Source organism: Corvus cornix, chromosome 1, assembly GCF_000738735.6.
Source record: "Corvus cornix cornix isolate S_Up_H32 chromosome 1, ASM73873v5, whole genome shotgun sequence".
Taxonomy (NCBI): Eukaryota; Metazoa; Chordata; class Aves; order Passeriformes; family Corvidae; genus Corvus; species Corvus cornix.
The window spans coordinates 69594868-69666956 of record NC_046332.1 but is presented as its reverse complement, the minus strand read 5'-3'; the positions used below and the strand labels follow the sequence as shown (position 1 = coordinate 69666956).

The following is a 72089-nucleotide window of genomic DNA, read 5'->3' as shown; positions in this document are numbered from 1 at the left end:
AATACCAGGAAGGTTGCCACTCATCAATTAGGAATTCTATTAGAAAGTGTCAGGAGCTTTTTTGCAAGATTAAAGCAAAGATTAGAAAAAAATTATCCTGGTTGCTCCTTTTTTCTCCCTTAGCTAATTCAGTGCATTATAACACAGATGGATCTTAACATTTTTCAGACCTGGGCAGCAACACAAGGAAAACCCACAGGGATTTCAGAGCACTGTCAGCTTCAAAATTCTGATTCATGATTATTCATATACTGTAAAAAACCTATAAAACAGAACGAAAAAATAGGCAGAGCTCACCATACTTCACAAAGAAAGGTTGTAGGATCTGCTCTATTTACTCTGCATTAAATGCAATTGTTTTATTTCCCTTGCAGCAAATCCCCTAAAAGCAGACCTGTGAGTGAATGCAGAATTAGGGATGTGGAGCAGAGCCAGACACCTCTATGCTCTTGGGGCTGCTGCCGCCCACCACAGGGGCTATAGGCCAGCAGCAGCAGGGTCACAGAGAGACAACAGATGGGGAGGGAAGAAGTTGGAGGGAGAAACCACTCCAAGCAGCACAGCTCTGGCCACAAATATTTACTGATAAGTGCTGCTGGAGTGATGATGGTCTAGGAACATAGGCAAGGAAGAAGCTGGAAGGAGATGTCATATCTTTTATTAGTCCTAACCACTGGAGAAAAAAATAAAGACAAGATTTCATAACCTAAAGCTGAGCCATTATATCTGGAAGTTGCCTATTTTTTCAGTGGTATCAGTGTCTAAATAAAAGACATTGCCTGTCCCTGCAACTCGGGGTTCATAAGTATTTCCAGATCAGTGTTTTTTGCTATTACATTTCTAATCCAGCCTTCCAGAAAGCTGATGGAAAAATAAAAATTAAGAAGCCACCAATCGCAAGTTGGAGGGAGATGTAAATAAATAAATAGACTGGAAAGTTGTTATAAGCCGAAGAACCACGTGGTCCTTGCCAGTTGCAGTTTTTGGACTCAGGCATACACCTGTTTTGTCGGCTCTCAGTCTTGGCATGTGCTGAGGAAAAGAAAACGGAGGGAGGTGGTAGCTGGAGTTTCCTGCTTGCCTGTCATGGTGCCACAGCAATTGACAGACTGGAATGCAGACAGAGCTGGATCCCACTTCCAGCTATAGTGGAAGATGGCCAGGAAGGACAGTAAGGACACAGGATGTCCAGTGCACAGCAGAGCCATGACTCCTCGAGGTGTGACTCTGTCCCCAGTGCTACAGGCAGCATCTCTCCTTGCACCATATGTAGGGGCTCTGTTCTTATTCTCGCTAGACTGCCGCTCATGCTTGTCACCACATCCCACTTTTGATCTTTTTTTTATCTTGTCTTCTCTCTGCATCTGCTTGTGTGCTCCTCTGCACCTCCCTGCCCCACTGCACTGCCAGAATCCCTGCCCAGCTCCGCTCTTGTCCCTCTGTCTCTTCCTCGGCACATTCACCCCAGAGCCTTGTTAGCTCTTGCCCCAGCTCTGGACAAGAGCTGTTGGGCCTGTCCACAGCTCCTTCCCCACCAGCATGGCAGCAAACTGTCCCCAGGGCACCTCTGCTGTGCCAGGGGACAGAAGGAGGCTTCTCATCTGCAGGGGACAGCTCCTCCCAGCCCCAGCTCCCTGTGCATCACCAGTAGGGGTGAGAGGCTGCAACCAGCAAAGGAAGACCTGTTGACTGAGACATATTAGACCACAGACACCTACTTCCCACGGGATATCTTTTTTCTGCACAGCCCAGATTTTCTCACAGACAAAGGGTCTCTCACATCACCATGAGCAGGGAGCAGTGTGCTGCAGTGGGAAGCAGAAGTGGGGGATCATGGGAGCCAATTCATCTCTCTGAGTGCAGGAGCAATGCAAGAGGCAGGAACATGCCTTAGTTTTGCAAAGTGCCCAAGGAAAGACTCGTAACATTCTGAAAAATCACATCTATAACTATATGACCCCTTCTTTCTCTTATTCAAGCCTCTATATCATCTTTTCCCCATACACACACAACATCTTTTGTATTATCACAGCTGAAATGACAGTATTTGCCCTACAAATGCCACAGAGAAAAGCTACAAATACTGTTTATTCTTAGAGCATGTTTTTATTTCTTCTGGTAGAATTTAAATATTTTTCTGCAATTAGATTTCAAAGGGTTAACTTACTATGATATGGAAAAAAAATAAAATAAAAGTTTACAGCTCCTGAGATAGTATCAGCCCATTAAACATAGGTAAGAATATGAGAGGGAAAGAGAAGGGAACAGATATTATATATGTAAGGAAAATTAAAACTCAGGATGTTGGGCGTGGGGGGAATGTGCTTTGAAGTACAAAAGTTCCATTGTTAATGTGGGACAAAACCTCCCCAGTATGGGACAGAGATAAAAAGGAGGGAGTTTCTAACAGATCAAGGTCAACCAAGATAGATGAATAACATAAATGCTATTAATCTCGTACAGCATGAATCAGAGAATTGCAGCGGGGTATAGCTGTGTGGTGGAGTTCATGGCATGAGTGTTTTATGCCACTTTGTATTAGATAATGAGCGTATTCATTACAGACTCCTACACATCATCCAAACTGGCAGAGAAGGAGCTTTAAGGAGCTTGAGAGAACAAATCAAAGAGCTGGATCTAAAGCTCGGAAAGGTAATAGGGATGTTCAAATACTGCCCCAAGTTTAGATATTTGCAGGCATTCATACAACCTGACTCTGCAGGAAATAGCGTGAGAAAGAAGCTTGGACAGCTTGCTGCTTATTATTTATCATGCTGCCTCTGTCATAACAGCTGATTTTATCAATTAAAAAAAAATACATAGAGCAATACAGGAAAACACTACACCAGAAAAAGTCTTCCTTGCTTTTTTTTTTTTTTTTTTTAATTTCTCATGTCTGCAAATTCAGAGACACAAAGAAAATCAATTTTCATCTTGGAGGGCTTAATCTAAACATCACTGGGAAGCAAGGGACTGAGCCATACTGGAGTTAAAAAGTACATAACCAGATGTAATTTGACTTCACATGTTGCATTTCCACATATTATAGTCCCCTGGAATTCCAGAGACACGTGTTCCACAGGAGAAGCTTAAAGAATAATTCACCTTGGGAAGGAAGGAAATGAAAACATATATATGTGTATATATTTTGACAACAATCTGCAACCAGATTGTTTGCAGTGGTTTGCACTTCCATTTATTTATTCCAAACAAACATTTTAACTCAATGGCATGGATCAATGTAGCATGTTTTTTCCTGATTGTTATGCTTTCAGATTTTTGAAATAAAGCTGAAATACAGTTGGGACCAAATTAAAATTCCAAAACTGACTAATTCTTTCTCCCTGAGGTTAGCAGGGTTTTCTCAGCATGAACCTAGACTTGCATTCAATTCTACATTTTGGTGCCACGTAATCAATGGAAAAGGGCAAGCCCCGTAATGGGGCCAGCGTTCCACAATGAGCACATCCAAACTTAAAAAAGGAGATTTTCAAAGAGGGGCTGGTTGTTTGCATGCAGTAGCATCTAGAGGCTGTGCTGCATTTCGAGCTCTTCTGCAATATTCCATATATGCATATATGTGCATACATATATAAATACATGCTTTGTGTGTGTACATTTGCACTACCCATGCATATACATGTGCATTTTACATACATATTCATACAACACAAACTGCTTCTCTACCTGATCTCTAGGAGATACATTGTTTGAGCTTAGCGAAGGGAAGCTGGAGCAGAGGAGGGGAGGAAGAAAAAGAGAAGAAAGGGCTGGAATGGTTCGAGGTAAACCACCCCTCAGCAAACATCTGAAGACTGCTCAAAGGCAATGCCAGTACTATGATCCAGCTAATTTACAAAATGGGCTTAAGCAGGACAAAAAGAATAATGGAAGATCAAAGGATAAGCAGCAGATGGGTTTCAAAACTGTCGGCAGAATTACCATTTTGTGTAGGGAAAATCAGGTGAAGGCAAGATTCAGTCAAGATTCAGACCACCAAGCTCTCCTTGTGGCTACCTATATCCAGGTAGACAAAAGATTCTGAAAACCTGTACTGGACAGCAGCACCAAAGCCTGAGGAACCTACAGTCCCTCTGAGCCTCCCTGGTGAGCCTGGGAGCTTCCAGAATCCCTTGCCTTGAGCACACTCCTCTCTGTCAAGAGGCATGCATCTTCCACACAGGCTCTGCAAGCTGCTGCTCCACATCCTGTAGACCTTACCTCTACTAGTGAACATGACAGACCTGGGATATTAAAATGTTCCGCCTCTTGAAAGAGGTGCTTGCTGCATCCGGGGTCCTTTCAGGGCATACCTCTGGTGCCTTTTGTGCACAATTTTAGCTCAGCTGGTCAGAGCACGGCGCCAGTAATGCCAAGGTTGTGGGTTCAATCCCTGTATGGGCCATTCACTGAAGAGCTGCACTTGATGATCCTTGTGGGTCACTTCCAGCTCAGAATATTCTGTAATTCTGTGAATGTCTCTGGAGAATGTGATTCAGGCTTCACCTACAAAGCTTACATAAAGAGACCATGGTGAAAAGAAGTACCTTGCCACTGGAAGTACCTTGCCCTTCTCCCTGGGCACCTTTACCTGGCAGGACAGGCCATCAAAAGTGTGAGCTGGAGGAGGAAGAGGAGTCAGAGGCAGAGAAAACCCTACTCTACAGGCTCACTGTCAGGGCATAAAGCTGAGAAGGGGGAATCAAAAATATCAGACCAGCTTCCAGTTTTCGAGTCAGTGCATGTCTTAGATAAAACCCATCCCCAGTCTCCTTCTATTCCCTAAAAATTCCTAGCTACATTAAACAGGTACCCTCAGGGAGCTGTTGCTCATAGAGAGCTGAGCTGCTCTAGTAAGGGGAAACTAAGGCACCCTCTATTTCTGTAGAGGGAAGAAGCACCATGAGAGGAGGAACAAGAAACGGCACATTCCCATGAAAAATTGAAGTGTGTCGTAGCATCTTCTTTCCAGATGTGGAGAACAAAAATGTGAATGCTTCATTTCTGACAACAGCCCCAGAAAGCTGGGAAGGCAGCAGGGGACAGTTGAATGTTCGCTCCTACCCCACCATACAGACACTCAGCCAGGGCACAAGAACAAACAAACAAAAAAATTGTAATATTCATAGCTGCAGAGTTACAGAGTTGTGAATACAACCCCCAATACAATTTGGGGGTTTTCAGTGTAATTACTACATTCCATGTATTTGGATTTGTGAGACCAAAAAACACTTCTCTCAGAGGCTTTTACCTCATAGTTAAATATAGTGGTGAAGCAGTTAACATAGTTTTATGCATCATCGTGTTGGCATGGGGTTTTCATCTTTTATTGGCACCATTTTATCCCTGGAGACAATAGGAGATTGTTCTCACTGTGTGTAAAAAGATCTTGTTCTGGCAAGTAGGGTTTTCCCAGTCAACAAGTTTGGAATCCTTGGTAAGGGAGAAATAGGCCGTGTTGGGACTGGCCTGCTAAGCACCTCCTCACCACAGCAATCACTGTGCCATTCACTGCTCACAGGGTGCTGCAGCTCAGAGCCCCTGCCTGCAGCCCAGTGAGGTGAAGGATTAAGCACCAAACCCACAACCTTCTGCTGTACTGCTATTACAAAGACGGGACAAAAGTCTATATTGATCTTCTCTAGGCACAAACTACACCATAACTGCTAAAAACTATGTGGTAAGAAGAAAATACGTGTGCTTGGAAGCCATTCTCTTTTCTAAAACCCACAAAATCTGTAGGAAAAAAAAGGTTCTGATTCCCTGATTTGGATGCTTTTGTGTACCCCTAAAGGACGTACAGGATTTTCTTTTTCATTCATCGCTTCCTGGTTGTATAAATAGTGCAATACACAATTACAGCAGTCAGAGGCATTAGGGATAAGAAGGTATTTACATCAGAGATGTACATACGAGATTATGTGAGAATGGTAAAGTTTTATCTCCATCTTTAAATAAATATTATGCTTCATCCACACCCAAAGTCTTGAAAGAAAGCTGTTTTAGTGTAAACAATTAACTTCCTGGCCAATCATTCAATTTTTTTGATGACTTGCTGCTGAGAAATTCAGATTCTATACTGGAGACTACACCTTACCAATTTTGATCAGTCAGATAATCCACCCCAAAATCACCCAGACACTGCAGTTTATTTGCAGTCATACCACAACATTTGGCAAGCCTGGTATTTCAGTTGTTCCTATTTGCAGAGGCTATAAAGTGATTTAGTTGCTAGCAGGTTTGACAGCAATTAGGAGCACAGGCATGAGCGATGGCAGCCTCTGCTGTATATTTCATGAGTGCCCACAGCTCAACCCTTCTGCAAAACATGCCTTGGATCTCAGATTACACTGGAAAATAAAGTCTCTAGTAGTTAGAGCTGCAGTCAGCTTTCAAAATGTTTACTGAGCATAAGGCAGTGCAAAAGTGATTAGAAACCCAACCAAGCCCCCAGGCTCTGCAATGATAGGAACCGCCCAGAAGGTCAGAGCTGAACTGAGATCCTACAGCCATGACTATTTTCCAGATGAACTGAAATTCATCATCTTGCAGCAGACAGAAAATGAAAAGCTATCTCCTTGCCCTGCAGGGATCAACCTGCAGCTGCCTTTCCCTTGCTGCCTTTTCTCTGCAAGGCCCAGCAAGCTATAGATGTGTCAATAAATTCCTTGGGTTTTTTCATTTTACTTAAGTCTTGAAAATAAACCACTGAAAGAAATTAAAAGGCATTTTTTCAAAGCAAAATGGGACTTGAAGAGCAGTGTTCTTAATGACACTGAAACAAACCAAGCTGTTTTGGGGCACATGAAATGCTCAAGCGGCTGCAATTCAGCATTATCTGCAAAATGAAGGCAGTAGTGCTTTTATTCAACAGCTAGCATGCTGGATTTGGGAGATACTGGTTCAGGATGTGGAATCCTTAGCAGTCATCTCATGGGAGAGGATCCTGCCTGCCCTGACAAAGCAGCCCTGTTCTGCCAAGCTCTGCTCCTGGAACTGTTCCACTCCTTTGTATAAAGTAATTACTTAAATATACATTGAACAAAGAGAGAGGGAAATTACTTTAAGGCCTATCAGTTAGGGCACTCTGCTGGGAGGTAAAGCAAACCAGTAAATAATTCATTAATGATGTTGCTATTTCAGAGACCTAATAAATTTTTATTGGTTAAGAAAAAAGTCATCATCAGTGACTGGGAAAATAGGCCCCAGACACCTTGTCACTTGGGGGTGCTGCTTCAGCATGGCATAACTGTCACGTTTCAAATGGATACGGATTGAAAAAGTCCCCTGCAGGTAAAATGAGAATTGCAGCCTCCCCTGGCAGGTGTTTTAGTGACACAATTTTTGGATAAAATGGAAAGTGGAGTTTGTTTCAGAGCCTTGAAAAGGCTCATATCTTAAAAGAAGAGAATTGCAAGTCAGGCTTTTAAGGAGCTCAAGTCAGACTATACCTTTAAATAAACTGCAAAGTTCCTGAACTAATTGTTTTAAATGCATCCTCCCTGCTTTATTTGGAGGCTCTGGACGCTGGGCAGGATACCTATAGGTCCCACCAAAGTCTGCTACAGCTCCTTTGCTCACTGGCACCATAGCCCAGGAAGAGGTGGAGACAGACAAATAGCCTGAGAGCAACTTAGACACCACAAAAATTAATAATAAGCTCCTGGATTTCCTGAGATATAAGAAAGGAAGAAGACCAAGGTGCTCGACAGTGCCACATCATACTCCCCAAGTCTTGCTGAAGCAGGAACTGGGAAATGCAGCTTAATGAATCAAGTGTCATCAGGAATAATGACCATGTCAATCATTAGATGCAACGTTATGCCCATAATATTTTCAGCTTCAAACCACAGCACAGAAACGGAAGATGGCTAGCTCCAAAGGGAAGCTAATGCAACACAATGCATGCTGTTGGAGGATTTAGACACTCCTGCTGCGGAAAGTGGTGACACGGTGCCCTGAGGAGAGCTCCTTGTCCCACTTCTTTCCTGGCCACGGAGAAGTCTCCCTCTGACTTCCAGAGCCTGAAAACTTTGCCATCTGTTCTCACTTGAGGAAAATTCTCATTTTATCTCTTCCATTTGTATTAAATAGTTTTTAAACAGGAGAGGCTTAACATGCAGGCTGTGCAATAGCGTATGGTACAGTTAATTTCTCTCACCATCTAATGTTAACAACATATGGAGACTGGCCTGAGCTGCCAAGGACATAAATCTATCCTTCCCTCCTGGTTTGTTCACTGAATCTCAATTTTTTATTACTTCACATTCCTCCACAGGACTTCACCAAAACACCTGGTGGGGACCTTCCAGAGGAAAGAATTTCACTCTTCTCAAAGAAAAGACTCCTCTTCACCCCACCCCCAGAAAACAACCCACCTCCCATCAGTCTCCTTTCCCCCAGGTCCAGATTCCCGGTTCCATTGATACAGCACATTCCATTAGCAAAAAATGATTCATGTTTACAGTGTTATATAAATGTCTACAATGTTTCTTTAATGTTGTTTGACTTGTGGGTGACTTCAGAGCTCCTGATGGCATGGGGAATTAGTATCAGCTGGAGCAAAACCAGTGGCGGGCAGGTATTGTGCCAGCTTCCTCACCATTTTGCCAGCTGACCTCACTCCTGACACACCAGTTGGCTGCTGTTCCCTTCCCATGCCAAACTATGCAGTGGTTTTGAGATGTATACAAATAAACTATCCAACACACTGAATAAACCAATGTTTGAATTCAAGTTCCAGGATGAAGATTATTTACACAAACCTTGAACTCTGTCGCAACTAAATCTGGGCATTTCAAGGACACTGGATATCACTCTTGTAGCTTTTATTACTTACTGTAGAGAAACAGGAGATGAAATACTGGGATGCAAACTGTAATGACAAAGCTGCAAATGGGCTTACAGAGCAGCTCACTGGAAAACCATGGAAAAGGGAGCAATGCTGCAGACTTGAAATGGGCATTTTTCTCTCACTTTCCAAGTACAACTTCAAGAAAAACTTGGATGGTTTTGTCCTTCTCCTTGCACACAGCATTAAATGGTGCATTCTTACGTATGGAGACATAAAAGATGGACTCTGCTTGCAATCAACATGTGCATCTGGTCTCTCACAAAGCCTGTATGTGAACAGTAAAATGGAACCAAATCCAAGATGTGAAACCCACATCTGCCTCAGGTGAAACCAGATGTTAATTGATGCCTGCTTATTCTCCTCTTTATGTATCCTGTCTCTTTACAACATATGTAATGTTCATATTTCATCTTCACTGTAGCAGTATGAACATCTTTCAAGTCTGTCAGAGATGGAGGACTAAGCAGCCATCAGTACAGCCTATGAACTCCTTTCTGTTAAAGCAAAAGTTGTCTTTAAAGTTAACGAGTGCCATTTTCTTTAAAAAGTCTTTTGATCAGATTTGTTCTACTGTCTGTGGAACAAATCTGATCAAAGCTGCCTGTGGAAGTTAACTCAGCACTGTTTTCATAAAAAATACCTGGCCACATAATCTTGAGCAATAATTCTTTTTTTTTCAGTATTTACTGGAATATCATATGATGAACTGGATTATTCATTATAAATTTCTTCTGTCATATTGTCTTGCATACTATGAACTCATCTGTGTTTTAAAGAATGTGTAATGCTACATCTTCACTTTTTCAATCATTTTTATTAATTATTTTATTCTGGGTTTGGGACTTCTCCCCCAGTTCTAGTTCTTAATCCCATTTTCAGGAATACATTATGCCTAAAGAATATCAGCATGCAAAAGGTATTATTTCAAGGAACTGTCTTTTTTTTTTTGGTGGAGAAATTAATCCAGAGTTTGTGTTTGGAGAAAAACCCCAAACCTGAGAGCAGCAGGTAGAGAAGGAGGAAGCAGGGCTTGTTATGCCCCATCCAGACAGACACAGGGATCTCTCCTTGCAAAGCATAACACACCAGATCCCAATCCGTGGCTTTTTTGGTGCTGGGACGCACTGCACCTTTCACAAGCAGTGAAAGAAAGGACGCTGTATGGTGCAAACGGGATTTTATCGCTATGTCAACAACTGTGTGGGCCCCAGCATTCAGCAAGAGATGTTTGCATTGGACCTGAGAAGTTTCTCATCAGCCGGGGCAGACAGCACACACCACCAGTTTCACCACAAGGCCCCTGTTTGTTTTGGTGTCCATACAGCAAGGTGCAGAAACACCATGTCCAGCTGCTGTATTTCTCGGCTGGAGAGTTCAGGTCAAGCTCTCGCTGCCCAGTTAGGCCCCATGGAGAGGGGACGGGGAGGAGGGGACGGCTGTGGGCCAGAGAGCACAAGGAGCTGCCTCCCATCCACACTGTTTGCCAATGTGGAAAGGAGTCTCACAAATAGGTCACTCATTAAAACTTTATATAGCTGAATTCAGGAAGCCTCTTCTCACTAGAACAAGAGCAAAAGGAAAAAAACCAACAAAGCAGGTTTTTATTGAGCCTTCTGGGTGGGCACAAACACCAAGGATGAAGACAAAGCTCAGGTGAAGCATTACATTCCAGATACCCATCCAGCCCCTCAAAGAGCAACTGGTTATCCTTTATGCTTGTGCCAACAGCTCTGCCATCCTTTCCGTACCTCATTACAAAAAACCAAAGGAGGAAAAACATGGCTCAAATATTAAACAAGTCACATTTTCTGTGCTTATTCTTTAACCAGAAACATTGATTGAGATTTAAAAAAAATCAGACGAAGCCTCAGTCCCACAAAGAAAAGCGCCTCTTCTAAACTCCCCCAGTCTTCAAGGAGCAGGGGTACCACTTACAAACGCAAAGCAAAGATTATGTGCTAACACTGGCAGGATTTGAGGCCTTACAGCTTGTGAAACTACCCCAAGTGTGGTCTCTCTGCCTGGGTGGGGCAAGTATATTCCATAACACACCTTCCTTTCATAGTTGTTTGGACCTGAGGATATTTTTCAGAGCTCTCTGAAACTTCCTTCCTTTGTACGGAAACTGCCCTGCCAGAAGATGGGATGTGGGGTGGAGGTGGGAGCGGGCAGACACTCCTATGTCACACAGTATGGAAATTAAATATTAACATGCTCCTTCTGCTACCTGCCTGGAAGTCACACAGTCACAGCATTTTAACTTGCATAGTGGTAGCGAGGGTAAGTTTGAGCTTAGAAGTGGTGTTAGACTCACCCATTTTGGATGACTTCTCATTTCATGTAACAGATTAAAACATTCAGGCTTAACCTTGTAAATCACAAGAAAATCTTGCTTATTTTGGAGCAACTGAATCAGTTTTCCAGAGTTGAGAAGAGTCTCCACTACTTCTTAAACAATATGGAGGTTTTTCTCAGGTTTTACCTGATTGAGCTTGCAGCAAAGTAAATTTGTGGTATCATGAAAATAGGTTTTAAGGTTATGCCCACATTGCTCAATGAAGGAATCATGGATTGAAAGCAAGCACCAGAGCCCAAATATTCTGCACTGAAGAACTGTTAGGTCATTCTCTGGTGCTGTTTTGGACTGCTCTGAGTAAGTTCTCTCCCCGTTGACTGGACTTGGATGCAGTTCAGGCATGAAACTATTCTAGAGGAGGCTCCCAACAGGCAGTATGACTGAGACTGCAGCAGCTTTGACTCTCTTTCCTCTTCTACTGTCTCAGTCCTCCAAACACTGTCTCAGAAGTCCTGGGACAATTGAGCATTATATACATATGCAGCATGGATGCAGTCAGTCCGCTGCAGGTCTGCTGTATCTGCACAAATGCAAGCTGTTCTGCACCACTGGCCTGGGTGTTGAGGATCCCTGTCTGCAGCTGCACTGCACTGAGTGTCCCAGGCTGCCTCTGAAAATCAGTTTAACTCATGTCAGTGCAAGTCCCTAAGCCCCATCTGGAAAGTGTTGCCTAGCTGCTGAGCAGCACTCCTGCAGCAGGATTGTTGTTCTTTGTGCCAAGTGTCTAAGTAAAACTCAGAACTGGGGGAGCTCTCACTGTTACAGGGGAAGGATTCAAGAATCAAATGGAGCTGTAGGCCTCAGAGCACTTGGGTGACCCCTCAAAATCTCAAAATTACTCAAGTAGCAATTAATCCCAAAATAACATCTGGAAAGACTGTTCATAAACTAAGTAAATGAGCCAGGAACATGAAAATTTTTGACCAGCAGCTTGCTGTGTGGCACTCTTAACACACCTTGCCAGCTCTATCATGGAAACATACAGCCTCCACAAGCCATACCAAAAAGTAGCCTGGCCATGGAAACTGGTTTCTTTGGTCTTTGTAAAGAACTCAGCCACTTTAATCACAATAAATACCAAAATACTGGGGGAAGGAGTCCCACAGCTCAATGGTATGTTTTGTGAAAAAATTTTGACATCTGCATACTTGCTCCATTATGTCCTGACAATTCTTGGATCAGAAGGGAGCAAACAGCTGATCCTTATTTGCTTATGAAACAAAGTCTGTAGGAAAACAGGATTTCACAAAGCCCAAACCATTCCATTCGAAACACCACAGACTGAAGTCTATTGCCAAATACAAGGCAGGATCCAGGAGGCACCCAGGGGACTGGCAACTCTGGAAGTTGTGGTATCCTCAGCCACGGGACAGATGGTCCTGAAGGGCAGGAACACTGGAAACTGTGGAAAATTGCACAACTGAATTTCACAGAAAGAGCAATTTTCCTATAAATAGAGAACTCTTCAGCAAGCTCCAGAGAGACCAAAAGCTATTGTTTTCTTAGACACATTTTTTGAAAGGTACATTTTTTGAAAGGTACTGAAAGGCGCAGTTTGCAGTCCCAATATTTTAAATGCTGATTCCATTGACTCCATTTTGGACATATGGCTTCGGGTGGAAAAAAGCATCATTTGAAATTGCATTTCTTGATCTGGTGACAGAGTAAGCCCTGGTAACTAGCTTAGAATAGATGGGAAATTAATGCAAACTTTTAGGCAAATGAAATTAGATGACGTGAGTCCTATGGCAAGTGATTCACACACTTAAACCTACAGCTAGTCTGAAGCAGGAATCACAGGAGAATATGCAGCTGCCAGGTATTGAGGAAGAGGCCTCATGAGAGAGATAATTTCAGGAACAATCCAGTACCCTGAGTGCTACAATGCTTAAACAAGTTGGCAGGACATAGCAAAAGACCCACAATCTTTTTTCAGTGTTGGAAATGTGAGCAATTCATTAGAGTTTCCACACTCTTTCCCTCCAAATGCCTTCTGCCCTTTGTCACTTGACAGCAGAGCAGTTTTCAGGGCTGCTCAGTAACCCAGAGACCTGGCTTACATTTCTCCTCATGGCAGGATTCCCCTGTCAAGAGAGAGCTCAGAGCTCCGGGGTGCTGTGGAAGGAGGCACTGAGCACATCCCTCATCAAAACTTCAGTGATGTCAGTGGGGTCAGTGATGACAACAAACAAGGATAATCAAGCACTGGGACAAGTCACCCACGGTGTGAGGAAAATCGTTGTGCTCTGGGGTTTTTAAGATCTATCTGACAAAGTCTTAAGCAATGTAGTCTGAATTCAGCACAGGCCCTGCTTTGAACAGGAGCTCACACCAGATTACCTCCTGTGTTCCCTCCAACCTGAATGACTGGTTGTGTAGTGAGTGTGGAACTTAGTGGTCCAAAGGAAAGCAGGTAAGAAGCTGCCCAACCCTGTAACCTAGCTATAGGACTCATATAGCAGCTGGGATTCTTGGGAAAGGTGATTTTTATTTATGTTAAATGTAGAAATACTCCTGAAAGCAGGAATTCAGGACAACCAAGCAATACACCCAAATCTGGCTTCATAAAGGAACTTAAATCAGACTGATACTCATTTCTCACTATCATCACAAAAAAGAACTGGTTAATATGGATACTCAAATGTGCTGAAGAGTGTGATGCTCATGTTCAGCCTGACCCCAAAGGCAAATGCTTTAGCCTCACCAAATCTGTTTTATAGATTACAACCAGCCACATCAGACCCAAGCTGGCTCCATATCAAAATTTCTGCACCATAATTCCCAGTAGTCCTGATGATACTAGTCACAGTCTAGGAAACTAAAGATGGCTCAGGATGCAGCTAGATCAGTTGCAAAGGACTTATTAGCCCAGGATCAGGGACATTGGGTAGCTGTGGTAACTTTTCCAAACTCAAACCTAAATCCAAAGCTCTTAGCATGGTTGCTGTGACTAAACAGATCCAAGCACAGACTTGGGTGCCAAACAAGACCAGTGCAGGTGTCAGTCCATGGGATTCACCATGCAGATAAGCTGCCTCTGGATAGCTGAGAGTTAATAGTATGGGGTCTATCATTTGAAGTGCAGAACAACCCTGTACTAATTAGGAGTACAAATAATACTGAACTGGATTCTATGCATTTCACAAGTACCAAATCTGGATTAAATCACACACGTGATTTGTAATGTGAACTGTTTAATCACTTTTGTAACACAGATGCTCTATAATTAGAAGCTCTAAAAAAGATGGGCAGTGGGATTGAGCTGAACACTTGCACAAGCATTAACACAGGCATCAAAAAAAGAATGAGAAAAATCCAATGAAATAAATATACAAAAATCACCATTACCACTACAATTAACAGTTTAGGGCTGAGATGCAGAAGTAATAAACAGTCTGCTGAAACTTCTAAAGCAAAAAAAGCAATCTTCACTAGACTTATTAAAAAAAAAAAAAAAACTAAAAACCCACACACCATCTTTTCTCTTGATAACTTAAATGTATACTGCCCACACATAAAATACAGTAGGTCACTTTATAGACAGGGACCACAGACAGAGATCAAATTCTATATATAGTACTTATATAGCCCAAATACCATTAGTAAATCTTTAAAAAAGCCACAGGGAAAGAACAAGAAGTATCAAAAATGCTGTGATAGCATTTATGAAGTTTGTAAGAAATCTTTAAAGGGCATCTAGTCCAACCACTCTGCAATAGGAAGGAACATCCTCCAACCGGCCTTGAACGTTTCCATATATGATGCATTCACCACCTCTCCAGACAACCTTTCCAATGGTTTACCACCCTCATAAAAAAAAAAAAAATGTCTTCCTTAGATCTAGTTTAAACCTAACCTCTTTCAACTTAAAACCATTCTCCCTTGTCCTATCACAACAGACCTTGCTAAATATTTACACCCCATCTTTTCTGTAGGCCCCCCTTAGGCACTGGGAGGCTGCCATAAGAGCTCCCCAGAGCCTTCTCCAGGCTGAACAATCCCAGTTCTCTCAGTCTTTCTTCACAGGACGAGGTGCTCCATCCCTCTCACCATCTTGGTGGCCTGTTGCAGTGTGTGAGACCGCACTGGTCAGGACCAGTGGGCCAGTTGGCCCAGGAACAAAAGAGGTCGGCTGGTGGGACAGCCCCTAAGTCCTGAACCACCCCCCAAGGTTGTGGTGAGCACAAGGAGCTTTCCCACAATGCATTGTGTCATTATGTTGATATATGCTGTTTCTGTATTCTGGATTGGCCCCTTGGTCCCCACCCCTTTATACCTTGTTTGGCCCCCATCTAGGAAGTTCCCCTCTCCTGGTTCTCCCAGTGCTTTCTGTTCTCCTGCCCACCCCTCCCACTTCCCCATTGGTTGTTGCACCTTTGTTCCACCATCACTCTGCCTTCTTGCCCTCAAACCATCGGTTCTGATGTTTCCCCACCCCAACCAGCCCCATATAGAAACCTGCACCCTCATCCTCCATTTTGTCTTTTGCTCCTGGACCCTCCCCATGTGGAATAAACCCTCGTTGTTGGAACCCCATACAAAAGACCCTTCTCGCCTCTTTTCCACTGATCGCCACCTTTGGACGTGTGATTGAGTGGTGGCACCACCCAGGGGGTGTGAGCCTGTGCCTGCATTCGGCCTCAGCACCAAAGCAGCTCCCTCTATCTGGGGACAGTTTTGGGAAGGACGCGGCACCCAGCACTTCAGACTCCAGGAGAAAGCTGGAAGTGGGCAGAACAGAACAGTAGTAGAAGTGAACTAACCAGCAACACTACTGCAATTATATTAAACTACCATACCCAGTTAATGAATGCATCCAAGTGAAGCATGCTTTACAGTTATTTAACTCATAAACAATTTATAGCAGCAGGAGTCCACGTTCCATGTGTAACTGGGCAATTGAAAGTCACGGGACTACACCATCCTAGAAAATTAAGAAGGATGGGCACCTGTGCAGCCATGTATAATGAAGAACCAATGAAGAATTTCTCATATTACACTAAGCAGATCCACACACAAACACAGTGTTTCTTTGACCACAAGAAAGATTAGAAGTGAAGACTACAAGAACAAAAGTAAAAACATGAGGATAACTATGACCATCCCTCAGCATGAAAGAACCAAAACTTTTTTAACTTTTTTTGAATAGGCACCATTCTTGTTTACACATTAAAAAAGGAACAAGAGCTGGATGCTGTTTGCAATACTTTTAAGCCTCATTGCATTCCACTTACCTCAAGCAGAAAATATACCATATTAAAAATCCAAGAAAGCTGACTATTTCATTTGAAAAGGGTTGAGGGCGAAAGGCAATTACCTATCAGAAATAAAATATGGATGTATGGGGATACAAATCATCGCTGCAAGAAAAAAAAATACCCTTCAGAATTGCTAGGTGCTTTATTTATTAACTGGAGCCTACATGCAGTAGAGCAGCCTTCTGCCCATCCTTGCAGGAAGCATAGCCAGTGCACAGAAAAAGGAGAAGGGATGTGGAACTGGAAAGCATATGCTAGGTAGAGAACATACAGATGGTAAAAGTATACTCAGAATTATAAAGAAAAAAGAATCTCTGGATGATGGAAAAGAACAACATACACTGGAGAAACAATACCATGGACTCTGCTGTTTCTGGGTAGCTGTGCACATGTTAATCATGCTACAGCATGATTAGAATTTTTTTTTTTTTTTGCCTTACTGAGAGAATGTTATTTCCATAGCAGAGGTTATTCATCGTCTCTCCAAAAGGCCAGGAAGCTATCTATAGTCATTTCATGAAATGAATGCATTTTGCTCAAGTGAACAATGCAAGCAACCACACAGGAGGGACTAAAGCAGAGTATTATAGGAAAACATTCTCAAAAAGTGGAAGAGAGATTAAAAGGTTTCTGATGTTATGATAACACACGAACAAAGCCACTTTTCCTCACCTGCTGTCATCATTCAAACAGAGGGAAGCGGACACAGAAAGAGTAGGGTGTTGAAAAGGTGTTGCAGGACAAGGACTGTGTCCATACTTTAGGTGAGACAGCAAAGTAGAAGCTTGGAGACAACCTCTGCTCTGAAAGAGGACTGAAAGTGTGAGTGACAGATCATTTCTGAAATGTGTTAATAAGTCCCACAGGCTACCTGAATCACATTCAAGATGTCAATCTTCTTGTGGTGTCCACATCAATAGAAGTAGATGACAAAACTGGAAAAATTATGATAATGCCATCTGCTCAAATAAACCAAAATTTTCTCTCCCCACCTCCCCTCTTCAGCTGTTTTTGCCCCAAGCTTCAAAGCCTTGTTTGCATTCATACAAAATCTGTTTACTTCACTGTGATACTGGAGCTTCTCCCCCTGCACCCCCAAGACACAAAGCAAAGCTGGCCAGGTGTCTCTAAACCACAAAGCCAGCTGCTCCAAACCAAGCTCACAGGAAATAGCAAGGAAAATATGCAGCATTTGACACATCTGGAATAGATTGCAGAGTCTTTGAAAATAGTGTCCCAGTTCCCTTCCTCCTGCTGATGAGATTTCAGGCTTCCAAAGTGATGCATCAACTATAGAGAATTAGACAACGTGTACATTTTTAACCCTACATATTCTTTCTGACCAAATAAGAATTTTTCCAAGGTAGTACACAAAGTATCTGCATGAAGCTTTCTATAAAATGCATGGATCAAACAGAAGTAATTCTACCAGAAGTTGCTACTTAATATGGGAAAATTGACATAGTTCAAAAATAGTACTAGTTGACTGTGGTAAGCATAGAAAATGAAGCAGTATCGCCTGCTTTGCATGGTTGCATTAACTCCTTAAAATAAATGTTCTCACAGTTTGTTGCCATAAAATATGAGATGAAAAAGAGCAAGGAGGATTAGTTAGTACCTATTTTGCCAAGTAATTTGTCTGTAATTCGATGTTGACAAAAATACTGCAGCGTGCATTTTTCGACACGAAGTACAAAAAAAACCCAAAAAGCATTAAGTCTTAATTAGCAAAACAAAGCAATGCTTTATTATTCGCTTCTTTTTCATCTGGACAATGAATGCAAAAGAACACAGAAACAAACAGAAGTTTAGAAGGAAATATCAGTAAGATATTGAACATAATACTTAACTTTCTTCTTTCCTTAAAATGCTGAGAAGTAGAGGTGCCCCTAAAATTTTAGTCACTATCAGTTATCTCTGAAAGATTAGGAAAATGAAAATGTTTACATATGTATATTTTAAACATTCATTATAGATACAAAACTCAATTCAGCACTAGCTTAACACAACATAAACCTCACTGTTTTTAATGTTAGTAATAAAAAAGCAGAATTCTAATTAAAAAGAAAAATGGAGGAAACTATTTGTACTTTTTTCCTCAAAGGTGCAACCAACAGCCAATGTAATTTTGCAACTGAGATTCCAGTTGTACAAAGGACTGAGAGATGTCTTCTCCTATTTAAAGAAGAAGCATAAATTTCACAAACTTTAAAAGAAACCACACATGCATGAACAGTAGACAGTACCCCTTAAAGAGATGATATTTATAAGAACGTAATTGTATACCTTAAATGAATAAAGGGAGAGGTAAAATACACATTTTCTACTTTCAGAGCTTTAAGATTTTTTTCCTTCACAGATTACTTCCAAAATTACCTTGCATTTAAACTAGTTTGTTCTTATGAAATGGCAAAGTATTTATTCTATACAAGCATTATAAAGTGGTTGAATGATTTTTATTGAGAAGCCTTCCGTGTGGATGTTGTATTTATAGTGACCTCAAGAATGCAAACCTCCAAAATTACATCTACTACTAACTCAACCTTTAATAGCCAATTAACAAAAAATATGTATATAGCTCTAAGATTAAACAAAATTTAGAGAATATGCTGTTACAAAATATATTTTGACATATTTCCTAGGAAGCAATTAAAACAGTCATTTATGCAGAGTTATTTACAGGGGACTCAAAGTGTATCAGTTTTAGCACAAACCAGTATATTGGTTTGAATTTAATAAAATATTGGTGAATATATGTTTGTGACAAGGAACTCTGGGGTTTAGTAAACTTAAAAATGTTCTCTACAATCATTAGATGAATCTAAATTATATAAAAAAAAACCTGCCTGAACCGGTTAATCTGAATCATTTAATGCATTTCATTGTACTCTTAAGTTCAGATCACCAAGTCAGTGGTACATACAAGCTGTGAAACAAGTTACCACTCAAATCTTTCAGATACAACAAGCACAGATTAACTGAGTCTGACTGTACCTAATCTATACTTACAGAGAGTTTGTTCTTACTTCAGTACTATCTTTTTAACAAGCACATATACAAATGTGCTAAAACAAAAGGCAGCAATTATAAATATTTACTGGAATGACCAGAACTGGTACTTGAGCATAACCATCCTGTCATTCATTTTTGGAGCCATATTTTCACTAATTTATCTTCTGGTTTTAGTAGTCTTCTATTTTATTAACTTGGAGGGTTACAGATCATCTGGAAGTTTCACACCAGCATAGGAAAGGAATGTCTGTTCGATGCAGTCTGGAGATAAAGAAAAAGTTGTACTTCAGTTCATCACCATGACTCACCAGAAGCAGCGTTGCTAAGTGACCAGCAAACCTGAACTGCAAGCAGAACAGCAGCCTCCCCACCCCCCATGTCAGGATGGGAGAAAAACCCCAAAAATTTACTGTTATTTTATTATGATTTCAAAAGAACACCTGAGAATATTTTTTAACTGTAGGGGTGTTATTTGTTATTTATTAAAACTAATAATCAGTGTACAGGAGTCACTGTAACAAGGACATTTTAATGTGATAGCAATTAATTTGAACTTCTTGTTTCAGTACTTAAGATGCTTCAAAAACATAATATTTATGTGTTCATCTCTCTAAACACTACACAGACCTTATGAGCCCACAACCCGTACATCTCAGTGGTGCATACAGGTAAAGAAAAAATTCAAAGCCACTGAACTTAGGACAACTCATTAACTTCAGTAAATGCTGGGTTAAACAGTGTTTTGTCCCAGTGCAGAATCAGAACTGCAGAAGAGCAAGGAATCCCAGAGTGCATTATCTTACACTCTCACTGTTCTCTTCAAACTACAGTTCTCAAATACCATTTAGTCCTAACAACTGCTTTTAAAATAGTATTTTTAAACAGAATTGTACTGAAAGCTAACAGATATTTTCAGTCTCACCTCAACAAATTTCAGTATTCTGAAGAGATTACCACAACACTAAGAAAAGAAGCCATAAAGGCAAAAAAGCAATGCTGCCATGTAGCTGCCAATTTAGATTGGTTACTAAAAGGCAATATAGGCCTCAGTTAATTAATTCACTGCATAATTTGGAAAAAATGGCACATTTAAAAGAAATATTATGTCACAGTTATGTTAACAGATTTTTTTCATGATCAAGTGTATATTGTATAGCACACATTCATCATTAGCTGTTGCTACATGTTTATCACTGTTTTATTGATCCTGTGACCGATCCTGGAGAAAATTTATAATAAACTTTTCATTTTTTTGCAGCAAACATAGCTTCTCAGGTATGTCAAAATGTCAAAATACAGTCTTTAAGCATTTTTAGTAAAGTGCAGAGAAATGAAAATGCTGCAATACTTGTTTCTAGGCTTAAATTTATCTTGTCATGTAATTCAAATAAAAAAAGTTGAATGCAAATAAAGACCCCTGGTTTAAGTTACATAGTGAAGTCCAATAAATCCACTTAACGGATAAATAGCATTAAAAAAAAGAGTGGATATGTGCCAGATTGATTAGTCAGCTACCTGAAGGATACATAAAGCACACTGTTGCATACACAATAATCATACTTGTACATGACTGTCTTAATCCAGTCATGTAAAGAGAGACAATACTCAACTATTGTTTGCATGTTCAGACCCATGTCAATCAGATTTAATATGCAGGCAGATTAGTGCTTCCTAACTTGCTGACAACAGGTTGACTACTAAAGCGAGTTTTCCAACACAAAGGACAGTATCCTGACAGGAGCAGATACTTTCTTGGGGAAAAACAACATGTTCCTCTTCATTTTTGTTACTGAAAATGAGTTCCAGGGAAGACTGGAGGCAATGAGGATGCATTATTTACCTTCAAATAAGAGACTTCACACATCTCCAAGCCCACGAAGAATATATATGCAATATTCATGACAGATGTTCAAAAACCATGCAACTTCTACTTCATGACAGAAGTTTGATTATTTATTTTTAATATTTCATTCTTCTCCATTTTTCCTGGGAAAGATAACCTCATCACTGAAAATTGCTTACCTTCAGTACAAGAAAAAAAATCTTGTTCTGTGAGCAGCTGCCATGCTTTCAGACATATTTCTGACTTTAAGATAATTAACAAAGCCTCGAAAGAACAGAAGGAGTCCTGAAAGTGTAGAAAATGCACAAAATTCAGTATATTAACATATATCCATACTATCCTACATTATTCTTACTAACAAAAATTTTTAATTAGCCTAAAAAGTAAATTGAAGACTTTATTTATCATTCACAAATTCACCAAGCAAGTCAACTTTTATCTTGTGATACAAAGATTCAATTTTATGGAAGCCTTTTCAGAAATGTTTAGTTTTCAGAATTTTCAGTTCAAGTATCATCTGCTAAAACGACTGCATGAAAATACTTATAAAGAAGAAAAAAAATCCTGAAAATGGTCTGATTTGCAAATTCTTTTCAAGCAGAATTCTCAAAATAAATTACTAATGTGTTAGAAGACTACCTGGTTCACAAAATGTACATTTAGCAATGTATTCGGTAAATGTACTGCAAGTCAAAAGAGGAAAAAAAAAAAAGACATAGTAAGGATTGCTCTAGCAAGAAGCCAATAATGAATTGTAGAAGATTATGACTTGGGATTTAACCATCTATGAAAAAACACCTGTCCAAGAGGAGGAAGAACAATTGCCAAAGAAAATTACTCAACATATGTCAATATTACAGTTTTTGTCAACTCCACATTTCAAAATCCTTTAAAAATATTTACATTTCACTGCATTTGAAAGAATATTTCAGCTAAGAGGAAAAAAGATGTACACAATAGTCACAGAGAAGTTACATTAGCAATAATGGTACCTTGAAGATATATGCTTATGTGCATATACACATGTGCATTTAAACTCCAAAGGTTCAAATGAAAATCTACACCAAGATTTTACAAGTTCAGCAAAAGATTTAATTCCTTTCTTTCCTGCATTATGCACTTTTTCTTCCTGCTGTCCTGGATGAGCCCCTGGTTTTTTCCAGTGATCATTTCTTCTCTAAATGATTTTTGTTTGTGGTTTTTTTTAACTTTACTTTTGCTTTTTTAAACCAAAGTTTCATCAGGACATGCATGCAAGCAAGAAAAAAAAAAAAGAGAAGACAACAGAGAATGCTCTGCTAACCAGTGGAACTTCAACTAAGCCGGACACACCTCTGTGATCAAGGTGAATTTTGCACAGAGAAGAAAAGCAGTAAGTTCTTGACCACAAGTCTACTACAAAACCTGCTTCTGAGAGGCTACCAGAGGAAGTCCCCCTTTCAACTGAAAAGCAGCTGAAACAGCAAAATGAGGGTAGGCAGCTCTTTAGGTGCTTGATAGCATACCTTCTGCATTATACATGTTGGAAAACCAGTCCAAGCTCAACCCATATTTTAAATTTCTCTGTTAAGGGAAGAAAAAAAAACCACCCCACTCGCCATTGTCTTCCTCAATAAGAAAAATTGGCTAGCATTTAAATTTCAAATTTAGAATTGTCTCTCTCCAATTTTTTCACTGTACATGACAGCTCTTTGGAATTAGACCACTTTGCTTTTCCTCGACGCAGAAGCGGATCTTTCCAGATGCTGAAAGAAGGAGAGCGAGCAAAAACAGATCAGTGAACACCAGAAGAGAGAAGATAGCAGTAAGTGGGCTCAAGGGTGTCAAAGCACTGTGCAAAAGAAAGGCTCCAACTCATTCATTTCTGGAGAGATGCTGGACATACTACTTTGTGTGCTCTAAGGGAAGGTTATTGAAAACAACAAAATACAGATCTGGTTGGCAGTGTTCCTATGACATGATAATACTCCTCCGTGTCCTGATAATAGCTTTTTTGGGTTGAATCCTCCTGTGGCGTCCTAGCAATCCCATACAGCCACTTCATCAGCTTAAAAACATTGTTGGTATATTTCATGCAAGACATACATAAGGGAATGCTGACTGTCAGATGCACACTGTATGCCTCAGAGTGACTTTTATTCCAAGGCATATTATAAACTTTGTGATTTAAAGAAAAAATAAAAAATCCTCAGACACATCAGACCAAAAATAAGGTTATCCCAAATTAAAGTGAGCTACTTCCTGAACATGTGCAAAAGACTAGTAAAAATAAAAACTACAGCTTTTTCCATAGACATGCGGGGGTGGGGGGAGTGCTAGGGGAAGAACACTAATTTCATCCTAGTGAAAAAAGGTGTAAAACCTCAGTCTCAGGCACCACAGGGCTTGGTTTTAATTAAAGACTTATCTGGAGATATTTGTGCCTGCAAAGTCATTTCACTTCAATGTCTGTCTGTGCCTACAGAGAGTCATTTCACCTACTTCAATATAGTAACCTCAAACAATACAAAAACATTCAAGGGACCAATGCTGTGATGTGTTAAACATTTGCAGTTTCTACATATTTCAAGCAACCAAGTGCACCACAGCAGAGCAAGGTGAGCATTAGAAAGTCTGATGAATGCCCTTGAACACTAAAAAGCAGATAGAGAAAGTTTTAGGTAATGTTGTTTAAGACTTTTGGCATTTCTTGCAAGATAAATAGCAAGTCACAAACAGTCAAGATCTCAGAATTGGTGTTTTTTCTTAATTTACTCAACACTTCATTCTATCATTTGCTGTCAGCCACTTGCATCAATTGACTCAAAGGGAAGAGTGCCACCTACTGAACCAGCAACAGTTTAGCATGCTTCCAGAGCTGGAAACAGAAATTAAAATGCATAGCAGCATTCACTTCTGTAAAAGAAAATCATTCCAGATTCCATATTCAAATTACAAAATCCACAGTTGGAAAAAAAGTATAGTGGTTGGGGTTTGGTATGCCTTCATTACAAACAAACAGAAGAGCAGAATTTGATGTGCATAAGACTTTGAACATGGGCAGGCAGAGCTCTTAAGAGAAAGCTGACATCATGGGACCACTGTGATCAGCAAGCATGAAGCCATTCTCTCATCCTACTGAGCAACTGCTGATGCAGTTTGCATTTCAAAGGACTCAAAAAGGACGTTTTGTGACCTGTGCACAAGACAGCAGACTCCACCTTCCTGGGTTCAGTCCTATTTCTTAAAATTACAAGTCTCCGTTTTACACATTATCACTTATGCAGAAGAAAATTTTTTGAGCTGAAGTGTATTTGAATGGTTCATAGTTCACACAATAACACTACTATGGTAACCAATAACCTCATGAATACTACGGAAATCAAAACAACGCACAAAACTATCAGCAGCTAAACATGTGACAAAACTCTTACTTACAATGACATGATTCATCTCTGAGTACTTCCACATCAAAACAGAAATTAATTCACCTGCCACTTACCAAGTACGAGAAATATCCACCAAAGCCAGTACTGCCCATTGAAATATCCAGTAAAATAATCTGAAAACTGAAATTCATACATGAGGCTTAGCTGCAGTAAGATAGATGACTAAGGCATATTTAATGCAAATAGAGAAAGCACAGAGGAAAAACGCAAATTTAAATGAAAGTAATGTATCCTACTAAAATGCAAAACTAGTATTTGTGCAGCAGTTTAACACACAAAACACTTCTAGTATCAGTTGGTTTGTGGCAAAGTCATTTAAAATATCTAAAAAATGTGTGTGTGTACCTACATAAAAATATATATATTAAAAAGGCACTTGTATTATTGCCAGTAATCCAATGTTTTTTATTATAATGAATCACCGCTTGTCAATTTTCCTTTTTTCCCCCCATGCCTGCCATGCCAAACACATTACAGCAGCCTGCTGCTTTAGATATTAACACGAAAAGCCACATTAGTTTAATCTTATCAGACAGGGATGTTCTGCTGACCCCACAAAAGAAGAGCTTTTGACCCTCTGTATACCCCCTACTGTTAATCGTTGCCACGAATACCAGCCCCATAAAGACCCCCAACTCATTAAAGTCTTTTCATTTTCAAACCAGCATTCAGTTCCCAGCAGCGAGCTGAACGCAACCAAATGAACCTTGAAGTGCCATTTCAACTGTTCCTTCGAGAGACCATGGCAGGCAGTTTTGTCCTCCCTGTGATGTGGGAGGCAGCTGAAGGGCAGGGTGTGATCGTACTGGAGACAGGTATCTGTGCCTTTACCAGACTCCAGACTTCATGCTTCACTGATAAAAAGGCTAATCAAATGTCTCTAAAACCCACACAAAAAGTAGAATGGGGACATGTGTGAAGAGTTTCCAGAAGGAATAAAATAACCTACTTAGCAGCTCTGCACACTTTCCATACACTTCCACCCTGCTATCATTCATTATGTTTACTGCATCCTGATAGTACTTCCCATTTGCCCTTTCTAGGACATTTCAGTATATCAACCAAGAAGTAGTGGGGGAGAAATAAAAAACCCTGCATGAACAAAAGAATGCCCACAAAACCAACAAAACATCAGCAACAACCAAAAAAAAAAAAAAAAAAAAAAAAAAAAACACCACCACAAATCAACCAAAGAAAAGATACTGGGTCACATATGCAACGAGATAAAAATCCAATACATTTAAAGAACTCTAGGTATAGCTGGCTCTATTCTTCAATTAATCCACACGTTTTTTCCAGAATAAAGCCAAATCATGTGAATTCTTGGAGGGTTTAATCTTATATACTCTTCATTTCTATCATCAAAGAAAAAAATAGAACAGAATTGCTAAGTTGAACTAAAGAATTGCTATTTACATTATCCCTATATTAATACTCTATTCCTAGGATATTGACAACACATTGACAATGATCCCATCTCACTTGTTAGTCAGTATTTTCAATTCAACATCATCTATGTGTGTATATATATATACACACACATCAATACACTTTTTGAAAAAATACAATTTCATTTAACTGGAAAGAAGATTTACTAAAACCAGTAATCAAATACTTCCCCACGTGCCTTACTCTCCTCAGGCCGAAACAGCCATGGGTGCAGAATTTCCCCAATAGTAAAACTGTGCTTTTGCTCCCCCTGCTCTTCCTTTTCCCCAGTAAAAACTGATACAGATCAAGTATATGTGAATTCAGGCTGTTTAGACACTAAAAAGTTTTGTACTACTGAACCTGAGTGAAAAAGGGTGACACAGACCTTCGGAAGAGCTTGAAAGAAAGCAACAGAACAATTTGGTGCACATAGGCCTGCTTGTGTGTCACCATTAAACTGGCTTTCAACACACACCTCATGGGCTTTCTGCTCTTGTCTCTAGGAAGGGAGACAACAGAGCAACAAGATGATCTTCACTATGAAAAAAACCCACCCCTGAGGTCTTGGAATCAGCCAGCTCTAATATTTTTGAATTAGTAGTGGATTGCATACAATAATTTAATTATAGTCTAGAACACAGTAATTCCACAAGGAAGTTTATTACATATTAATTTTTATGTTTGTTTTGAGCACATTTTCCAGCAGAGAGGAATAATAAAGCTGACATAATGAGCAAGTTCTGCCCTCTGTTTAGCATGCCTTAAGGGAAGCTGAAAATATCCCCAATGAATGCATAGTTGAAAAATTTATGTCTCTTCTCTCCATTAAGATAAATTCCATCTCAGCCCCTGAATTCCAACAAATACACCAGAATCACATCTGGTCCAGCAGCATTCCCCTGCTCTGAATGAGCAAAAAGCACATTAAAAAAAGCTCTAAGAAGGATGCAGTACATGTCCAGGAAGGACCATGCAACCTTTCTGCAACTTTTTTACTATCATGCTAAAATCAAATCAAGTCACTAACACACACACACACAAACAGGGAAAAAAAAAAATTTTAAAAAGTCATGGATGGAAGAACATAGAAGTTATCTAGGTTATCCAAGATCTTTTTCTTCATAAAAAGGGATGAGATTTTAAATGTTGTGTCTCACAGATATATAGAATTCAAGTTCAGAAAGCAGCATTACATTTCATCTAGCATCCACACTTAGCTAAGTAACTTGCATTTGGCTAATATAGCTTTTGGAAAAGTATCTAGTTTTGCAGTGAAAACATCAAGAATCAAGCATTTAAGATGGTAAAAATGTGACTAACTTAATATTCAAGTTGGATTTGATCCCATATGTATCTTAAAAGGAATAAAAGAATCAAATACAAGGAAGAAATGCTTTCTTATATTTCCTTCCCAACAGACCAAGACATTTATAAATCTTTTATACAGGACACTGTAATACCAGTGATATTTTAGGTACTTGCTCCACTTTTTCTGTAGATTTTTAAATACCTGTGCAAGGAATGAGTCATTCTGCATTTATTTTAGTGGAAATGTGAACATCAAATGCTATGTCAGGTAAAAAAAGAAAAAATACTTATTTTTAATTCCCTTATTATATCCTTGAATAAATTGTTATGGGTTTGTTCTACAGAGTCTGTACAGTGTGAATCAAGAAACATACCCGTACAATGAGAATCCATTTGATCAGGGAGAGACCAAATCCACAGATTGCACCATACCTTCCAGCTATGGTATTTGTTATACAGAAGGATAAACAAAAGCCAATCCAGTTGAAAATAAACGCCACTATAAAATAAAAGAAACAGTAGCTTCTGTTAATCTGTATAGCTAAGCAAACAGACTTAACAGTAATTTCACTTTTAAACTACTAAGGACATGCTTACACAGTCAGTTAATTCCCTTCCGGTAATTCAGCCTTTCAGAGATTGACTTTGAACCCAGACATTCCCCATGGTATAGTCACTTAATGACAAAGCAAATGGTAAACAGGCTGGAACCTACTACTTTACACAAGCAAAAATTCCAACATAAAAGAAAGTATTGCACTTCAATAGACACCTAAACAGATTATACTGGACATGAAGGGTAAATTCACAAAAAGGACTATAACATACAAGATTTGGATTAAAACAAAGAACCACCCTTGCTACACTTTTATAACCAAAAATACAGTTATATGCACACATATGTGCATGTATCAACTTTATCCAGTTTGGATCGAACAGAATAAAACTATCCACTCTTGCTCTGTAAACATAGGATAGGAAGGAAGATAAGTTGAGAAGCTGATGTTTCATGGGTCTCCTTCAGATCTATATTCATGTCTTCTCTTTGAGATCTATATTCATAAGACATAAGAAGCCTTGGAAGTTTTACGCAGAAGTTTAAGAAATCAATGAACAAAATAGGACATTGAGCATAACTACCACTGCTGCTTCAATTAACACTTTTACACAACCCCCAGTTTAACAACTTAAATTTTCATATCTGCAGATGTACTTGGCAATCAGCATCATCTGTATTGACTTCAGGTTGCATACATTACATCAGAGTGTGAGCATTCACAATTAGGGGAATGTCCCAGTTTGGGAATCAGTGAGGGCATATAAAAAGAAAACCACCAAACAGAAAAGCTGGAGGAGCTGGTAGAAGGCGGCACTCAGGAATTGTGGAGAGGACATGACAGTGGAAAATTGAAAACATTAGGGAACTCCACAGTAAACACAAGAATAACAGAGGATGGAAACAGGAATGGAAATGGGGCAGAGGGGAACAAAACCCCTGCCCACAAATCCTTCATGTTTAAAATCCCAAACTTAGCTACATAAAATTCAGACATTAAATCATGACAGGAAAAATAAGTCTGTCTCTTCAGTTAAAGTTTGAACAAGAACTAGGAACAGAAAATTGATCAATAGTTTTCTTTAATTAAAGCATTTTGAAGTATTATCTATAAAAAACAACTATTCTTATACTTTACAACCTTCTTACAATTCTTCCAATAATCCACATGAAGATGCAATGATATGCTCACAAAATTAGTCTGTAAAACTGCAGCAGGATTCCATGAACTGTAAAGAAACTGAAGTTCCAAGAGAAGTTTTGGAAGGCTTCACATCAACATAGTCATTTAGTACAAGTGAGAAATTTTGCTTTTTAAAAGCAAAAAAAAAAAATTTTGCTTTTTTGAAATTTTGAAATATTGCTTTGGTCAGACACATGGGTAACAGACAGTGGCAACAAGAATTCTTACTTTTATACAAATTACTAATCTAAAAGGACCCCAAAAAAAAAAAAAGAAAAAAATTTTAAAAAAATTAAAAAAAAAAAAAGAAAACGCACACAACTTTGAACAGATGCTGATCCAAATTGGCATATGCAGAGGAAAAAACCAAAACCCTAAAAAAAAAAACCAAAACCCTAAAAAAACACCTGCAGAACAACATTGGGACCCTAACATTTATCTATCTTTCCAAGACACCTTTATATTTAAGGGAGCCTATATAAACTGTTTTGATTTCCCTATTTTAAGCAAGCTCTCCAAACCCACCATCTTTTAACAGTAACAGATTTCAAATGCTCCTTATTCAATGCATTCTCTGATCCTGTCTCAGCATAAGAGCTCAATGTTATTTCTCCCCACTACTCAAGCTACAAAGGGTGACTTTGATTATGGTTCCAAAGACAAGTTACCTATGTTAAAAAGGACACAGGATTGACATGTTTCTAATGGTCTATGAGGACTAGAGGAATTCTCAGAATATATACAATTTTAATAGATATATATTTTTAAAAATTACCTCAACTCACTTGTAAATGTATTATAAAAGTTAGAGATTTCCCAATCATAAATATAGGAGGGGAAAAATTTGGTTTTTATAATTAAAGATGAACACTGACAATTCTACCCTACTTTCAATCTGAACTAAAGGAATACTCAAAATGGAATCCACAGTGACTGCATAGGTATTTGATGGATATTTAACATCAAGGTAACTCTTGAAAGTAAAGGCATCAAAATGTTCCAGTTTTGTTCACAGTAAGGGTTTTTTTCTCTTTAATCAGTCTGCTGTTCCATCAAGTTACATGAGCAGTTAATGCCAGCAGAAAAAATATAAACCTTATAAAAGTTGTAAACTATGCAAGTTCACACATTCCAATAAAACTGAGTTATATACAGAAGAAAAATCTCATTATTTAAGTTTTTATCTGTAACCATTTGCTAGAAAACTTGTACAGTGAGGACCTAATCAAAACTTTGTGTCTTCAGCAGAATAAGGAACATGTTACTTCCACCTCTCAAACTCAGGCAATGTATTAAGGAGATTCTCCCAACACTGCCTTGGTGTTGCATCATTTTAATAAACTTAAGATGGGCAACAATAATCTATACGTGTTTTCCATCTTTCCCATTACTTCTCTCTCACATCCCACGTCCTACTGCTAACTCTGAAAATCATTCTCCTTGTCTCACTCTGGTCAAAATACATTATTTGCTTTCAGAAATGCATCTCCAGCTTCTGAGCAGACTACAATTCCTTCCAATTGCTTTCCTCTACATCAAGATCAGCCTCATTTGCTTATCTGTATATCTTTTTCCACAATGTGCATCCATGTGTATCTTCTGTCAGCCATGCAAGTTCTGAGCTTTACAACTTACACTGCATCTGGTAGAAGTTACTGCAGTTAATTCCTGTCTCAACTTATTATTGCAATGAAAGTTGTTCATAATTTTCATCCCTATGTGGCCATAGAGAAGCCACAGCACAAGTTCACCCATCAAACTCAATGAGGGAGAAAATAGATTGGTGAGGGGAGTGACCAGTAAAAGGAATTATGTACTAATTTCTCTAGAATTACCAACTTCCTTCTCTATCTACTAGAAATAACTAACTCATTGTACAAGTTCCTTGCTGTAACAAATGCTATCCTCCACTATTTTTCTGCATCCACTCACTTTGTGAAATGTAAATGACACTGCTCAGCTGTTCAAGAGATGACTTCATCCTTCATACCATATTAGCTTCCATGACATTCCCACACAGTGTACCTGCCTTGACACTAATACATGCTATCGTAAGGAAAGTCATTCCTAAAAATGAGGGGAAAGCATCTAATAAGCTGCTACAACCACATAATGACTTCCCCTCTAACTCTGAACTTGCCCATCCTCTTCATGCAGCCAGGTTTTGTGTGCATCCTGTAGATCTCTGCTGCAAATCAAACCACTGCAACAAGAATTGTTTTCTATCCCAAAAGTGATTACATTCCTGCTTGAGCCCAGCTTTCAATTATTGTCAACTTTCCTTTAACAAATTTCAGACATTTAGATGAAACTCATGCTGACTACACTGGCATAATGATTTTAGAGTCTACTTTTGATACTCTAGCACCATTCAGACAAGTGGAACTGATAAAAAGTCTGGTTTTTGAATGTTACAACTCCTAAGGTGATGACAAGAGGAGAGAGTAAGTCTGTATTAATGTAATTCACATAAAAAAAGCAAACATTAGCATTGCTGCCTCATGACAACAAAACTCATAATGAAACACATAAGAAAGTGCTTTTTGGGAGGAAGAGGGTTGGACTAAAGGTGGTTTTTTTTTAATAAAGAGTGTTCTTGATCCAGTGCAGTGCCTACATTTATGCTGTATTTCTCCTTAAGGTTTTCGGTAAGATAATTCCAGCCAAAATACAAAGTACATGACTTTTGAATTGTTCATACTGAAATACATCACACGAAATGATGACAAGCACACTACACTGTGATTTTTCCCCAGTTGCTCTAGCACTTCACCTGCTGATCTTTTTTGCTTAGCTTTCCACAGCTACACATTAATCACTTGTTTTAAGTTTATATTCAGTGTGATGAAAAGAAGCCAGCAAAACTGATCTGAAGCCTTATGTTCCAAATTTTAGCCATGGCTTAAGCCTGTAATAAGATTATAATGGCAACTACATATACAAAAAGCAACTATGCTCAGTTGTAGTCTTCATTCCAGAATTTATTTGTTCATTTACTATTTTAATATATAGCAAACACCAAAGAGCTTAATGCTTTATACCTGGCCTAGACTTACTAAGCATACTGCAATAAATAATCCTCTCCAGATCTTCATGTGCCACTAGGAACTGTTCCTCCCATTCCTGCATACAATTTGTTCCATTCATTAACTGGGACACATCTTTGCTCCAGCCTGACGGTTCACCTATATACTGATGATGATCACTAAAAGCATTGGCTAGCAGTTTCCACAGAAAACAGACAATTTTTTTTCTCAGTGGTTAATGTTCAGAAACATTCCTTGGCAATTTATTCCTACTTCTTCATTACCCTTGTTACTATGTTTTTCTTACTACCCAACTAGAAGCTTCCTCATTCCAATTGTTTTGTATTATATCTAATGCATACAGAAAAACTATGTTAAGTCAGATTGTTTCTACAGTAAGAAAGAAGTTAGGTGATTGTGTATGAAGATCAATCTGCCTCCCCTAATTACCAGAGAGAAATAAGCACTCAAAACAGTTCCTCTATCTCCCTCCAACATTTAACATTTTTATGAAGTGACTTCCCCGCAGCTTCTCTTGCATGACTAAGGGAAACCTGCATAACATTTCTGATGCAGGCATACAGAAGTATATACAGGCATAAAGTAACACAGAGGAATCCTCCATGGGAAATTCAGCCATGTTTACCCCTCCTCAGGAAGCATACACCAGGAGGCTGTGCTCACCCTGAGCTTGTGCTACAACACTGCCTTCCAACTTGTGCCCAACCGAAACCCCCAAAGCAGGTATCCCCCAGCTTGTGTGCAGTTTATGGACTGTTTGAGGCACCTAACAGTTTGAAAACTATATGAACATTAATTTGCAAAACTTTAGTATGGTTATTTTCTGTTCAAATACAGTGTTTGGGACAACATTTACATTTCCCTGTAAAACAAGATTTTATTGCTGTGAGTTGTATAGAGTGCTTAAACAGGCCAGATGTTCAAAAAGAACAGGTCAGATTTCTGTATGAGAATTTAAGCTTCGGTTGTACTACTGAACACTTTTCTCCATTTTTTCCTCCTTATTAACCCATCTGTGAAGTTCAAATTCATTTTTCTATGTTGTAAGGACAATCCAAAACTCCCTTACACGGTTTCAAAGAATTGAGACAAGCTCTACAATTCCTCTTGGGGCCCACAGGAAAAAAGGCTGCGTCTAAAGCATTCCTTAAATGTAAAGGAAAACCATATAAGCCTTTTATTAATGTCCAAAAGAACCTTCTTCAGATTAAGTACCAGGATGAGTTTATCATAGGTCAAAAGACTTCCACTAAAGGCAGATTAAGCATGAAAACCAAACCCTTCGGTCATGACAGTTACTTGCTCTATCACAATTATAGCTGTGTTCAAAATGGAAAGAAACAGCTCAGAAATTCCTCCCTTTTTTTGTGCATAAAAAAAAATACTGAGAAACTCACCTACTAATAACTTCCTCTTGCATTCTGAAAAATTTCTACTATGCTACATAAGGCACAGCTGACTTAAAAATACATAATAAAAAACACATGAAGTAGTCTGATAGCAATTTTTTTTCCATTTTGCATTCATAGCAAAATTAATATATTCATATATATATACACATATATATTCATTTCCCTCAAAATGAGAAGCTGATAGACATCAGCCCTGATCATTAGACAGATCACCAACATAATCACAGACTTCAAGAGCAACACCAATTTCTTGAAACACAATTTTCCCATTAGAAATAAAACAGGTTGTTTTCCAAATTTTTTCACCAAGTTTCTGCACCAAGCAAAAAAACCCCACCTCTTCATGCAAAAGACTTCTCTTCTTTAGTGTGTATTGTCTCATTCTTTTAGTTCTGCTAAACAGAACAACACTCTATAGCTTAGATGGGAAACAGGCCTGTAACTGGCATGCACCAGACTCCTAGAACAACCAAAACTCCCCAACAAACAAGAAACAGATCTGGCCACGAGATGGCCTCGAGACAGCAATTTTATGCAACGTGGGCAGCTACCACTAGATGGTGGCTACATATCGCTAAGTGATTGCAATATGCAGGTAAGCTCAGTGAAAAGTTTATTTTACTACATTTCACTTGAATAAAATGAAATTAAAGAATGCTAACTTACTCTTATACTTAAAACAAAGCTATCTGCTCCCACTTCCATCCCCAAGATCTTCCAACGCTGTACTCGACAGTCAGGGGAGGAGGTGGGAGAGCACAATTAGAACAAACCTTTCGTTCCCTCTCCTTTCATAGAGAACAGTTCCTGATACAGTTCTCCTACATTTTAACTATTTGAGGGAATTTATTTGAGGCTGTGATCTGCCGCCTCTACTTGCAGCATTTAAAGTTATCCCACCCTGGAAAAAAACCCAAAAGATAGCCTTACTGTAAATTTCATTTTAATTACAGCTCTCTTAAATCTACACACATTAGCTTTCTGGAGACTTTAATCTCCTTATTGGACAAACATGAATACATGACCCACTATATACAACATACCCTCATTATGTTAAGCTCATTTTTCATTTAATTCTCCAATTTCCTAAGAAAAACTACCAAAAACTAACATTATAGGTCTATTACTATGACTGTTTTTGTGAACTCCTCGTACTCTGAGCACAAACAGCAAGTTTATCAATTTCCCCATGTAACCAGTATCCATAATAACCTACACATCCCAATTAAACACACACTTGCATAAATACCTTACAACGTGTAAGCACTCATTTTATGTGTTTCCTTCATAGGCAAGCAAAGTTTGCAATAAAATAGTCTCAGAACAATCAAGAAAAATTATGATCTACAGAGTATTTTTGTCCAATGTGGAAGAGTACTGGTCTGTGCAGTCAGACTCAGCTAAATACATATTTGAAGAGAAAGTTGCCAGTTTATCCAAATACACACTTGCATTCTTGAAGGTGGACACAAGGTTCTGGAAACGCAATTTTGGACAACTGTGACTTAAAGGACTGACATATTAAAGCCAACAATCCCCTTGACCTCCAAGTGCAGTGCCAATGAAGGCCTGAATCAGAATTTAAAAGCAAGAACAAGTTCACACAATAAAGGACCTAAATCGCTTAAACACAAAAAGTTACAGCACATAGAAAAGGGAGAGGAAAAAAGGGGAAAAAGAAAAATGAAGTCACACCTCCCTTTGCCCCCAAGAATATACTCTTTCCATGCTCCCACACAGAAAGAGGTCAGACTACAGAACTCGCTACCCTGTGTCTTTATAGATTTGCTATGTGAGGCAGACACATATTTTTACCCCAAGATGCAAACACCACATTGTCCCAGTACATCACACACCAACATGAAAAAAACCGTCTGTGAAAGCATGGTAATCTGCATCTGTAACAGTTAAAGAGATTGCAAAAAAGATTACAGAAGAAAGAACTAGTATGAGACCTAGGTTGAAAGACATGGACATTTCAGTGGATAATCAATCAGCTTTAATCCTGATGAATTCTCAGCAGAACAGATATATCCCCAATAGCAAGCTTCCATCCAGGGTGCCAAATACATTTATTTCAGAAAGGGGAAAAAAATCGTCAGAAATTAGAAAGAAATAAGTAATTGGTAAAACTAACACAGCTTCCTTGTAGAAACAGCTTCTAGTTGCTAAATCTAACTTTGCTGAATGCAGTACACAAGTTACAAGACGTGCACAGTGTGCACACAGTACACGATGAAGAGCTACAGGAGGGCTCGCAATCAGAGGTTACCTGAAGACAACACATTTTTATATGACAGTGGTTAGTTCAACCTGAAAATGAGTATGGTTGGATTTGTTCCAAAAATCCATCCACGGCTGTTTAATTCACTATGCTAACATTAGCAACTTTTACACAGCACACCTCTCTCAATTTTTTTCTAGTAAAAAAATCAATTGCCAGATTACCGTGACCTGGCCTTTAATTCAAGCTGGTGGTCCAACTAGAAGATGATAGAATTTCCAGTGCTAGACCTTCAAGCATTTACTATGACTTTGCTTTATCCCCTTATCTGTGACAGATGCCACCAAAAAAAAGGCAGGATATTTGCTGTATCTGGAACAGGAAGTGTTTATATCTGTGCACAGTCAGAAAAATCTGTTCATTACAGTACATTAATGCAATTTATCACAGCTCTCTTTTATAGTCCATAGAAAAAAGGTACAATTAATATATACCTCAGTAGGTCTGGGATACAAGATAACTTACTGAAAAATGCCAACATGAAGATGCCATCATTGCCAACTCTAAGCTGATCTGCATCACTGAAATCATCCCGTGGTGGATACTCTTCTTCCTGGATTTACAGGTTAGTGATAATTTAGTGAAAAGTTTAGAATAACTACCTATAGGATAAAGTATTAATCATGTTTCTAAAGCTAGAAGAAAATTAACATTTCCGTAACATGTCCACATAAAGGAAGTTTTAAAAAAATAATTTATAACTATAAAACAAGTCTTATTTGTTGCTTATATTGACAGAGCCCAAATATTCTGTAAAAGTTTCTGTAGAAGATATGTATATACTGTCTATTCATCTTAAATGAAGCTAGAATTATTTCAGATTAGTACTTCAACAATCACAACCAACATAATTCTTTTTTTTACTGTAACTATCTTGACATGTAGCCAAACTACTAAATATTTTTTTGAAAAGTCATCACACAGTATGGTCTATAGTTTTCCTGCTGGAAAGGTCTTCTAATAATTCCCTAAATATAAAATAGGTGATGGAATAAGGTTAGTATCTTAAAATCAAGTGTTGATGCAACAGCATTGCACTAACAAATTTTATAACCCACAGCAAAACATAAGCAAGGCAAAGAACACCTCCAGGGTCACTAGAGGGCGCGAGGACATTAGAAGTGTCTAAAAGGCTTCTAAGCTCAAAAAGCACAGTACTTGAAGTCAAACAAAGCAAACAAATGTCAGTCAAAACGATCCAAAGATTTCTCCCATTGTGTCAAAATGCTGGACCTTAAAATACTGAAAGGGAGAGTTGCTTTGCTTCTCAGCACTCGATTTTCAACGGAACGTGGCAGATATTATATATGCAGTTCTATGCACAGGTGAAACATTGCTTCAGCTGTAGCCCGGCAAACACTAAAGTTTTCACAATTACAGCACTTCCTAAAGAGCCTAATGAAAACTAAGGCCAATCAAACACCATTTTTATTCTTAAATGAGTAACATCAAAACAATGCAGGATGACACAAGTTAAATAATGCTGTCAGTAGCAGCAGTAATATGGTCTAAACAGAAGCATATGTAACATTCTTTTCCTAATTTTTGCTCCTATTTAACATAATGTATTGGAACTGATATAAGAAATTACCTATAAAAACAAACGAAATCAAGAGAGATCAATTCAATTGATATTTACTTGGCTGTTTCACCCACAAGCACTTAATACAGAAATAATGTTTATGACTGAAAGGGCATTAAACAAGCACAGTGGTCTAAAGCTCGGTCACATGCTCCCCCTTTGTCAACAGAGCAAAATAATTTACCAAGGTATGGCAATTACGTTAAAAATGTGCTCGAATGACTGCTGTACCAACTCAGAGCAGTCAGCATCACCCTTAGTAACATGGCTGTGAAATTCCAGCTGTGCTCTGTATTTCAGATTAATTAACCAAGACACTGTATCAGATAACTTACTTTAAAAACACTGCTATTCACACAGACAATTCCAAGGAAAGCACAAAAAGCCAGCTGAACAACAATCTTAAGGGGCTATAATTCAACTCCACATAATTTCAGGTGTCTCTAAATGGTCATCTTAAGTGACTAAGAAAGCATTAATTTATTTAGCTCAACTTTGCTGCAGCTACAAGATTGATTGAGAGGAAGGGAATGGGAGGGAAGGAAGGGCTGAAAAAGCATTTTAAAAAGAGCTGCATTTGAATGCATTTATCTCTGAAATGCATGCCACAAAAGTTCCTTTTTCAAGTCAGGACAAAAAAAAAGTACTTTCGATTTTAATTTCACAAGGTCCACAAAACCCCATACATAATAATTTTGGGCTTTTTTTAAACTGTCTGCTAACTACTGTACTTAATACTGGTATTTCCAAAACAATTAGTGAATTATGCTCCATGAAAAAGTTGCCTCAGAAAAAAGAAAATTTTGTTCAATGACAGTAACAAGTTTAGCAGAGGCTTCTCTGAGGCTTACACATGTGAGAAGCACAAGTCAGTAAGTACAGCTCAGGAACATGAGAGCAGACGTTTGCAAAAAGCACTGTTGTATTAAGTGTGAACAAGTAGTAATTTATCACACTCCATAGAAAAGAAGGGGAAATTGAGTTCTCTTTACTGTCTGTAAAAACTGGCATACATAAATTATGAGAGTGTTTAAGAAATTAAATACTTAGAATACTAAGAAATTACATCAGCCTATATCTACATCATTTAGGATTATGAGGTTTTTTTTATGAGCAGTCCTGCAGACAGAAAACCCTAACTGACCACTGCTCAAGTCCCACTAATACTGGCTGTCTTTCAGTGCTCTCATTTGATCTGGTTGGTGTCAATTGCCCTAGTCTTTCTTCGAAATAAAATTGTTTGCCACCATGTACTGAGGAGTGAAAATGGGCAATGAAGACCAACTGTCCTCTACGCTGATGCTTAAACATATTTTCATCAAATACTTCTGTGACACTTTTATGAATGAGATTATATATTTTATTTATATTTTTCTTTTTAATGAGAAGTATGTAACACAACACACACAAATCTGTTAAGATATTTAACACTGTTTCAGTATCTCATTGATTTCTGATGAATTTAGACAAGTTAAGGAAGATAGACAGCATTTCTCGCTTTCTAAATAAGCTGACATCTGTAGGAACAGAAAATTTATTGTTCCTATGACCAGAGAAACATCTAAACAGCGAATTATATTATCAACATAAATGGCAAGTCACACAGAGTAATTTCTCTAAGCAAAAGAACATCAATGGTACACAGCATCTATTGAAGTTGAAACTATTAACTCCCTGTAAACTACAGTGCTCTCTGTAGTACTCTGCAAGAGGAGGACTGTTTTTTCTCCTTAATGTTTTTTTAGCTTTTTTCAAACTGAAATCTAGCATGGCATACAACCACCTTTAATCAAGTAAAGAACCACTAAACTGATATAACTCTTCCCAATGCAATGTTTACAGAGAAAAACTTCAGAGGAAAGGGTTAAATTACTTAATAAACCCCAAAAATTATGCCTTCAGTATATGAACCAATATGGAGAAATTAATAGTGGGGGGGGGAAGGCACAATTAACCCCAGAAGCATTTGTTTGCCAGCAGGAAAATTCATAGCAAAGTCTAAACTAGAGAGAACTATACCATACCTCTGGACGACTGAGGAATATTTCATCAAACAGACTCCTAGATTCCCTAAACTGGGCGTGCTAAGCATGTAAAAACAGAAAAACATAAGACAAATGCAACTGAAAAGCATTAAGTAAAAGCCATTCATTGCAACATACAAACAAGTCATTAAACTGTTAGCAGTATTTTTGTCCATTTTAATTGACCTTCCAAAACTGACCTTGAGAATTTGGAAAGAAAAAGCCAGGATAACTAATGCTATCACTACTGATGACACAGGGCTAGTAGAATTTCTTTGTTGAAATGAGACATCTGGGAGCATTTGAAAGGCATGCATGTTTATACACAATCTATTCCTGTAAGACAAGCTACACAAAGAACTATAAAATTACTGAAAGTTTCAGTAAATATTAAGTTTGGATTGTTCATTTTATCTGTTAATACAGGGCCTATGATGAAGTATTTAATATGATCACATTAAGGATCCTTTTTTTTTTTTTTTAAGTGCCCCACATGATTTGGGGGAAAAAAATATGAAAGCTGCTTATTAAGGGTCCTGCCCTTTCACGTCATTTTCCTCTCTTTTGCTTAATGAATACATTTGTAACCTTCACTGCACACTTTGGAGAATACCATGAAAATTATCAGCTTCACACATCACTCAAAGTAACATTTAACTTTTTCCAACTGTTCACATTATTGCAGTAGAGGCAATATATCCTCAGTTTACAAGGAAGAGACCAGAAGCACAGAACACAGCAGAGTTCACATTTGTAAGAGCACTAATTTCATAAGGCTGAAAATAAAAACTGAAAAATCTACATGTTACATCATTTGTCTATGTTTTGCAAAGTGTGTAACATGCAGGTCAGGTAATGCCTGCAGCTGTCACTTGTGAAAGTGAGAAAACAAACTTTGCACTACTGTTACATAATTAAGTTACTTATCTGTTCTTGCATGGGTATTCAGAGCTAAAGCCTTCCCCCAAAGATGGCAAACCACCACTGAAACTGTAACAAGACCCTTCTTTCTTATTCCAACCATCTGCCACATTAAGACAGTTTTATTTCACAGCCTTAGTCTATCTCAGTGTAAGTCCAGAGGTAATAAATAAGGTAGGGATTTTGCGGCAGCATCACGTGGTAAGATAATTAAAATGGCAGTAATTAAAACTGCACTGGCACATAATTTTAATATCATCTACAAAACTGAAACTCAGCTTCAGCATTTCTTACTTTTTTCCCAAATCCCAACTTTGCAACCTTAATGCTGTTTCTCTAATACAGCTTGTGTGTGTGCATGCATTTGCTTAAAAAAAAAAAAAGAAAAAAAAAAAAACACAGAAGCAAACTGAGCAGAATTACTGCCAAACTTGAGCTCTTCGGCAGTCAGCAAGAATGTGACTTTCAGATACACTGTGCAGACTTCTGATACTTAGTACTGCCATAAGTCTAGAACCTTTTAGTCAATCTCTGCATTGGGGGAATGATAGTATGTTCCTACTGATTTTTCATAAGTAAGTGAAATTCTTGTGGTGTCAGCACGTAGTTCTTGAATGTCAAGTTCTCTGGTATGTTCTAGCAAAGCAGACTGTGAAAAAGTTTATTTTTCACTTCATCACTGTATCCAGCTCTCTTGCCTCAACTCCAGATTCCTTTTCCCTCCCTGCTCTTCTTTTCTCACATGCCAGCTTCAGCTCCTTTCCCAGTACTACATTTTGTCCCCACTTGGGTTCCTTTCTCCACCAATCCCAGTTTATCCTTTTCCCTTCTGTTTGTCATTTAAGTCTTTCTACTCTGTCCATGCCATTGCTCTCCATTCATCCTTGCCTTTTCTTGTTTTGACTTAGACACATCCTCTCTGATCTCTGCCAGAGCCAGTTACCTGCTTGCTCAATCAAAACCAGACTTCCCACAACATGTAAGGTTCAGAGGCTCAGCCTCTGTTCAGGTGTTTCTTCCCACCACCCATCACTGAAGACAGCTGAATCTAGTGGCTTTCCCCTTCCCTTCTAACTGAAGGCTAAGAATAATAAAACTGCTTCAGGGCACACCAGAAATTGCTATTTCTCAGGTTCAATGATTTCACCGAAAGCAGTGAAGAGCAGCCATAAGGTGTATCTACTTTTAGTTCTGTAATTCTACTCTGATACAGAACATTTGAGAATGTTCTCTGGGAACAGCACATCTTACATCCCATCCCCTTCAGAGCTACAAGCAGCCTAAACATTTTCATGCAAGACCATCTCCATGCATTTACAAAATTTGAAGCTATATGTATCAACTGAGGAAATTAATTTTTCAAAAATCTGTGGATTGACCAAAAGCGGGCAGACTGTTTGAGGAAGGGCAAAAGAAGTTTCTGTCACAGCGACCTGAACTTGTAAAAAGGAGTAAATAAAAGCTTAAAATGACAAGACAAAAAATACTTTTTGTTTTGGTTTGGGGTTTTGTTTGTTTTGCTAGGTTTATTCTTGCAATTGGCTGAACCCCAGACTGAGTTGTCAAGGGAGATTGCTTGTTTGTCTGAAGTTTGCACTTCATAGGGTTCTAGATGTAAGAACAAGAATCTTGCAAGAGCTGCACATCCTGCCTTCAGCGTCACAGGTACTCTAAAAGTTAGGGTTTGGGTTGTTAATGCTCCAAGTTTGTAATTTCAGAATAAGGGTTTCATTCAGACCAGTATTTCAGCAAAAGTTTTACTTATGTGACAAGCAGTAAGGACAGACTACAGAGAATCCATGCTCCTGTTAGAGTAGATAAAATATTACAATGGAGATCATCCCCTCACTGCTAAAATTTGGCAAGTAACCATTCAAAAACCATGGTTTCCTCCTAAATTCAGCCAAACAGATTTGTGTGACACTGTCACTGGTGATGTTACACAAATCCACTTTAACTTTAGCTGTGCATACCTTAAAGTGAGTGTTGTGCACTGTGAGCACTGTGCAGCAGTCCAGGAAGGACCTACCTCCTGCTGGGTGAGTAAAGGGCTTTTTCCAGCCACAAGCACACTGCAGCCAGTAAGGTTTTAAATGTATATCAAATGTAATCACTTTTGATCTCAAGGAGGAGATTTTTAGTGAAAGAACTGGAAGCCTTTTTTGGGTATAGTATATTATGGTCAATACTACCAAGCAGAACTTCCACATTCCAAAACTTGAGAGAAAATAACAAACTTGCTTACAAAACTAACATTTATCACTAACTGCAGACATCAATCTTCTGTTTTGAAGACTGTATTCTTCTTAAGGTTAATTCTTACAAAACTAGAAACACTGAATATATGCCTATTTACTGTTTACCACAACTTGTGCAGGGGCTTTTTTATTTTAAGTACTTGGAACATTTCTTTGAACATCAGTATTTAAGTTTCCATAGATCAAACAAGAGGAACCTTTCCTTTTAAAAACTATCTACATGATTTGGGGTCATGACACTTCCAGACTGTTGGAATTCTCCCTTTCTCTCTAAAGGTCTATGATAATTCTTTTGTTTCTACCATCCAAAACACTAAACAACAGCAATAACTCTACAAACATTAGTAGGAAATACCTAATTAAAAGTCAACAAAATACTAGATAAACTATTAAAACAGGGCAACATTCGGCTTTTAAAGCTGTTTAGACAGCTATGTCTCTCAAAAGACTGAATATGATGTGCTTGTCACAGTATTTTACAACTAACTTACACTATCTATATAAGCCTAAACATCCAAAATATTTATATTATCCACCCACCATTATTACAGTAATGGGTCATAATATGGGCCCAATTGTTATAAATAATTAGCCTAACACATTCCACAAAACTGAAATACAGCAGAACTGTATCACTTACTCGCTGGGCAACTTCAGCTGCAGCAGCTGCCATGGCTGCAGCTTTGGCCTTCTCTGCTTCATCATACGTAGGAAGAGAGGTAGCTACACTGTATGGAGGTGGTACAGGATAAAACTCATTGTGTGTGTCTGTTCAAAATAAAAAAGTTATTTATTTTCAAACCAGAAAGATGTCAAGAATATTAACTTTCACATGCACATAATTATCTACCTTTAAAGTATATTTTTTTACAGAGACTGAAACTGAAGATATTTGCATTTTAAAGTTTGTAAAAATATTTTTAAAAGAAAAACTTTTAACAGCTTGATGGTGCCTGTCCATGGGCAGTGTGGACAATCCCCTGTCCTTGTGCCTGCTGGGGATACCCCTATCTCTGAGTGAATATCCCCTACGGGGAAGAGACCTAGCCCGTGTGACACCTGGGATATGTGGGCAAAGACATTAAAACATGCACCAGAGGAGCCCCAGGAATTGGATCTGCTGGGGTCCTCCGAAGCTCCCTATTGCATCCACTTCTTTTATAAGGGAATTGGAAAACAGAATGTGACAAATCCTGTACAAAAGGCTTATAACTCAGAAGAGTGGTGCAATCATACCACTAAAACATTTTCAGCGTCCACCAATAAACCCAAGGTGCTCCAACTGGGCTTGTTCTTAATTTGTGGAGATAGGGCATGGGCAGGGCTTCCATCCTGCCTTCAAGGAGGACCATGCATGCTTGGCCGGCTTTCCCTACTAGCTCCAAACAAAACTCAAATTCTTAATTGGCGACATCAAAGTGAATTGGGTCTCCAAAAGAGAGACCTAAGACAATTAGATCCAAACTGCAATGATGCAATTGTGGATTGGTCCAGGGTAAAGAAAGTGGCAGTCACCCTTTTTCTGCCATGGGTGGCCATCGCGAAAGCATTAGAGGAGATTTCCCACCTGGAACGCTGGTTAGGCAAGCAGGCCAACCTGACATCCAATGCATTAAGTCAGGTCCTTGAAGACAAAGAGACCACCAGGCACGCGACCCTCAAAAATCGGGCCGCAATCGATTCTTTGCTACTGGCCCATGGACATGGCTGCAAAGATTCTGAAGGGCTTTGCTGCTTCAACCTCTCATCGCATAGTAAGGGCATCCATGCCACAAGTCAAGAAATGCAGGACCATATTAAAAAACTGCAGGTGGAAAAGGAACCGGCGTGGTTTGAAGAGCTCTTTGGACCTTGGGGGTTGAAAGGGTGGCTGAATTCTTTGCTCTGACTTGCTCTGTGGGCTCTTTTGATAATTTTTATTTTTGTATGTTTGTTTGGTTGCTTCAAGAGGCTACTTTACAAATAATTGGGGCAGGCCCTGTCTTTAAATAAAGAAGGGGGAGATGTTGCAGTGTATGAAACCGCACTGGTCAGGACCAGTGGGCCAGTTGGCCCAGGAACAAAAGAGGTCTGCTGGTGGGACAGCCCCTAAGTCCTGAACCACCCCCCAAGGTTGTGGTGAGCACAAGGAGCTTTCCCACAATGCATTGTGTCATTATGTTGATATATGCTGTTTCTGTATTCTGGATTGGCCCCTTGGTCCCCACCCCTTTATACCTTGTTTGGCCCCCATCTAGGAAGTTCCCCTCTCCTGGTTCTCCCAGTGCTTTCTGTTCTGCCCACCCCTCCTACTTCCCCATTGGTTGTTGCACCTTTGTTCCACCATCACTCTGCCTTCTTGCCCTCAAACCATCGGTTCTGATGTTTCCCCACCCCCACCAGCCCCATATAGAAACCTGCACCCTCATCCTCCATTTTGTCTTTTGCTCCTGGACCCTCCCCATGTGGAATAAACCCTCGTTGTTGGAACCCCATACATAAGACCCTTCTCGCCTCTTTTCCACTGATCGCCACCTTTGGACGTGTGATTGAGTGGTGGCACCACCCAGGGGGTGTGAGCCTGTGCCTGCATTCGGCCTCAGCGCCAAAGCAGCTCCCTCTATCTGGGGACAGTTTTGGGAAGGTCATGGCACTTCACCACCTCCGCATGCCGCAGCAGCTACCCAAGGCAGAAACCTTAACACAAATGCTGGCAAGGAGTCAACAAACTTATGAACAAAAAAAATCATATTTGTTTAGTTATATCCCTAGGCATTCCAACTAAATGCTTTTTATCCAATCATACAAAAGACATACACACAAAAATATTGAAAAAAAAAAAAAGCTTTTAAATATCATTATCAATCTGTTACTTCAGTCTGGTAACAGCCATGCTGTATTCTTATTAGTGTGGCCTGGTTGCCAACTCCAGGTGCTCTCTGAAAATCAGTTTTTCCAAGATTTCAATCTCAACACATTCTTTTAAAAATATTCCTTCCATCAAAATGGAGCACAGACTTCATTCTTCTGTGTTGTAACAGTAAAACATCACTGTATAGAATAGAATTATTAACAGCATTTAATTAAAAGTACTTAAAATATGCCTTGAGCTTCCTCCTAAAGCAAGCAGTAGTTCATTACAAGGCTGCTTACACGGTAAAGATTTGTCAGCACAGATCACATGGTCAACAGATTTGTCAGCACACCAACACAAGGATGTTATATATAGGGATAATTCCACACAGCTATGTATTATACTTGCAAACACTGTCTCAAAGAACAGGGAGAGGAAACTGTTCTTTTAACCAACATTAAAAAAATTAGGTTGGTAGTTACTCCTAAAGTATTTATTTGGCACATGGGAGACACAAATCCATGCAACTTTACTTAAACAGGAACTTCGATGTTGCCTGCTGTTAAGTCTCCCGTATCCACAAGAAAAGTCACAATCTCCTAAGAAAGGGAGCAGTGAATAAATGGATAAGAGACCCATTACTCATTTTTCATGAGAAGTTTTATCAAGAGCCTTCAAAGTAAAATTAACCTTTTCATGGCAGTATTGTCACCAAACCATGTCACACACCAAAGAAATCTGAGGGGGTTTTTATAAAGAGGCAATGAAAATTGCTAATGAGGTCTAATTATGGAGCACTACTCAAAGATGTAGATTAAATGTGGAAATGAACTACAAGCAGACTTAAATAAAGCCTATTAAACTACTTAATGAATATCCATTTAGTCTAGCAATTTGGAACAATCAGCGTAATTTACAAGCATGCTTCTTCTGAACAAACCAAAGGGCTGCACATCAAAGGACAGCTTTTTACTGCAATTGTGTGCATGGAAAAAAAAAATACATGGCAGCATCAGACCACTTTGAACCAAGGGCTGATTGATACACACTCGTCCCTGACAACCTGCTGTGCAAGAAAAATACCTGAGGTTGCAGCTGCTTCCACAGCTATGCTACAGTAAGGTGGAGGGGAAGTATCTGCCTCAGGTAAGGCTGCTGTCTGCGGAGGCTGCGGAGTCTCTGCAGACGTCGAAGGCTGCTCAGCTGCTGAAGGCTCTGGGGAGTCATCCTCATTGTGAAGCTTAGGAGAGAAACAAACACACACATTTCAGAGGCATTCAGGGAATACTTCCCATGACAACCTAATACTTGCAGAGACATGCTCAAAGAGAGACAAGATTACTGCCATCAACAAAAGAAATTATTTACAAAACAGCACGTGACCACTTCAAGTAGTCCAGCTAAATTCTTTTAAGTAATCAGCTAAAGATTAACTTAACTGCCTTGCCTTTTTTTTTTTTCCCCCGGGAATGGTTTTCTTCTCAGTGATGTTCAGGGAGTCTTCCATGTTTACTGGAAATCTGGAGTTTTCCATGACTACTATATGGCAAAACACTACTATATGAATATTTTAATACCATTATATTTTTGTTCTTATATACAGTCATAAAATGTATTAATCTATTTTAAAACCCATCAGGTGAGAAATATTATTGTTTATTGTATTTATCTGGAAGAGAAAGAATTAACACACATTTCTACTTCTGTAACTGGGACTTTTATTCTCCTACATCTTGTCAAACAGCTTCTCCATGCAAATTCTAAGACTTCTCAAAATATTCTGCTTTTCTTTACACTCTGGAAACAAACTTTTCCCAACAAAACTTCAAGTTGCTGGTTGTTTGGTTTTTTTTCTTGATTAAGATACAGTTTTGAAAAAGACATGTCCAGTAAAGCATGTGCAGAAATAAGAATTTAGATAAGGAAGAATGTTGATTAAAACTGTCAGATCCAGCAGCTAATATCTTTTCTTAGAGAAGATATTTTTGACTCTTTCAGCTAACTTGATAGTGCTAGAATGCATAAAGCTTTTAAAAAGAAAGAGTACTGGAATTTAAAAAGTGCTAGTTCCAGTAGTGTGAACTACAAGATTATATGCCTAGAAGGCAACAACTGAAGCACCACATGTAAAACCCAGACCAAAAAATAAGATTAAGTTACATATCTAAAAGAAGAATGCTATAATTTCAAATTGGTACTTGTTACAAACACCCTACAGAAAAATATTATTTCAGTAACAAATATTAAGAATAGAACTACAATTATTTCCTATTAGGCAAAGTACAATCAGGTTACTGGAAAAAGTGCATTCTGAGAAGAAAGAATGCTAAATTTCTTATTAAGCAGTGTAACACTCCAAATTGTTTTCATATGCAGATTAGATCAAAGTTCACAGAACGGTTGAGGTTGAAAGGGACCTCTGAGCCCATCTAGTTCAACCTCTCTGCTCAAGGAGAGACACCTACAGCTGGATGTATGAGACCACATCCAAACGCCTTTTGAATACCTTCAAGGATAGAGACTACATAGGCTGTGCAGAAAACCTGTTCCAGTGCTCAGTCACCTTCACATTACTAAAAATAAGGAGAAAAAAAAAAAAAAAAAAAGAAAAAAATGTTTCCTGACACTCAGAGGTCACCTTCAATAGAAATGATAGGTGCTTTTGAGGGTTTCTGGGTCCTGAGCAATCAGGTCATTTAATGCCTAATCAGTAATCCAGAAGTAGCAGTAATATGAGAAGTATTTTTATCCATTTAGAGTAGTTAAAGCCAAAGAAAACAAAAACACTTCAAAATAACCTAATATATGCTGGGATACAGAAAGCAAGTGAGAATACAAACCACTCAACTCTAAAAAGGTTGAACAGACCAGAAAAGCAAGCTGAGAGCTACAAATGTTATGGTTCTAAATTAAGTACAATCATTCACAAGAAAAATACAGTATTGCAATGGACATAGCCAAAATAAGCCCATTTTTCAATAAAACCATCATTTGATTAGCTAAGATACAAAAAATACATGACTGGCATAGTTCTTACACTAATAGCTCTTACACTGACCCTCATTTTGGACGTGTATGTAGTTCTGACTACCCCACCACAACAACCTGGTCTTTGGGCAGGGGAAAAAGTAAAGCCAACTTAAATGGATCTTTGTTCCTTTCATTATTCCTCTCCTGTCCTCCTCCTCTTCAATCACTGCAACTTTTTTTCCCTACCATGCCACAGTAAGTGCTATCACTATTCTGAAGATACAGAGATTACTCCTAAAAGAAACCAAACAAAAAACATTGCCATTCCCCAGAAATTTAATTTTACACCTCCTACATGCTTTTTTGAAAGCTGTTTTACTGCAAATTATCTGCAATATACTAACAGTGGAGTAATTAGTAGACAATGGAGTTAACATGAAAATCAGACAAGAGCATGTACATGAGACTTCTTGCCTTCAAAGACAAAGCTAACAGGTCATTCAATGGTTAAAGCAACTGCAATGGAAAAATTCCATCCAAAGGGCTCCATACAATAGAGAGACCTGTTATACCCTTTAGTTCACTCAAAGTGTCGTTATTTTGTAAGACTTATATTCAGGAACCAAGTATTTCTGTTTATCCTCTCTTCTATTATAAAGGCCTCTCAGAAATTCTGAAAAGCACCAAGGTTATCCCAATGCTGCAGCAACTTAAAGAAAAATCCTGAACCCTTTAATTAAAAAAAAAAAAAAAAAAAAGAAAAAAAATCACAAGAATTGGATTAAGTAGCTTGAGTGTTTACAGCTAGAATAATAAACACAAGTTGTTCCACAAACACAAACCAGCTTTTGTTAGTTCTTGTTCAAATGTCCTGTATTCTACTCTCTCCTCAAGGCAGTAACTTCAGCTCCTTTCAGAGGACAATTTCGCTGGGTTAAAAAACACAAAACAAAACCCTACAACTGCACCAGAACTTGCCCCAGTAAACTGGAAATTTTGCCCACACCAGCAGGGTAGACAGCACCAGTTATATCATTTTTGTCTTGAAGCAACTCTGTCTTGTCTTCACAGAGCACTCTCCTCTCTGGAATCACCAGCCTCCCTGAAACCAGGAGGAATCTGACTACCTCTGAGCCTCCCCCTTCACGTTTAATTTTGGCTTCTACTGGCAGTAAATTTAGAAGTTATTTTTGGAGACAGGGGAAGAAGAGGCCTGACATTCTGCATAGACTTCATTGCCATAGAAACCAAGCTAAAAACACCCAGAAAAGAACAGAAAATGTCTGTTTCAAGGCATTACTTATGCTATGTACTTGAATGTCACCTGAAGCAGTATTTAACATTGAAAGTATATAAACAGTATAGAAGATTTTGTTTTTCTAATACAGAAGAATATTTTGCCTACTTTTTAATTAAAGGACGAAGGAAAACTTACAGTTCATCATCTCAGCCCCTCCCAAGCCCTCAATGAACCATTATTTGGTAGTAAGCAATATAGCTGCTTTTGTCAAGATCATGGTCAAAACAATTATCAAGACCTATTAAACCACAGACAACTGTAAATTGGTACCTTCCCCTATTCCCTCCCTCACATTTTAAAAGCTGGTGACACTGAAATTTTTTCCTTCATGTTTTAGTCTGTACTTGGGGTATCTGGCTGACTGTATGGAGCTTTACTGAAAAAAAGAAGTGAGTACTTTGCTATTAGACACATTACTCTTAAATTGTTAATGCCAGTATTTCAATCTCTGCTTTTGCAGCCCTCAAACTACAGTACATTGCATGCTTGTATTCTCAAAATGTATCTGTGTTAGAACATGTAAAATTCAAAGATCAATTGAGGAGCAATGGCTGTTCTACTGACAACAACTCAATCTTGTAGTAACTACTAAAGGGTGAACAGCACAGGAAAACATAATTGTTTCCTTCATATGATTTTTGCCCAACACTATCTTCAGTTTCTTTCCCAGAAAAGATCTACAGAACAGTGATTCACTATTTCATTTCCAAAGAAGTTAAAATCAATGCCAGACCTTTCAGCACCAAAATATTGTATAAAATACAGCTACCTTTATTTTCTACTTTTACATTAATAATTTCTTTAAAAAAAGAAATTATTCTTTCACAATGTACACAATTATTCCTTCTACAGTTGATTTCCTTAAGTCTGTTATTTTGTGTAATTATTTCCAAAGTAATCAGATGCAACATATGAAATCAGCTGACAGCTTACAAAGAAACATGGCCCATGAGAAAGTGCTTAGAACAGAAGCTTTTACTGAGGGAACTGATGCAGATACTTTAAATGTTTAAGTTTATCAAAATAAAAACTAAAAGATCTCATTCTCTACAGAACACTTTTCATCTATCTGCAGGTAGTAACTATCTGACCTACAGATGTTTGCTTTCCTGGCTAAACAGTTTGCTTCATTTCTGATGAACTGACTAGTTGTACAAGAGTGGCAATATAAGCAAGTTATTCAATTATGCCACTTAAAAAAAAATCAGGAGAAAAGGATATAATAACATGTCTTATATCACCTGTACCATACGTACACAAGATTAGAATGATGCTCTCTGATAAAGTGCACTGAAGTAGAACACGCTAATTCTAGTCAGTGTAAAAACACCACTCATTTTCTTTTACCTGATTTTACATTTCAAAAGCTGCTCTTTACTCCTTTCACAAAATATGACTTATGGAAACCAGTACATTATAAAATTACTACAACACAACTTCAACAGCATATTGCAGATATTTTAAAAATCCTTTATTTATAAACATATGATTTTTTTGCTCTGCGTACATAATTTCTTTAGTGTAGCACAAAATTATGCAGGGGATACTGCCATATAAGTTAAAAACAAAACCCCAAACAACTAGCCAGCTTTCTTCTCCTGTTTCTTCTAATACCTTTATTACAAGCTCATCTTGTCAAAATGTGACTTTTAGGTAAGTTTTAGCAGTGATGGTTCTGTCTGGGGCACCACAGAGCTACACGAAATTCTCATTAGCAATCATAAATTACAAAGCACTTTTAACATATCCTTCTTTCTACCCTTCAAATGAAATTATGTTTTTGAAGAAGCTTTGACTCCTCCAGTTTTGACCTCATAATGACGGGTCATGGGTATGTGAACCCTCATGGGTTCTTCCAAACTGTATTAAAACTAATAATATTACAATACACAGAAATTCCACAATGCTGGACCTAATATTTTGCTTTAAGTAAAACTGTAGAGGCAATCAAGTAGATCATCCAAGTTCAACCTCTGTATGCAAAACAGTCCATTGATACACTTCCTTCACAAAAAGCAACTCTTGGCATCTGAGATTTATCTTCTTCATTTGGTAGAAGTTACTTTGGCCTTCTATTATCTATTTTTCAGATTATGACAAGAGGTCAACAAAAAATATCCATTTATTGTAGCTTCTAGCATTGGAGGGAAAGGCATGACAGACTCAAGATTGCCAGTGCAGTGCATAAAAAGAACTCTGGCAATTCTGCATTAGATTCATGACATCTTCCATACTGGTACACACGTATTTATTCCACAGAAATCGTAACATTGTAAATATGATAGGTGGGTAACTACAGTAAATATAACAATGGGTTAGGAAAAAAGCTATCATCTTCATTAAGGTTACAGGGAGCTTCTCACATCTGTTTCACCTGATGCTCTCATTTTGCTGAAAAATTCAGATCCCTTTACACTTGCCTACTGGTAGTGATTTGTAAGTCTGCACTAAACTGCTCTCCACAAATGAGGCTTGAAAGCAGACAACTCTTGCTACATAAAAATCACTTGAACAAATAGAGGCTGCAAATTTAATGCTTGTTTTGTAACCACATACTGCATTTTTCAGCTTTGCTAGTCTAAAAATAAGATTTATTTATCTGTTAATAGCAAAATCGTAATCTTGGGATTTTCAAGACAAAAAAAAAAAATCTTGAAATAAAATTTGATTCTGAACCGGTTAGAAAAATACTTCATGTTGTTTCTTGTTTCTGAATGCCACCTAATAGTATCAACAGCTCATACTATCATTTTTTTATTTTTAGAAAAACACATAAAACATATATCATTAAACCATAATCACCACTCATAGAATCACAGACTGGTCTGGGTTGGAAGGGAGCTTAAAGATAACAGTTCCAATCCCCTTGCCGTGGACAGGGACACCTTCCAGTAGACCAGACTGCTCAGAGCTCCATCCAACCTGGCCTTGAACACTTCCATGGATGGGGTGCCCACAGCTTTGCTGGCCAACCTCTTCCAGCGTCTCTCCACCCTCACAGTAAACAATTTCTTCCAAACACCTAACCCAAACCTTCCCTCCTCCAGTTTGAAGCCATTCTCCCTTGTCCTGTCACTGCATGCACTTGTAAGACGACTCTCTCTGGCCTTCTCTTAGCCCCCTTTAGGCACTGGAAATCTGCCATAAGGTACCCCCAGAGCCTTCTCTTCTCCAGGCTGAACAACTCAAACTCTCCCAGCCTTTCCTCATAGGAGAGCTGCTCCATCTCTCTAAACATCTTGGTGGCCTCCTCTGGACTCACTCCAACAGCTCCATGTCCTTCCTGTGCTGGGGACCTCAGAGCTGGATGCAGTGTTCCAGGTGGGGTCTCACCAGAGCAGAGCAGAGGGGCAGAATCCCCTCCAGGGCCCTGCTGCCCACACTGCTCTGGATGCAGCCCAGGACACATTTGGCTCTCTGGGCTGCAAGTGCCCATGGCTGGGTCATGTCCAGCCTCTCATCCACCAACACCCCCAAGTCCTTCTCGGCAGGGCTGCTCTTCATCTGTTCATCCCCAGTCTGTGTTTGTGCTTGGGATTGCCCCAGTCCAGGCACAAGACCTTATACACTTGGCCCTGTTGAAATTCTTGATGTTTGTACCCACCCATCTCTCAAGCCTGTCAAGGTCCTTCTGGGTGGCATCCCTTCCCTCTAGCATGTCAACCACACCACACAGCTTGGTGTCATCAGCAAACTTGCTGCAGGCAAGTGCTAAAATCAATTGGCTCTGATTTGGGTCACTGGTAGCCACTGAAAAATCAAAACCAAAACCAATATTCTGTAGTTACACTTCGAGAATAACTTTAAGAGCAGAAGAGATAAATAAATCCTTCTGCAAAATAAATGTTTATATCTTCTTGTTTATTTGGAAAAAAAACATATCCACAACAGCTATTTGAAAGAAGTATTTCACAGTTTTCTAGAATACAAGAATTCTTGAGAAAATAAGCCAAACAAACCACATTGTACTTTAACTTATTAGCTTTCTCCTCAGTATCTGGTTTTTATCCTCCACAAATAAGGTAGTTTACAACATGCCTTTTTCTTCAAATGCATGTTTTAACACCAATCTACCATGAATCCATGCAGACCAGCTATCAGGAAGGCAACTATTTGCAGTTCACTACCAAATGCATGCTCTGCTGAAATATAGTCCTGGCCACAGCCACAGCACTCCAGAGAAACCACATCCTCTAAAGACTAGTGAGCCTTCAGATTAATAAACACTGAATACTATGAAATTTTCAGCTACTTTTCACTTTTATGTATTCAAAACTAAGTGATTAAATCTGATTAGAATTCCTGACTGCACAGATGCACATCATTTTCTTTTCCTCACCATCCCATCACTTGGCAAGCATCAACCATCCAACACCCAGATCTAACAATATCCTTTCATGAAAGTGAAGTGGGTTGGTTTGTTGTTTTTTTTTTTTCATGAGGCATCTCTGCAGAATGCTTTCAACAGCAGTTAATATGTCAGAAGGTCAAACATGTAAAATCTGAACTAGAAGCAGGAAAGCTGAACAGAAGTCCATTGCTGCCATTCCACAGCTGTGTAGAAATACCAAGTGTGTCTGTCAAACAGGGATTAGATACCATGGAAACCCAGAACCTCTGGCGGCAAACTTCAACTGAAAAGAATCCAGAGATTTATACTGAATGCTGTTGCCAGAGAATGGCTTTTCTACCACAGTGAATTTCCTTGTGCAAAAATAATCTGTAGCAAGTGAAAGTGTTTCACATGCATGTAAGTGATACTTACATTATCTTAATTACCTTTTAACTAGGGATCTTTAGGCTATTGAATTTTTCAAGGTTTTTTAAAAGAATCTTGTAAGTCCGATTAAAAAAAAAAAACATAAACCAAGTAAAACAATGGCGATCAGGACTTCATGAAGGAAAAGAAAATAAAAACATTATAATGTGTGTGTAGATATATCTGTATAGATAGGTCTCTCTTTCCATCCCAGTGACGACCTCACATATAACATTTTACTTGCTCTTTCATTTTACATGGATTATAACCCAGATTTAACCAATTAATTACACATTTAGTAGCGCAACATACACATCTGCATTCATTCCCTATGGCTTCTATTGAGATGTATTCCTTCCAATCCCTCCCATTAACAGTAAAATTAGAGCTATTAGTGGATATGAGAATGTACCTGGTGTGAATGTGTGAACTCTCCCAGAAAAGTACATGTTCTAAGACTAATGATATTAGAATTATGAGCTTATTCTTTAAAGTATATCCATTTCTCTCCACCTTTTTTGAAGGTTTCTTGTCTACTTGAGAATTATGCCACAATAATTTTGAATACTGGAATTTTGGTATGATCCAAACAGATACATGCTTCATATTTACTGTAAAACTATGAATTGGGCATTGTTTCCTAGGGTTCTTCCTATTGCATAATTATAGGAATAGATAAATTTGCCAACAAAAAACTGATGTCTCTAAATATTAATAACAACAATGGCTGGGACCAACATTTTCAAATCTTCACACATGAGTATAAAAAAACTCTAGGAAAAAAAAAGTTGTTAAAAGATTACTCTAAAACTTGTACACAATGAGGTATTGCAGTTATGATCTACTCCAGAATGCAGACGTTACTAAAAACATTACCACCTATCATGTAGCCTTCTGTTTGTCAAATAGTAACTTGAGAACAGCTTGAGGAACTGCTCTAAATTCTGTAAACAAAGTATAAAATGAGGTTTTCCTCCTTGAACACTTTCTGGATAGAAGAAACTCAGTAGCAAAACAGAAGCGTGTTACCAAGACCAGAGGTCAGTCTAAGGGCATGTTCTGTCTCCAACACAATCACCAGCACACGAGCCTTGATCACTTATTTGACATCCATTTTCCTCAGACTCCCCAATATTCACAGCAGGTCCATTACAGCTGGTAAAGTGTACATCTCTGCCTATTCCGCTTGCGTCTGTTATGGATTGGATGCACGTGAGTTTGTTTTCTTGAATCTGCTAATATAATCTGCCTGTATAATCTTGTGTATTAACAAACTACATATGTTTGCTTCTCCTTGTGTAGTTTCTTTTCTAAATCAAATCTCAATGAGCACTCTACAATTTTCATATTGCACAATTTGGTGAATAACAGCTCCACAACCGCTTTACCCCACTGCCTTGGTCACTTCCAACTCCCACCACCCATTTCAGACCACTTTTAAGAAGTCTGCTTCCCCTTCCTTTCTGTAGCTCCCCTCGTGAGCAACCAAAACTGCGTACAGTACCCAACACACGGACAGATCCTGTTTCATACAATGACACTTCCTGTTCATTCTCACTATATTCCCTAATGATGGACAATGTTGCATCAGGACTTGCTGGCAGCTGCCACTAACCAACAGCTTCAGCAAACCAGCAGTCACAGGTCATGTCTTTACGTAGCAGCAGCTTTACAGAATCAGTACAGAAAGTAGATCCTGGTCACTCTTAAGTCACACAGAACAGACACAACAAGTAAACAGTAAAAGTAGAGGGAACAGGAAAGCCTGTAAAATTAGGAAATGTCACAAAGAGCAGACTCACTATTCAACAATTAGTTTCAGCTTCCATTTTAGCCTACATGCATTTGGGCTGCAAAATTCAGCATAGATTGAAAAAGCTGAATATTATAATAAAAATTTTATTAAATTAAATAAAATTTAATTAAATAAAAGCTCTAAATATGTTATACTTGTTTCACTTAAAGTACAATGGGAAAGCTCAAGCACAAAAGCTTCTTAAAGACAGGGCAGGAGGATGCTGTAACGATAAATTTATTTTACAAGGGAGTAACAAAGATGAAGGGAGGTTTCTTCCTGGAGATGTATTATGGAAACTGAACTGCTAAAGCAGCATACAGTTTCACCTCAAGGCCATGATTTGAAAGAAGTAGGAAAAAAAGGACTCAAGTTTGTGTCTCTTGTCCCATGAATAAGTGTCATTGAAAATCCTTCAGAAAAACTATAAAAAACTTTAAAAGTCTCAAGTTTATCAACAACCCAAGAATTTTATTGCATGTGTACTTAAATAAAGCCAGCCAAGCAGAACAGTTTCCTACTCAACAATATGACTCAGTAGCCCAAAATTAAATCATTAATTAAATAAAATATAAATCAGAGGATACTATTAATCAATAAGACCAAACTCTAGTCTTATTAGCGGGTCAATCATGCTCGACTTTTTCAGTATAACTCATTTTCTTAGTAACTGGAAATGGAGTAGTCGAGCTCATCAACTCACAGAGATATTACAGACAAATTTCAACAGCTTAAAAAAAACACACACATACACAACACCAGCTGAACCCACTTACTGTGAATTGCAAGAACAGACTCTACTGAAAAGATTTTCATTTTGATTTGCAACTCACATAACACTAATAAACACTCAAGGTCTTTCCTTTAAAAAAAACACATTTATGTCCCAACAGGTAGTTGAGAATTTTTTCAACCCTACTGTTAAAAGAGTGCTGACTGAGCATTTTAAAGCAATCCTACAAAATATATGGCACAAAGGACAATTCTCTGGACCTCTCAATTGCCGGAGAGATGACGCACATATCTGAAAGCAGGCACTTTCCAGCAGGTTGGTTGATTATAAGGCATCTAAACAAAACAAAAAAGCAGCAGTCCAGGAAGTTCACCTCTTTGGAAGACAGCAGAACACGACCAAATCAGTGCTATCACTAAATCATAGAAAGTATTTTCAGGAGGAAATTAAAAAAAAAAAAAATAGTAGACATTGAGGCAGGTGAGAAAGGAACACAAGCCACACCGTTCAACATCAGCTGTGGCCCAGCACTGCAGGGCTTTAGTGGCCAGCTCATTTATTTGAATTATGCACCCATTCTAGAATTTGGAACAGATTTTAAAGAGCAAACAGTTTGTGCAAGTTTTTTTCCTAACCATTTATTCCATGTATTTGATGCAAGTCAATTTTATGACCACAACTCTGGAGATTCAATTAAGAGCCTTAATGCTTCAGTACATTCCTTGAAAGATACCTTAAGGACTGTTTCTGTTAAATTCAAAAAAAACCCCAACTGATTCTTAAGTACCATGATCAAAATGGACAATTGGCCTCAGTACCAGCCAAGATCCCTATCCCAATTGTTTCATGTTTTACCAAAGGTGCCCCTTATTCCTCAAAGATGACAAGTGTTAATTACACTAACCATTACCAAAGCAAAGCTTAACCATGTGCTTGTGCCACTTTAAAAGAACCCTAAATTTCTTCCCTGCAGTAAGGAAAGAACGGCTACTGTAAGTATCTTCTTTTCAATAACCTCTCCTTAGGGCTGCTCTACATAACCTTTTCAGATAAATCAGGGAAAAGCAAAAAGCATGTTCAATAGCTCAAGCTACATATACATCTTTACAGAGGACATGATTCTGACCTCCCCTACAAGAACAATCAGTGAACATTTACAGGATTACTTTCAACAGGTAAAATATTGTTCGAAGCTAAAATACACAACCTATGTTTGTGCATATGTTGTTACCCTGCAATAGTGGGGAGACCAACTTTTTCTTCATTTTTTTACAGGAAACCCACTTTTTACAAGTAAGAAGGTGACAAATCACTGCCCAGCACCTAGTAACTAAAGAAAAAGAAAGACAGGTTTACAAACAAAAATAAAGCAATATACAGCTTATTGACCAGATTTTATTGTGTCTACACCACTCAAAGATTGGAGGATTTTCTTCTAAATTGTTCTGTGCATTCCAAACACAGCTGGAGGCACAGCCATGGATGAGGTTGTGGGGGGATGACTCAATATCTAATGTTTTGGCTATGGAGTGGTTGAGGAGAAAGTTAGACTATCTCAGGTTTAGGCTAATCTTCGCCTACAATAATGGAAACAATACCTAAGTGGAATAAACAGGTAAATGTTAAAAAGGAAACATATTTTTCACTTTCACTGTAAATCAGACATGCTCTGAGTGCCTGACAAGACTTAAGCACAAACCAGAAAAAGTTAGTCATTCTCATTAAAAAACACAGCTGGTGAAGGGGGTGCCCAATTTACTGAAATCAGCTACTTGTGACAGTACTTGCCCAGGAAGTGGGAGACCTAAGCCTGAGGCAGCTCAAACCCACAGTTTTGGCTCTGCAGTAGTTCAGTTTCAGTAGGAAAAGTTGGCAGTGCCTCTCCAACCTAACAAGTTGCCAATTTTTTTTTTCATTCTTTTTTTACTCAATCTCTTAGAATTATTTTTCTTCTTCATTTGAAAATGGTTTCCCTGATTTGAGTGTACTGGTATATGTCTATTTGTTCATTTCCCTTTCCAAAACAGCTAGAAATCTAGAGGGAGGTTTGAGGCTATGAAACTTTAGAAAATACTGAAACCTATTACTGTAAACTGAACACTGAGGTCTCACAAAGGTGTGATGACATTACTGGTTGCCAAATCTTCCTTGTTTTGTCAACACTGTCTCTGGGAAGAGAGTTTCAAAATACGCCTATAATTAGACATTTGTCAAAAGTAACTCATTTTCTCCATCTACTAATATTTTGTATTAATGTACTGCTTGATTTCTGACATTATCCTGATGTGGTCCCTACCACATTTTTCAGATACAAACAAGCTGAGAAAGGGTTTACAGTTTCTCCTTTTTAAAATACCATGGAAAGAACATCTAGTTTGGCCACAACACAACTGACTCCTACTCAGAACCTTGCTATTTGAAATAATTTTATTCATGTTACTGAACTTTCCTACTAGGATTAGAAGACTTACTAGATGTGACATGCATGCCACAGCCTGAAGCTGCCTTTTTACATTACATGACTTCATGTCACTGCACAGATCAGGTACCCCTTTCTTTGAGCTTTCATGCATCTTTCAAGAACCTAAAAATCCCCCGGTTTCACAAGATAGGCTCAGCCACACCAAGATCTTGCTGCCACTAGAAAGGCCAGTTTTGTTCCCAGCCTTTCCTCCTGTACTACCTTTGCACAGATCCAACCTTAGATTCTGGCCTACCAAGACCTTTGGTGAAAAACCTGAGTGGAGCAACCCAGGTACATTTTGCTGGTTCTACATACTCTTCTTTTTTTTGTTGTTCAGTATGGTAAAACTGGTACCTTATAAAACTAAGCCAATTCGTGTGCAAAATTGCTTAGGTCATTCTATGCCCACACCTAAAAGAAATGAAACTGCCCACATAAAAACCCAGAAAGTTACTGTAACCACTGATATTCCTGGTGTAAGCCAGGGTTTCCTCCCATGAATCAGCTGCAGAGCAGGGTATTATGTCAGTGGCCCTCCAAGAGATTCAGAAATCAGATAGTAATGGCAATACACAGTTAAACCACCCTGCTTTAAATTTATACAAAAAGTATTGTACCTGTCCAGTACCTCAGCACCTTTACTTAGGAGCAATGGATACAGAGATTTGAAGCTTATTTCCTTGGTTGTATAAAATGAGAAAGTATTTAGAAACTTAACTAAAAAGTGGAAAAAAAAACCCAAAAAAAACCCAGTAAAATGTAGTCCTTTAAGTATTAACTACATCCCTACTGCATCTGCAAATTTCTCAACATTTGTAATTTTTTCTTTGTTTATGGCAAGATTCTTCATTAAAAAATAGGGAAAAAAATGTTTATGAAAAAGTAAAGCTATTCCTTCAAGAAAAAGACTACTGTTTAATAGAGAAATTTGTCACAGGTAAGGGCTACAAAAATAAAATAAAAATTTAAAATGTCTATTATTACATTCCAAAAAACAACTGATGCAAGGACAGATCACTGTCTGAAAGCATCATTTACCTCATTTCAGGAGATTCTCATTTGCTTTTCTAAGCTATTAAAAGTCTGTACTAGGTGTGTTGTGCAAAAAGTCAGTGCAATGAAAAATTTTATCTTCTTGCAATTGAGGCTCATATCACTAAAAATATCACTGCAACTGTCACAAGCAAACAACTGTGACACTTATCAGTTAATGCATCTTTCCTCAGTACTTTTCAGTATTATAGATTTAGCCCTCCAGATGCAGAATTTTATCTTCAAGTTACGACATCACCTCATATCTGTGGAAAGCAACAGAATTTCCCTAAGCTAGCTTGAGCTGTTCAGTAACACCCATTACATAAGATTTTTCCTAAGACAATAAATACTGTAGAAAATACAGTAGATATATAGATATAAGCTAGTGGTCTTACGTCAAAGCCATAGCATTACCTATATTTGGGAGTTTATTTGCCAATCACTATTAGACTCAATCCCCTGAAAAGAAAGAGGGAATGCATTTTTCTTTCTTCATATTTCCTGTGTAGATTGACTTTCATGAGAGTTACAAAGACAACTTGACTTTGATCAAGGTTTATAACCAAGTAACACTGGGAGAGTAAAGAGTCAGCAACAATGCAAGTAACAGATACAGAAATTAAAGCCTTATCCGAGTCTGTGTTTTCCTATAGTGTTTACAGTACAAATTTTCATCTCTTAGCCCCATTTCTATAAGCACACACAACTCATACAAGATTGACATCGCTTTTAAAAACCACAATTTCTTTACCCCTGTATAGTGCCAGCAGGCTGCCATCAGTCTTGCCTCACACATCACTTACAAACCCCACCAAACCCAAGTGCTACAGTGGCATGGCAAGTCCAGGAACAGCTGAACTGACATCCCTGTGGACAGCTGCCTTCGGCTCCACCCGAATCAGTTTGTTACTTACCCATTTTACCACTTACCTATTTAGCTCTGACCAAACCCTAAGTCAAAGACTCAAGACTACCTGACCCGAAATTGGTTACCCAAAACTTTAATCAAGAAAGACTGGTTATTATAACTTGTGAGCAGTAAAGCTGGTAAGTCCTGCAGCCTTCAATACAATTTCTGTGCTTACATCACTCACATGCACGTGAAGCCTTCCATCATGACTCAGTTAGCTGGAAAACCACATTTCTAAGTAAAACAGGCAATCTCAAGCTTTAATGCTGAGTTGCTCTCTCAGCTTTATGTGCTGCAGAAAACAACTGCATTTCCTTTTCTTTGTTTCAGTACAGATTCACAAAGCATCATTGCAATCACTTTTTCTGCAAACAGGCTGGACTAGAAGCAGATGTTTCAGACAAGATAGTAATGCTATTAAGGTCATATGACAAAAAGCTAGAAGGTAAAAACAATCAGAATAATGATTACTGAAGAATTTTTATTATAATTTTCCTAAAGTTGATGCCTAATCCAGCGAAGAGCAGAATAGGGGAAGAAATAGAAAAAATACAGCAATAAGTACATGATACAGCTGAACTGACTTATACCTGCAAGGAATGTCAAATGTAAAATTTAAGACACATTTACCAACAGGAATGCAGTCATGCAAATGACTAAGGAAAAGAAAAAAGGAAGTAAAGCAAGACAACAAAGGTTGGCTAATTTACTTCTAATGTCATACTCCTGCAGGGAAGCATGACAAATTCTTACCCATCAATTACTTGTCTTTTTGCCCTACGAAGAGAGACAAAACAGGAGGGGCAGAAAGCAATACAAATCACACATGCCCGCGGCAGATAGTTACGTAATGCTGACGTACTGCCTGCTCTTTGCTCACTACACTTACTTTGCTGCAATTCCAAGTACCAGCTTTTAACAGCTGCCCAGTTAGAACAGTTTTAAACTGCTTTGTAAATAAAATGCATACACACAAGGAAGAACAAGATAGCTCTAAGGCTTCATAATGTATCTCCAACAGAGATAAAAATAAGAAAAACTGACAGCTTTATGATGAGACATTCTCTGTTTCATAAGAAGTCATAAAATTGGCTTTTTGAGATAAAACTCTAAACTAAATTGCCTGTCAATCCAAAGTCTGATTTAGTTTAACTTACTTGAAGAAACCACAAATAAAAAGAGAAAGATAGCTCCTTCAACTTCACTGAAGTGCTACTGCTAGGAACAGAAACACAAGTCAGTAATTCTTTTGATAATAAGATACACCTAGAAATCTTTCTATTTAGAAGAGAACTTGCCCTGAATAGAGTCAAACAGATCAGCTAGAAGTAAAGGCAGAATGGGTACAAGCCGGGCCAAAAAGTGTTTATTATTAATCATGGGAGAAAGAAAAAAAGGAAAAAAAAAAATACAGTGAACACAGCAGAACCGGCCAGATTTCATAAAAGTAAATTCACCACACATTCATAAAATGTGATATTAGCCATATTTGGTCTTTTTTTTCCCTATATTTTGTCTTTAAAAACTAGGACACAACCATAAAATCTGCAATGATCTACTGCTTAGTACCTATCACAGTCATTATGTAAGCAAATACATCACAACACTTAAGATCACATGCTTGAATAATCAGCTGCTAATTAAGTATATCTGCAATTGCCTTGTTCCTTCCTTTCTCTGACCCAAAACAGTAAGTAAACAACATTATAAAAATGTCTATCTCCAGCAGTCAGATATAACAAAGAAACTAAAACATATACTCCTTCCTATGGAACAGTAATCAGTAAGGCTGTATTTTAAACTCTAGAGCACATCAGACTGATTTCCAACAAATGACTACACAGATTAATATACACAGCAAACTGAGGAGGCCAACTTATGCAGTCAAACATTAAGATAAGCCCTTTTGGAAGGCCACACCAAAGAGTGTTTACCCAAAGCTGGGCATCAGCACCACCACTGGAAGTTCCTAACAAGCATAAGATAAAAATATTACAGAGACAAATTATTTCTTCACGTGGTTTTTTTTGTACTTCTCTGAGTAACGAAATTAAAGTTTCCCTTCTACCTGTCTGGCCTTTAATAACATATGCTTTCAAGGTCTTTTAAAACATGGCCAGGTTACCTCAGGCCTCAGGGAAGATACTGTTTGTAGGCTCTCGAGAAAATGCTCTGCCAGCATTTTCCTTCTCTGGTGCAGAGGAGGAGGAATGACTTTAGGACTTCTACTGATTCCAAGTTATGGAAGCACAGTGCAAGAAAAGAAGTGTGCTAGAAAGCACTGACCCACAAAGCAGTTGGTGGCCAACTACCATCCTAAAGGCATACGTCACAGGGTGCGTGGCGTGTTCATCAGCTCTATGACAATCCTTGTATCTAAGTGCCCAAAAGCATACAGAAATCCACAATGCTGTAAGACTATCCAAACAAATATTCCAAATACAAGAAAGGTGTTTCCTATTATTTTTTTCTTAAATCATAACCTAGGAACAATCCGAATGTAAGTACCAGTATTCACATATGCACAGAAGTGTGATTACTTCTGTGGACATTCTTTTCACTGCTCAAGCTGTAAAGCACAAACACTAAGATAAATAACTCAGGAATTAGCTGAAAGATTGCAGTAGAAATTAGAATCACAGAGAGTAACAAAGATTTCAGAGCTCCTGATCTTTACATTCATAGCAAAGCCATAAAGTACAAGGAACTTAAGGATAAAATTGAAACTTTAAGGAGATTGACTACACCTAAGTCATTTTTGCACCCAATAACTAGAAAAGCTTATATATTTTGAGTATAACTGACATTAAGCTAATGACTGCAAGATTTATGTAACTGACATTGAACAAACGAATGCGAGAAACAAACAGGACAATCAACTCGGGCAGGACAATCAACTCGGGCAGGATGAAAATCTTTGTATTCTACATGATTACTTCTGTGGTTAAGCTCAGGAACGAAAGAAAAACTGGTCCCAGTGACCCACAAAGCTGCAGACTGTTCTTGAGAAGAGTGTGCTCGTGCATGTGCGTACACAGACACAAACACACTGAAGGTCAGTCTCCCCCCTGCATTTTACACTTCCCTCCCTCCCTCCCTCTAATCTTCACACAGGCCTTGCACTCTATCCCTGTGCCAGACAGCTACGGGCTATTAGAAATCACAAGGTTTCAGAGGTTCGCTCCGCGGCACGTACTCAGCAGAGACAAGGACCCCTGCCCCTTCCTCCCCCGGCTGCTCCGCACCAGCGCGGCGCACCCCGCTCTCCTCCTCGGCCGCGCTCTCCCAGGAGCCGCCACCCGCTCCCAGCACGGGGAGGCGCCCGGGAAAGCTCACCGAGCCCGGGCCGGGACCGGCCGCACGGGAGCCGGCGGGAGGGGAGAGGGAGGCGGGCAAAGGCGGCCTCCCGAGCAGGCCGGGCAGCCGCCCCCACCGAGGCCGGGCCCGCCGGGGGGGCCAGGAGGCAGCCCCCGCCGCCCGAGCAAGGCCCGGCTGTCAGAGCCCCTCCGTGGGACGGGCCACGCTTGGCCCCGGCCCCTGGCAGACCCCCGCGCGAGGGAGCAGAGGCGGCGGCGGGGGGAAGGGTGCCCCGGTCGCACCGTGCCCCGCCGCGCCGGCCCGAGGGGGCGGGGGGAGGAGAGCGGGGCCTCGCCGGGGACGCCGCACTCACCACTTGGTAGCGGCTGACGGGCTGGTGGCGATCCATCCTGGCCGCCCGCCGACACGCACGGGCGCGGCCGCAGCTCCTCCGACCTGGCGCCGCGTCCCTCGGTCCGTCCTTCCCTGCTCCCTTCCTTCCTTCCTTCCCCCGCCCGTTCGCCCGGCGCTGCCACCGCCCCGGCCCTGCCCCGCTACGGCCGCCCCCCGCCCGCCCCCGCGGCGGCGGAGCCGGCCCAGGCCCCGCCCCGCCGGAGCCGCGCTCGCTCTGCCCGAGGCTGGGCGTGTACGCCCTCCGCCCCCGCGCGCTGCTCGGCCGCGCTCCGCTCGGGGCCGTTCTGCCGGGGCTGCCGAGAACGCGTTTTCCTCTTTCCCCGCTCTTCGCTCGGCAACTCTGTTCTGTGAGGCTGTTACGTCCTAAGCCCAGAGCCTTGCCTAGATATTTGTCGCTATTGATCACCATGGGGCAAGAAGAAGCAGAGCATGGCACAGAAGACGTCTTGGGGATCCGGAGAGTGATTTTGAATAGGCATCTACCTAAAGTAATTAAGAGTCCTAAGCCCGTTTGCCTGCTGTTCCTGTGAAGGCAAAGCACTGTTCTATGGCAAGACATTATTGCGACTTTCCTCTTCTCTCTTCCTCCTAAAACTAAATGTTCAGATGTTTATGACCTCCTGGAGTAAAACCAGTTAAAAACGCCTGCACCCATAAAGGTGTATCGGATGAGGCTGACTCATTTCTAGGTTCCGGAACTGCCAGATGCGTAGCTGTGGCACACAACAATTCCAAATAGTCATAGATGCATCTCTTGGCTGCAGTGGAGAGGAGTGTTCGCTTGTGCAGCAGATATAGCTGATCTGCAAGGCAAATGCTCTCACAGAAGTGGCTATCGCTAATGGCCGGCACGCAGAACTTTATCCTGCAGCTCAGGTCATCACCTTTCCGTAGCTGCTTGCTGACCTGAGCAGCAGGGTAAGTGCTTTTGTGCAGGCAGTCATCTCTGGCGAGCTGGGTGAGGGCTTGCGGGAGTGAAGTGCCAGTACGTGCGCGTGGGAGGGCAGAGAAGTGGAGAGCGAGCTCTATTATTGGAATTATGTCTCTAGATGGGAGTGGGAGCAGAGACAGGCAGGATTATAAGGGAGGAGGTGAAAGTGTGAGACTTTGTGTGTGTGCCTGGTACCTTGCTTGCAGCCCATACCTGGCTAATGCAGCAGTTACTAAAGCTATCCAAATGAAAAGAAAAACAAGTTTGGAAAGTTCGGGCCTATTCTGTTTGTTGTGTTTGTTCTTGTACAACTCTGTTGCACATCAAAAGCCCCAGCAGTTAGGAAACAAAGTTTGCAGGGAAATATAGGTTAGAAATGGATTAATATTGTTTTCCTAATAGGATTTTCTCCTTTTTCATCTTTATACATAATGAATGTTTAATTATTCTGTCCTAAAAGTAACAGTTATTAGTTAAGGTCATCTTGACTTTAAGAAAGTTTAAACAGAGTATTGCAGTGCGTTTCAGTTACCAAAAGCTCTTAATTATATTTCCAGGTTTCATGGGGCATGGAAATTAGACCATCTGTGTAATCAGTTTAACATCTTCTGTATTGTTAGCAACAATTATCTCCAAAGTAAACTTTTTCTGAAGTGTTTCACATGACATCTCAGCTCAGGAAGTTGTCACCTGACCTCCATAGCTTTTAAAGTGTTGTATCTCAGCTCTGCAATACACTGTCCTAGAAACTCCAACTAGTTAAGAGCTGCCAAATGGAATTTGAGCCTGAAAGTGTAGGAATATAATTGAGTAAGTATTTATTAAGATGTAACCTTCAGTTCTGAACTCATGCAATTCATGTCTTTTAAGGGAAGAAAGGATAATAGGCGAGAACCAAAGTGTATTTAATAGGAAAACTGGAAAATATTCCATAGCACTTGGGAGAAGAGTCAGTAGAGGCAGGAGAAGATTGAGCAGAGATAACACAGTTGTGTGTGGAGAGGGAGTTTCATATTTAGGGGCAAATATTGGATGGGTGATACAGCTTATATACAAGACCAAACTTCTTTTACTTCAGTAAAATCAGTGTACTTATGGGACTTGTATCAAAGCAGACCACATGACTAATTTAGGCTTTAAATATGCCCTTCTTTTAATTCCTATTCTTTCTGGAACATCAAAATATATATTTTAAAGTTATGTAACTGGATAGGAAGTTATGTCATTGTATTGGTAAAAGGCTAAAAATGGAAGATCATGCATTTTTTTCAGATCTTTGCATTTTCTAAAGAGTGTTATCTGTATATTTGACCATGGCATAATATTAATCTATAAGGCAAAGCAATTGGCAAGCACTAAGGTTCCTTCAAATCACAGAATCACAGAATAGTTGAGGTTGGAAGGGACTTCTGAAGGCCATCTGGCCCACCTCCCTGCTCAAGCAGGGATACCTAGAGCAGGCTGCCCAGGACCAGAGGGTTTTTGAATATCTCCAAGGACAAGTTTTCAGGGCAACTTAAGTCAATGCTCAGTCACTGTGACAGTAAAAAAATTTTCCTGATGTTCAGAGAGAGCCTCTGGTGTTTCTGTGTGGGCCTATTCTCCTGGTTCTGTCACTGAGCATCGCTGAGAAGAGCCTGGCTCCATCTGCTCTGCACCTTCCCTTCGGGTATTTATAGACATTGATGGGATCCCCTCTGAGCCATTTCTGCTCCAGGCTGAAGGGTCCCACATCTCAAAGACTTTCTTCACAAGAAAGATGTTCCTATCCCTTCATCACCCTGGTGGCCCTTTGTTGGATTCTCTCCAGAGAGTTCATATTTCTCTTGTACTCTCTTGTACAGAATATATATTGAATGTAGGAAATGTGTCTTTCAGAAGTGCTAGGGCTTTATTACTTAGATGAACAAATCATGCAGATTGTCCTGTTGACTAAAACACTTGAATGCTAGTTTTAAGATTTACTTTTTCAGTTTAACCTTCTTAAACCTTAAGTTTAAGTAATGACAGTAATGGTTTAGGACTATTTTCTGGATATTTACTATTTTACTGAATATTGTTTTTTGTCAAAGAGCTGTATTTAAAGAAACAGAAATAGTGCTTCAAATAGCATGTCATCAAAATAGTTTCAAGTTTACATTTAAAAGGAAGTATTGCCTCAGATTTTTTTTTTTTAGGAAAAAAGAAATTTAATTGCTGTTAGTCAGCAAATTTACAACAGTTTAAACTTTGTTCCACCATGAAAACAAGCCAAGAAAAGATTCTTCTCAGTAGCAACAGCTCTTGCAAGCCCAGTTCTGTGAAAAGTTGTCTTGAACGATGGCATCTGAATTCAGACAAGTCTGAACTTAGTTGCACAAAGGCAAGCAGTACAGGACTGTTAGCAATTTTAATCTTGTTTTTCATTCATTATTCAATCAATGTCCAGCAAATAAGAAAGCACAGTATTTATCTTTACATTTCTTCTCCTGTATAAGCCTATCCAAATTTTTAAGGTTTCTTATGGAACTTACAGAGAAGGTAGAATTCAGAACTAAGTTAATTTTATCTTAAACCAAATACCACATATTTATATTATTCTATAATTTTGTACTATTTTAAGTAAATATAGCAGTTACTATAATATTTTACTTTCTGTATTGTATAAATAATTTAAAAATTTAAAAGTAGAAGCTGTACATTCCTATTCAAAGCCTGGGAAACAAAGTAAAATTTCAGGTTTTATAGCTTTGTTTTACATCTTTAACATGTGTTTTTACACCTCTAATACAGATCATGTCAGTGAGAAATAAAGTGGTTTTTTCCAAATGTAAATCTAATGAAATTAATATACCTAATTTACTTATGGACCAATCCTAAAGCAGGCTGTGAATTTATTGACTGTATTTATTTTCATCTGTATTTTCAAACTCCTTTTATAAACTATTTGCTTTTAAATCTATGTTCCTGGTTATGTAAACTGCACAAAATTTGCAATCTCTGTATCAGCTTAGATACTTATTTAAGCAGGAAGCTGGCATAAACAAACCACTGGAACTGAGTTTCTTAGAAAGAAGCAGCAGGACTTTGGCTTGGTTTTCTTCATCTTTTCTTCTCCTTTTTAGGCAACATAGGCAATGCCAGAGCCATAGTTAGTAGGAAAACTGGGCTACTTTAAATATTTTTTAGCCAAATGTAGGTTTTTCAATTACACTGTCATCGTTTGTGTTTGGTGTGTATGTACATGTGTACAGTCTTGTAAATCTGGCCTTGGAATATGCCCAAATACCATGCAAATGTGTCTGAACCAGGTTTAAAAGTCATTACTGCAACACAGAGCTCAGGTTGGGAAACATCTCAAATATTTGCCTTGGTCTAGGACAGATTTGGCAGCCTGCATGGATCTCCTTACTGCCACAGCTATTTCCTGCTAACTCACAGAGACAGTTCTGAACTAGCTCAGGTATATTCTGACAAGCTCCTCCTACTTTGTCTAAGCTGGTAGCACGGTTAGATCCCTACATCTCTGTTGTCTCCCTTACAATCTACATTAATTACCTTTGCTGACTACAAGTGCAGTTAAAGCAGGAGACCACAGAAGTGAAGGAGCATCATCTTTCAAAAAGGCTTCAGACAAGTTCAGGGAGCCAGTGCTCACATTAGCAGCAGCACAGCTTCTTCAGTACAGCTCAATGGTTTGGCAAGGAGAAAAAAAGGAGCATAATGAGCTGCCACTGCAAGATGATTGCTTAGCCAGTTCTGTGCAGTAAGCTATGAGCCTAGAGGAAATGGTAGAGAGTCCATAAATAAAGGCTGAGGCAGCGTGTGCTTGGCTCTCAGAGTAGATTCTTCTTAAGAAGTCGTATTTCTACGTAATGTGACACACTGAGAATGAAGAATGAATGCAAAGGCTGCTGGTGTTTCACACAGGTGGCAGAGGAGGGTCTAACACTGAGTAAAAAGGATCTGCCAAGTCTCATCTATTTGGAGAGGCACATGTACTTGAAAGAAGTCAATTTAAAGCAGAAGAATCACAGGGGTGAACACATGAATGTGTGCTAATTTGAAGTTGTTCACTTAAAATAAGTTTGTCTGGTAAAAATCTGTGAGTTTATAACTTTTTTTTTAAATCCCTTGTAATAAAATATAATAATTTAAATATTTGTGTGTTATGAACACTGATGGTAGACAATACCTAAACACACCACAAATGTCAAAAGCTGAGAAGTAACTAGAATTTTCTAAAATTTATATGGCCTAGCTTTTCAGTGTGTTTTTAGCTACAGATCTGATGTTAAAAACCTGATGTTGACAGTTGCCAACATGTGCTGTTATGTAAATACACAATGTTTAACAAACAAAACAATCCCCCTATGGCTTTGAAGTTTTCATTTAACAAGTGATGTTGAATGGAATGTGCAGAAGTCAGTCAGAGCCGATAAAACCGATGACAGTAAAATTGAAATACAGAATAGAGAATGTAAATATACACCAAACTGTGAAGGAATGTGGGAAATATGTGAGAAAATACTTCCAGCTGGAAGACAAAGAACAACAAAACAATCCCCAAACCCTTGTGGTCTGTTGGGGAAAAAATGGAGGAAATGGTAGAAAATACAGACATCTGTAGGCTTAGTGCATTGAAAGTCAATGCAGATACATGCTACAAGAATAAATCCAATGCTGTTATGAAATCTTATTTGGACAAGATATTTCTATTCTGATCTTGGCAATACTTGTCATTTTTGTAATATCAATAAGGCATGATTAGGTAGAAAACAGTTTTAGCATGTATTCCTTAGGAAAAAGATTATCAAAAATTTGGTAATCCATTTATCTGAAAGCTACTTTGATATTAAATTGTCTGTATGCAAAACAAAATCTAACCAGTTAAGGCCTTGATGTTATCTGAAAATCATTTTGTTATACAACTAGAAGAGAAAAGACCAAGCAATAGGTACACAAGTAACTCTATGCTCTTGTAGGGCCAGTGTTGCTGTATTAACTGCAAAGTATGCTCTCTGTCCTAATGGAACAGAAGGAAGCTGGATACATATTCACAGTAATTTACTGCTAGGTCAGTAAGTCTGATGTGTTGGCATTTCTCCTAATGCTTATAACACAATATAAAAATCTATTTGAAAAAGCTATAAAATGAAAATGATCTTTTCAGTATCCAAATGATGCTGATCATTCAAATCAGATGTGCGGTGACACTGCCCTGCACAGTACTGATAGTGGTTTTTTTCTAAATAACTCTCAGTCTTTTCATCATTGTATATGTTCCCCATATACACAGCTCTTGGGTAGGCTTTATGCCCAAATTGATTTTCTTCTACATAAAATAAAGTTCCGCATAAATTATAAACCTCTTTTATTTTGAACCCCCCTTTTCTTCTGTGTTTGTAACATAACTGCATTAAAAATCACACAGTGGTTACACAGCTGTTGAGCTGTTACAGTGGCTCCTTGTAGTGCCAGCTTAGTCTCCTTTGAACATAAGTCAGAATACAAACAGGAATAGAGTAGAATATAACAGAAATTTTGTTAACCAGCAGATCATCAACCAGACCTAGCCAGCTGCAATGCTAACTCAGCCTAAATTCTGGCTAAGGCCCCATGCCTCTAGTTTCCTGTTGACTAAGCATTCTGTTTCTTGGTTCAAATGACTCTTCAAATGACTTTCAGAGGGTTTCCGAGGTACATAGATTTTACCTACTAGCTAGCCACATAAGCTTAGGTAGCATGTGAATATGACCACTTAGCTCAACAGATAATTCGTTAAACATGGAGAAAAATGTTCTTTTTCACTGGTCCAGCACACTAACAGTCAAAGAACGTTGTGCCCCAATGTCAGAATATACTGTGCTATTTCAGATAGAGACAGTTGCTTAAATTTTACCCAGTAGCTG

The 72089-nt window shown here is 39.0% G+C and overlaps 1 protein-coding gene across 3 annotated transcripts; it reads right to left on the bottom strand.

The window, feature by feature from the left end:
• Nucleotides 1-18186: 18186 nt before the first annotated feature.
• On the bottom strand, nucleotides 18187-65391 carry NDFIP2 (Nedd4 family interacting protein 2). 3 transcript variants are annotated; one of them, XM_039553244.1, is made up of 9 exons: nucleotides 65227-65389; nucleotides 46674-46830; nucleotides 43398-43525; nucleotides 39579-39638; nucleotides 36438-36525; nucleotides 27865-27989; nucleotides 24805-24871; nucleotides 21503-21608; nucleotides 18187-19741 (listed from the first exon to the last, which is right to left on the bottom strand). In XM_039553244.1, the coding sequence occupies exons 1-8, from the start codon at nucleotides 65260-65262 to the stop codon at nucleotides 21505-21507; spliced, it is 765 nt and encodes a 254-aa protein (XP_039409178.1). In that variant the 5' UTR covers nucleotides 65263-65389; the 3' UTR covers nucleotides 18187-19741; nucleotides 21503-21504. The 3 variants fall into 3 exon arrangements, with proteins under 3 accessions (XP_039409178.1, XP_039409233.1, XP_039409285.1); XM_039553299.1 differs by lacking the exon at nucleotides 24805-24871 and having other exon boundaries at nucleotides 65227-65391; XM_039553351.1 differs by lacking the exon at nucleotides 39579-39638 and having other exon boundaries at nucleotides 65227-65388.
• Between the last annotated feature and the right edge of the window lie 6698 nt (nucleotides 65392-72089).

What these genes read in the sequence shown, in the direction of transcription:
- NDFIP2 (XM_039553244.1), bottom strand. Translation starts at nt 65,262, where the DNA reads ATGGATCGCCACCAGCCCGTCAGCCGCTACCAAGTG. An exon ending in CCGTCAGCCGCTACCAAGTG is followed by an intron (nt 46,831 to 65,226) that starts GTGAGTGCGGCG and finishes TTCTCTCCTAAG; the next exon opens with CTTCACAATGAGGATGACTC. An exon ending in TATTCCTCAGTCGTCCAGAG is followed by an intron (nt 36,526 to 39,578) that starts GTATGGTATAGT and finishes CTGTAAATCCAG; the next exon opens with GAAGAAGAGTATCCACCACG.